At 49.7% G+C, this 72089-nt stretch overlaps 2 protein-coding genes across 2 annotated transcripts; one reads left to right on the top strand and one right to left on the bottom strand.

Moving 5' to 3' along the window:
- Positions 1-46320: 46320 nt before the first annotated feature.
- Positions 46321-63066, bottom strand: SNAP47 (synaptosome associated protein 47). The gene is made up of 5 exons (XM_066584521.1): positions 62844-63066; positions 61255-61767; positions 56799-57271; positions 52557-52669; positions 46321-46635 (listed from the first exon to the last, which is right to left on the bottom strand). Exons 2-5 carry the CDS (start codon positions 61740-61742, stop codon positions 46489-46491), a joined length of 1221 nt encoding a protein of 406 aa, XP_066440618.1. The 5' UTR covers positions 61743-61767; positions 62844-63066; the 3' UTR covers positions 46321-46488.
- Positions 63067-63819: 753 nt separating this feature from the next.
- On the top strand, positions 63820-68858 carry JMJD4 (jumonji domain containing 4). The gene is made up of 6 exons (XM_066585010.1): positions 63820-64268; positions 64508-64673; positions 65211-65336; positions 67378-67621; positions 68250-68396; positions 68516-68858. The coding sequence occupies exons 1-6, from the start codon at positions 64049-64051 to the stop codon at positions 68804-68806; spliced, it is 1194 nt and encodes a 397-aa protein (XP_066441107.1). The 5' UTR covers positions 63820-64048; the 3' UTR covers positions 68807-68858.
- Positions 68859-72089: the final 3231 nt, after the last annotated feature.

The raw sequence follows: 72089 nt of genomic DNA, 5'->3' as shown, positions 1-72089 counted from the left end.
GGACGCGAGCGGTCCCAGGCTCTGACTCTGTCCCAGCCTCCACTAAATTCACCCAATGTGCCTTCAGGGAGATATAGTGGCCCTGCCTGCCTGTGCTTGTCCACGTGTCTGTTGTTAAGTGGACCTTAGTAGTAACCGCGTTGGTGAGGGCGCGTACAATGTTGCGGGAGACGTGGTCGTGCAGGGCTGGGACGGCACATCGGGAAAAGTAGTGGCAACTGGGAACCGAGTAGCGCGTGGCCGCCGCCGCCATCATGCTTTTGAAAGCCTCCGTTTCCACAAGCCTATACGGCAGCATCTCCAGGCTGTGCAATTTGGCAATGTGCACGTTTAACGCTTGAGCGTGCGGGTGCGTGGCGGCGTACTTGCTCTTGCGCTCAAACAGTGGCGCTAGCGACGTCTGGACGCTGCGCTGAGAGACATTGCTGGATGGGGCCGAGGACAGCGGAGGTGAGGGTGTGGGTGCAGGCCAGGAGACGGTAGTGCCTGTGTCCTCAGAGGGGGGTTGGATCTCAGTGACAGGTTGGGGCACAGGGGGAGAGGCAGTGGTGCAAACCGGAGGCGGTGAACGGCCTTCGTCCCACCTTGTGGGGTGTTTGGCCATCATATGCCTGCGCATGCTGGTGGTGGTGGCTCCCCAGCTGATCTTGGCGCGACAAAGGTTGCACACCACTGTTCGTCGGTCGTCAGGCGTCTCTGTGAAAAACTGCCACACCTTTGAGCACCTTGACCTCTGCAGGGTGGCATGGCACAAGGGGGCGCTTTGGGAAACAGTTGGTGGATTATTCGGTCTGGCCCTGCCTCTACCCCTGGCCACCGCACTGGCTCGGCCTGTGCCCACACCCTGACTTGGGCCTCCGCGTCCTCGCCCGCGTCCACGTCCTATAGGCCTACCGCTACCCCTCAGCATGGTGTATTACCAGTAGTGCAGAAACAGAACGCTGTAATTAAATGTGCCGCTTATTGGCCCGTGGTTGGAGGCTGACTTCGCTTACGGAACACCAGGAAATAATTTTGCGCAAGCCTGTTGTAACACTTAGCTGGCTGCGTATGAATTAGGAGGACTACTACACCCAGCACAGACCCAGAACACTGAGGACAGTCACAGGCAGCCCAAATAGATATTTTTCCCCAAATGTTTTTGGAAAGGCCCACTGCCTATATACACTGTATATGTCTTCTCTCTCTGCGTCACCACTACTGGCCCTGGAGTATGTCAAATAACTGCAGACTGTTGCACTGTGGACTGGAATACAGCGGTGATTTAACAGCCAACACAGAGCCAGGAAATAATTTTGCGCATTAGCTGGCTGCGTATGAATTAGGAGGACTACTATACCCAGCACAGACCCAGAACACTGAGGACAGTCACAGGCAGCCCAAATAGATTTTTTTCCCCAAATGTTTTTGCAAAGGCCCACTGCCTATCTATATATATAAAATTGAAGGTATGTCTGTCTGTGTGTCTGTCTGTTTGTCCTTTATGCGCTACTACACCATTCATCCGATCGCCATGAAACCTTGGGAGGTTGTTAATTACACTCCTGGGAAGATTATAGGCATAGTACATTTATGCTATGATAAATGGCGCGCGTGCGAGCGTCGTCGACAGTTACGCCCCCCCCCCCCACGTAGACCGTTCGATTTCCATCATTGCCACTAATTCTCTCACTTCCCAATGTCATAGAAACTTGAAATTTGGCACGAGCATTGATTATGTCATAAATAGGAAAAGTTAATGGGTCCCAACTCGATTATTCAATTCTAAGCGCAAAAGAATTAGCGTCCAAATTTTACGTACAGAATCTAATTCTCTCACTTTCCAATGTCATAGAAACTTGAAATTTCGCACGAGCATTGATTATGTCATAAATAGCAAAGGTTAATGGGTCCCAACTCGATTATTCAATTCTAAGCGCAAAAGAATTAGCGTCCAAATTTTACGTACGGAATCTAATTTTCTCGCTTCCCAATGTCATAGAAACTTGAAATTCGGCACAAGCATTGATTATGTCATAAATAGAAAAAACCTAATGGGTCCCAACTCGATTATTCAATTCTAAGCGCAAAAGAATTAGCGTCCAAATTTTACGTACAGAATCTAATTCTCTCACTTTCCAATGTCATAGAAACTTGAAATTTGGCACGAGCATTGATTATGTCATAAATAGCAAAAGTTAATGGGTTCCAACTCAATTATTCAATTCTAAGCGCCAAAGAATTAGCGTCCAAATTTTACGTACGGAATCTAATTCTCTCACTTCCCAATGTCATAGAAACTTGAAATTCGGCACGAGCAATGATTATGTCATAAATAGGAAAAGTTAATGGGTCCCAACTCGAATATTTAATTCCAAGTGCAAAAGAATTGGCGTCCAAATTTTACGTACGGAATCTAATTCCATCACTTCCCAATGTCATAGAAACTTGAAATTTGGCACGAGCATTGATTATGTCAAAAATAGGAAAAGTTAATAGGTCCCAACTCGATGATTCAATTCTAAGCACAAAAGAATTAGCGTTCAAATTTTACGTACGGAATCTAATTCTCTCACTTCCCAATGTAATAGAAACTTGAAATTTGGCACGAGCATTGATTATGTCATAAATAGGAAAAGCTGTGCTGTGATTGGTTGCAATTTCTTATACTGCTGAGGTAAAATGAAAGCTGTGCTCTGATTGGTTGCTATTTCTTATACTGCTGAGGTAACATGAAAGCTGTGCTGTGATTGGTTGCTATATATTATACTGCTGAGGTAACATGAAAGCTGCTGTGCTGTGATTGGTTGTTATATATTATACCGCTGAGGTAACTTGAAAGCTGCGCTGTGATTGGTTGTTATCTAGATATATAAAAACGAATGTATGTATGTATGTCTGTCTTCGCAGCAACGCGCGACGGGTAAGCTAGTATTCAATAAATATGTCTTCTGTCCCTGCCTCACAATATATGTCTTCTGTCCCTGCCTAACCACCACTTCTGGCCCTGGAGTACTACTGCAGGGGGCAATGCTCTGCACGGCCGATATACCAAAAAAAAACAATGTGCAACACTGCAAAAAGCAGCCTCCACAGTACTGCACACGGTTAGATGTGGCCCTAAGAAGGACCGTTGGGGTTCTTGAAGCCAAAAATACTCCTAACACTCTCCCTATAGCAGCTCCGGCACCAACAGCACTTTCCCTCCTCTATGTCAGAACAAATCTGTGGCGAGCCGCGGGAGGGGCCGATTTTTATACTCGGGTGACACCTGATCTCGCCAGCCACTCACTGCAGCGGGGTGGTATAGGGCTTGAACGTCACAGGGGGAAGTTGTAATGCCTTCCCTGTCTTTCTATTGGCCAGAAAAGCGCGCTAACGTCTCAGAGATAAAGGTGAAAGTAACCCAAACATCGCGTGGTACTCGTCACGTGTAACGAGCATCTCGAACACGCTAATACTCGAACGAGTATCAAGCTCGGACGAGTACGTTCGCTCATCTCTAATTATGACACTTTTTTTTTTAAAGTTTCCCACAATTGACACCATTTTCTATCATTCATAAATTTAGGCAATTTCCAACACTATTGATTGATGTGTAAGTGTGTCATTTTCCATAATTTTACTGCCATTTCTTTGTTGTAGACAGATAGAAACAATTCAATTTGTGATACAAATATTTTATAGGGTGTGTATACTTGTGCAAACTTAAGTGCAAAGTAAAAAAAAAAATGCAGGTTTGGACTAAAAGTTATGATTATAAATCTCTCATTTTGTGTATACAGCTCCTATGCAGACCAATGTCTCACCTGGTTATAGACTACAAACAAGCCCCATGTAGTCTGATCCTGCAGTCATTCGTTATGCAGTCATGCGAATGGGTAAGATTCCGCATGCGGAAGGCTCGCGTCGGATTCTGGCTGTGAGCTCGGTTGGTGACTCTGCACACCTCCCTTAACTGTAGTGCGGATGACCATGGAGGCTCGCAGGCGGTCATGCACAGTATTTCCCGCGCCATCGCTTACTAATGACGCAGATACACGCAGCCCATAGGCAATGTTAATTGTGTATAGGCTGCAGGTCGCATGCTTGCATTGACATCAATAGAGGCCGTCCTCGCAGATTCCGCGGCAAAATAGAGCATGCTGCGATTTTTCTTTTCGCTCATAGAATATGCAATTTGTATCTGCGAGTGTGAAGAAAAAAATCGAAACTACGTACCTTTCAATGCAGAAAGTTCTCGCGGACACCAATCGTGGAATCCACAATACAAATCCGGTCATATGAGACCGGCCACAGTTTCATTGGAGCAAAAAAAAAGAGAAACCCTATCATTTTAAAAATGGCCACATCTTAAATGGGTCAATTTCAACTTCTTCAGCCATTGACATTGATTCATTGACATTCTATTTAGTTTTGTGATCTCCATAATGGTTGTAGTTCTGGTCCTGGTTTGGATTCCAGTTCTGGCTCTGGCGTTAGTACTGGTCCTGTTTCATGACCTGGTTCTAGTTTGGATCTGGTTCTGATTCTTATAGGTCAGGCCCTTACATTGAACATGGTTCTGTCATGGATTCTGGTCCTTGCATAGGTTATGGTGATCACTGCGACTGGTGGTTTTATAGGACAGCTCCAGGCCTGTCAACGACCCTTTGGGCTGAAATAATGCCTGTTAGAGCATACATGAGTATGTACAGTATGCATAAATGTATTTTCCATGCACTGTCTGTGATGCACTGGACTACATACAGTGACATGCCAGAAGTCATGGGATAGCACTATGTAAATTAATTATATAGTGGTGTTATTTCAAGTGATGGATTGGGAATGTCTACGCCTGTATAAGTTGTGAGGTGTTGTCTTGTGAGTGAGGTTGAACAGTGACCAGCGGGCTCATGGGAAGGTGATGGGAATGACTGGAGTATGAACAAGGCATGATAGTGGATGCCACGTGGATGGGATATTCCATTTCCAAAGTTGTGCGAACATTTAGCATTCCTTGATAGTCCCACATGTTACGGAAAAACATTATAGAAGGCATTACTACCCACAGTGGGCCGCACAAAGGCTACCCTATAGTTGGATGCAACTCTAGCACAAAGCACATCCTCAGTCAATGCAGGAGGCCCCACACACATACCCCACATGTCAGTGCAGGGTTATTTAGCTTCCATGGAATATTGAAGCAGAAGACCCCTCCAGAATGCCTCTATTAACACCATAACAACAGATACAGCGCTTCTCTGGGCTAGTAAAGTTGCTAATTGGACCCTAGAGGACTAGCAACATGTGACATGGTCCACTGAGTCATTGTACCAACTGTTTGGGGCTGATGGTAGGGTTTGTGTGTGGCACAGACCCCATGAAGCCATGGACCCCAGTTGTGAACAAGGCACTGTGCAGGCTGGTAGTGGTTCCATACTGGTATGGGATGTGTTCTCGTGGCATGAGTTGGGACCAGTGGTCCACTTAAACCTGTCATTGACTTGTGCCTTGGATGTTTCACTACTTGGTGTACATTTTCAACAGACTTCATGTTCCCCAACAATGATGGGATATTCAGACAGGATAATGCACCGTGCCACCTGACCCAAGTTGTCCAGTATTGGTACGAGGTGCATTCTAGAGAATTCATATGAATGGTGGGGCCTGTACATTTGCACAACATGAGCCTCATCAAGCATTTATGTGATGGGGTGGAGAGGTCCATTCACACCCAAGATCCTGCACCTACAAATACCACAGAGCTGTTTGTGGCTATCCAACCATCATGGCTCAACATCCCTCCAGACATCTTCTTTCAATTTGTGGAGTCAATGACATTTTGAGTTGCTACACTTCGCCAAGCTAGAGAAGGTTCTACACAATATTGGCTCCAGTCTCATGACTTTTGGCACATCAGTATATATTCTGATGCTTTATAATAATAAAGAAAGTAATTATCAAAAGGAAGATTGAACTGAACAAGAAAATAAAGTTGAAAAAGTTAAAAAAAAATAAAGCGTATAAACACAATGGGGTATAAACACAACCCAAGAACCTTGTTCTTCTGTCTTATGAGGTGGGTCTGTGACTGACACATTGACCTGATGCTGCATATCCAGACTATAAGACGTTCTGCAGTTACTGTTCTCTCTGATCCTGCGTCTGTGATTTACCTTCCACTCTTCCATGTCAGAACACGCTGTTCTGCTTTTACACAGATCTTCCTGAATGGAAAAAGCTGTGAAACGCGTCCAGTAACCTGCGCCAATGAAGATCATCAATGCCTGGGAATGAAAGGGAAGGAGATTACAGCATGTGGAGAGAGAACGCCCTGGACATTATATACGGTATATATGTTTCTTATTCCAGCTGTATATGTATAATGAGTGATGAATGATGAGCATGACATGAGCTGCTGCAATACTGTATGATGGCCATGACAACAGTTGGCATAATAATGACTTGTATCGGCATGACTTTAAATTGTGTTCAAGTTACACCTCAATGCACCTATATCTACTGATGGTACTGGAATGTCAATATAACTGATTGGTATTCGCTGCCACTAATTATTTTCATACTACTATAAGGTTCTGGCAAGCTGACACTCGGCTGCAATGGCTGAGATTGGAGGTAACTCCAATCCCAACCGTTTAACCCCAAAGATGGCACTGTCAGTAGTGACCACAGCATCTATATACGACGAACGATTATTAATTCGTTGTTCTATGTCCTTAGGCATAAAAATCAAATGACAATCAGGCCTGTGTATACAGGGAATCATTTATCTATGAGCAATAGCCTGTATGCTGGGAAAGGAGGTGGGCGGCTGGAACGATTTCTGGCTTGCTCCGCCTCCAATCACTGAGCGCTCATCGCTGGAATGGCTGTTGGGCGCTGAAGAGCCCAACAGTCGTCCTCTGTAAAGAGCCCCTACGGGTGCATTCACATGGGCATGTCTTGTTATTTGTATAGCGCCAACTTATTCTGCAGCGCTTTCAGGTAATTCATTTATTACCCCCCGCCACCACCACCCCTACCACCACCAAGCTGGGTACTGATTTTCCCGACCTCTGAAGGATGGAAGGCTGAGTCAACCCTGAGCTGGCTACCTGAAACATGCAGGGATTGAACCCGCAACCTTCAGGTCATGAGCGAGAGCTTAAAGGAGATGTCTCGAGGAAGCAGTTAAATTTTTTTTTTGCCCAGTCCCCCCCATTAAGTACACATTACTAAGCCCCCCTGTAAATGACATTTCTAGCTGGTTTGTACTTACCGTTCCAGCGTTTCAGCAACTTATAAAGTTTTCTCAAGATGGCCGCCGGCTCTTTCCCCGTCGCTCGCTGCAGCCCGACGTGCGCGCTCCCGAGACGCCGCCAGCTGTGTCTCCATGGCAACCGGACGCATCGCAGCCGCCGACCAGACGCCCCGCAGCCGCCGACCAGACGCCCACCGCCAGGCAGCAGGTAAGGCGCTAGCCCCCGGCTCCCCAGCGCTAGACCCTCAGCCCAGGTGAAGGCCCCGGAGCCCAGCGCTAGGTTCCGGAGCCCAGCGCTAGTTCCCCCGGCCTAGCGGCGGCCCCCCCCCGACCTAGCGACAGCCCCCCCCCGGCCTAGCGGCAGCCCCCCTGGCCTAGCGGCAGCCCCCCCGGCCTAGCGACAGCCCCCCCGGCCTAGCGACAGCCCCCCCCGGCCTAGCGGCAGCCCCCCCGGCCTGGCGGCAGCCCCCCCCCCGGCGCAGCGCTAGTTCCCCCGGCGCAGCGCTAGTTCCCCCCCGACCCATCACTTACCTGGGACGCTTCTCCGGGGTTGCTGGGCTGGGCTGGGCTTCTCCGCTGGGCAGCTCCAGTTTCTGCACCTTCCTCTAACAGAGGAAGGTGCAGAATGGCCGCTGCAGCGCGCTCCCGAGCAGTGACAGCTCGTCTGCGCATGCGCAGAAGAGCTGTAGCGGGGAGCACACTGAAGCGGCTCGTGCTGAATAGAGAAGACCGGACTGCGCAAGCGCGTCTAAAAAAGCAAGCTGCCGGCGAATTTAGACGGAACCATGGAGACGAGGACGCTAGCAACGGAGCAGGTAAGTGGAATAACTTCTGTATGGCTCATATTTAATGCACAATGTACATTACAAAGTGCATTAATATGGCCATACGGAAGTGTATAACCCCACTTGGTTTCGCGAGACCACCCCTTTAAGACTGCATTTCTCTTACCAGATCAGCCCTCTGTGATGTGATAGTGGGGTGCAGATGAGTTTCCATAGCAGCTGAGAGTCTAATGAGATCCTTCAGGTCTGCTATTTTTGAACTCCTATTAGGCCATGTTATATATCAACAATCAAAAGATCACATGGTCAAGTCACCTAATAGGACAAAAACCGTGAAGAAATGTTAAACAAAAAATCCTTTACTTATGACAAAATGCTTTATTATTAGAGATGAGCGAGCAACAAAATGCTCGGGTGCTCGTTGCTTGAGTCAAACTTTCCGCGATGCTCGAGAGTTCGTTTCGAGTAACAAGCCCCGTAGAAGTCAATGGGGGACTCGAGCATTTTTGTATCACCGATGCTCCGGATAGGTCTTCACTTGTGAAAAACCAGAAAACATCTGAAATCCATGGAAACACGACAAAAACGGATAGGGCAGGGCAGGGGCAGCATGCAGGGCTGCATCTCAAGCTCCCAGGTCCCACTATTACCATAATAGGGGCAAGAGTCTGCCCCCTAACAATTTTTACTTTGGACAAACCCTCATTAGCAAGGCACACCTTAGCAAAGCACCACACTACCTCCAACCAAGCTGCCCGACATTAATAGCTTCCTAACATTAATGTAGGCTTAGTCTCAAGAAAGGAGCATTTTGAGAGGTAGGAACTCAGCTTTCCCAGGTTAAGATACACCACCTGGTATTAATGTTAGGACTAGAGATGAGTGAACACCAAAATGTTCGGGTGTTCGTTATTCGTAACGAACTTCCCGTGATGCTCGAGGGTTCGTTTCGAACAACGAACCCCATTGAAGTCAATGGGCGACCAGAACATTTTTGTATTTCGCCGATGCTCGCTAAGGTTTTCATGTGTGAAAATCTGGGCAATTCAGGAAAGTGATGGGAATGACACAGTGACGGATAGGGCAGGCGAGGGGCTACATGTTGGGCTGCATCCTAAGTTCACAGGTCCCACTATTAAGCCACAATAGCGGCAAGAGTGGGCCCCCCCCCCCCCCTCCCAACAACTTTTACTTCTGAAAAGCCCTCATTAGCATGGCATACCTTTGCTAAGCACCACACTACCTCCAACAAAGCACAATCACTGCCTGCATGACACTCCACTGCCACTTCTCCTGAGTTACATGCTGCCCAACCGCACCCCCTCCCCCCCACAGCGCACACCAAACTGTCCCTGCGCAGCCTTCAGCTGCCCTCATGCCACACCACCCTCATGTCTATTTAGAAGTGCGTCTGCCACGACGAGGGACCGCAGGCACACACTGCACAGGGTTGGCACGGCTAGGTAGCGACCCTCTTTAATAGGGGCGGGGCGATAGCCCACAATGCTGTACAGAAGCAATGAGAAATACAATCCTGTGCCACCGCCATCAGGAGCTGCACACGTGGGCATAGCAATGGGGAACCTATGTGCCACACACTATTCATTCTGTCAAGGTGTCTGCATGCCCCAGTCAGACTGGTTATATGCACCTTAACAGTAACCGCGTTGGTGGTAATGTGGTGGTGACTGCGGACCTAGTACCACGGTTGTATTTTGTTGGTTTTCGGAATGTGGCCAGGATTAAGTGGGCCGTGGCGGGGGGATGGTGGGGGGGCTCTCTTGTAGTGTCGGTAAAGGTGAAATTCTTGGACTGCCGCCAGACGAACCAATGCAAAGGCATTTGCCAACAATGTTTTCCCTGTTGGAGGAGGAGGGGGATGTTTTTGAGGCACTACGTGTCCTCTCCACGTGTCCGTGGTTATATGCACCTTAACAGTAACTGCGTTGGTGGTAATGTGGTGGTGACTGCGGACCTAGTACCACGGTTGTATTTTGTTGGTTTTCGGAATGTGGCCAGGATTAAGTGGGCCGTGGCGGGGGGATGGTGGGGGGGCTCTCTTGTAGTGTCGGTAAAGGTGAAATTCTTGGACTGCCACCAGACGAACCAATGCAAAGGCATTTGCCAACAATGTTTTCCCTGTTGGAGGAGGAGGGGGATGTTTTTGAGGCACTACGTGTCCTCTCCACGTGTCCGTGGTTATATGCACCTTAACAGTAACCGCGTTGGTGGTAATGTGGTGGTGACTGCGGACCTAGTACCACGGTTGTATTTTGTTGGTTTTCGGAATGTGGCCAGGATTAAGTGGGCCGTGGCGGGGGGATGGTGGGGGGGCTCTCTTGTAGTGTCGGTAAAGGTGAAATTCTTGGACTGCCACCAGACGAACCAATGCAAAGGCATTTGCCAACAATGTTTTCCCTGTTGGAGGAGGAGGGGGATGTTTTTGAGGCACTACGTGTCCTCTCCACGTGTCCGTTCCATGTAAGCAATAGTAGCACTCAAGACAGGCCCCAGTAACAATTCTGAAGCAGCAGTATAGCGGGAGCGCAGTCTTCGTTCCATGTAAGCAATAGTAGCACTCAAGACAGGCCCCAGTAACAATTCTGAAGCAGCAGTATAGCGGGAGCGCAGTCTTCGTTCCATGTAAGCAATAGTAGCACTCAAGACAGGCCCCAGTAACAATTCTGAAGCAGCAGTATAGCGGGAGCGCAGTCTTCGTTCCATGTAAGCAATAGTAGCACTCAAGACAGGCCCCAGTAACAATTCTGAAGCAGCAGTATAGCGGGAGCGCAGTCTTCGTTCCATTTCAGTAGCCTTAGTATAGCCAAGGCACAAGTGACATTTATGTAGCTAAACTGTAGGCCAACCCCACACACCTTTCTGTACCATGAGTGCAGGCGAAGAACATAGAAATTACTATGATTACACTGTAGGTGAGGGCCCCAAAAAATTGGTGTACCAACAGTACTAATGTACCTCAGTAAAAATTGGCCATGCCCAACCAAGATGGCAGGTGAATCGCTTTGGTTAATGTGGCTTAAGTGGTAACTAGGCCTGGAGGCAGCCCAGTGTAACGAAAAATTGGTTCAAGTTAAAGTTCCAACGCTTTTAAGCTAATTGAAACTTATAAAAATTGTTCTGAAAAATTATTTGAGTGAGCCTTGTGGCCCTAAGAAAAATTGCCCGTTCAGCGTGATTACGTGAGGTTTCAGGAGGAGGAGCAGGAGGAGGAGGAGGAGGAATATTAGACACAGATTGATGAAGCACAAATGTCCCCGTTTTGGATGGTGAGAGAGAACGTAGCTTCCATCCGCGAGTGCAGCCTACGTATTGCTTACGTATCGCTGCTGTCCGCTGGTGGAGAACAGAAGTCTGGCGAAATCCAGCCTTTGTTCATCTTGATGAGTGTTAGCCTGTCGGCACTGTCGGTTGACAAGCGGCTACGCTTATCGGTGATGATTCCCCCAGCCGCACTAAACACCCTCTCCGACAAGACGCTAGCCGCAGGACAAGCAAGCACCTCAAGGGCATACAGGGCTAGTTCAGGCCACGTGTCCAGCTTCGACACCCAGTAGTTGTAGGGGGCAGAGGCGTCACCAAGGATGGTCGTGCGATCCGCTACGTACTCCCTCACCATCCTTTTACAGTGCTCCCGCCGACTCAGCCGTGACTGGGGAGCGGTGACACAGTCTTGGTGGGGAGCGATAAAGCTGGCCAGGCCCTTAAAGACTGTTGCACTGCCTGGGATGTACATGCTGCTCGATCTACGCACATCCCCTGCTACCTTGCCCTCGGTACTGCGCCTTCTGCCACTAGCGCTGTCGGCTGGGAATTTTACCATCAGCTTGTCCGCAAGGGTCCTGTGGTATAGCAACACTCTCGAACCCCTTTCCTCTTCGGGAATCAGAGTGGGCAGGTTCTCCTTATACCGTGGATCGAGCAGTGTGTACACCCAGTAATCCGTCGTGGCCAGAATGCGTGCAACGCGAGGGTCACGAGAAAGGCATCCTAACATGAAGTCAGCCATGTGTGCCAGGGTACCTGTACGCAACACATGGCTGTCTTCACTAGGAAGATCACTATCAGGATCCTCCTCCTCCTCCTCCTCCTCAGGCCATACACGCTGAAAGGATGACAGGCAATCAGCCGGTGTACCGTCAGCAGCGGGCCAAGCTGTCTCTTCCCCCTCCTCCTCATCCTCCTCATGCTCCTCCTCCTCCTCCTGTACGCGCTGAGAAATAGACAGGAGGGTGCCCTGACTATCCAGCGGCATACTGTCTTCCCCCGCCCCCGTTTCCGAGCGCAAAGCAGCTGCCTTTATGGTTTGCAGGGAATTTCTCAAGATGCATAGCAGAGGAATGGTGACGCTAATGATTGTAGCATCGCCGCTCACCACCTGGGTAGACTCCTCAAAATTACCAAGGACATGGCAGATGTCTGCCAACCAGGCCCACTCTTCTGAAAGGAATTGAGGAGGCTGACTCCCACTGCGCCGCCCATGTTGGAGTTGGTATTCGACTATAGCTCTACGCTGTTCATAGAGCCTGGCCAACATGTGGAGCGTAGAGTTCCACCGTGTGGGCACGTCGCACAGCAGTCGGTGCACTGGCAGCTTAAAGTGATGTTGCAGGGTGCGCAGGGTGGCAGCGTCCGTGTGGGACTTGCGGAAATGTGCGCAGAGCCGGCGCGCCTTTACGAGCAGGTCTGACAAGCGTGGGTAGCTTTTCAGAAACCGCTGAACCACCAAATTAAAGACGTGGGCCAGGCATGGCACGTGCGTGAGGCTGCCGAGCTGCAGAGCCGCCACCAGGTTACGGCCGTTGTCACACACGACCATGCCCGGTTGGAGGCTCAGCGGCGCAAGCCAGCGGTCGGTCTGCTGTGTCAGACCCTGCAGCAGTTCGTGGGCCGTGTGCCTCTTATCGCCTAAGCTGAGTAGTTTCAGCACGGCCTGCTGACGCTTGCCCACCGCTGTGCTGCCACACCGCGCGACACCGACTGCTGGCGACATGCTGCTGCTAACACATCTTGATTGTGAGACAGAGGAGGAGGAGGAGGGTGCTTTAGTGGAGGAAGCATACACCTCCGCAGATACCAGCACCGAGCTGGGGCCCGCAATTCTGGGGGTGGGTAGGACGTGAGCGGTCCCAGGCTCTGACTCTGTCCCAGCCTCCACTAAATTCACCCAATGTGCCGTCAGGGAGATGTAGTGGCCCTGCCCGCCTGTGCTTGTCCACGTGTCCGTAGTTAAGTGGACCGTGGCAGTAACCGCGTTGGTGAGGGCGCGCACAATGTTGCGGGAGACGTGGTCGTGCAGGGCTGGGACGGCACATCGGGAAAAGTAGTGGCGACTGGGAACTGAGTAGCGCGGGGCCGCCGCCTCCATGATACTTTTGAAGGACTCCGTTTCCACAACCCTATACGGCAGCATCTCAAGGCTGATGAATTTTGCGATGCGGATGGTTAACGTTTGAGCGTGCGGGTGCGTGGCGGCGTACTTGCGCTTGCGCTCGAACACTTGCGCAAGCGACGGCTGAACGGTGCGCTGAACTACACTGCTGGATGGGGCCGAGGACAGCGGAGATGAGGGTGTGGGTGCAGGCCATGAGGCGGTAGTGCCTGTGTCCTGAGAGGGGGGTTGCATCTCAGTGGCAGGTTGGGGCACAGGGGGAGAGGCAGGGGTGCAAACCGGAGGCGGTGAACGGCCTTTGTCCCACCTTGCGGGGTGCTTGGCCATCATATGTCTGCGCATGGTGGTGGTGGTGAGGCTGTTGGTGTTGGCTCCCCGGCTGAGCTTTGCGCGACAAAGGTTGCACACCACTGTTCGTCGGTCGTCAGGCGTCTCTGTGAAAAACTGCCAGACCTTAGAGCACCTCGGCCTCCGCAGGGTGGCATGGCGCGAGGGGGCGCTTTGGGAAACACTTGGTGGATTATTCGGTCTGGCCCTGCCTCTACCCCTGGCCACTGCACTGCCTCTTGCAACCTGCCCTGCTGATGCCCTTGACTCCCCCTCTGAAGACCTGTCCTCCTGAGTAAGCGTTGCACACCAGGTGGGGTCAGTCACCTCATCGTCCTGCTGCTCTTCCTCCGAATCCTCTGTGCGCTGCTCCCTGGGACTTACTGCCCTTACTACTACCTCACTGCAAGACAACTGTGTCTGATCGTCATCGTCCTCCTCACCCACAGAAAGTTGTTGAGACAGTTGGCGGAAGTCCCCAGCCTCTTCCCCCGGACCCCGGGAACTTTCGAATGGTTGGGCATCAGTGACGATAAACTCCTCTGGTGGGAGAGGAACCGCTGCTGCCCAATCTAAGCAGGGGCCCGAGAACAGTTCCTGGGAGTGTTCCCGCTCCTGAGCAGGTGTCATTGTAGTGGAGTGAGGAGGCTGGGAGGAAGGAGGAGCAGCAGACAGAGGATTCGGATTGGCAGCAGTGGACGGCGCAGAACTGCGGGTAGACGATAGGTTGCTCGAAGCACTTTCTGCCATCCAGGACAGGACCTGCTCACACTGCTCATTTTCTAATAACCGTCTCCCGCGTGGACCCATTAATTGGGCGATGAATGTGGGGACGCCAGAAACGTGCCTCTCTCCTAATCGCGCAGCAGTCGGCTGCGACACACCTGGATCAGGAGCTTGGCCTGTGCCCACACCCTGACTTGGCCCTCCGCGTCCTCGGCCGCGTCCACGTCCTCTAGGCCTACCCCTACCCCTCAGCATGCTGTATTACCAGTGATTTGATTTCACAGGCAGGAAATAAATTGGCGCAAGACTGCAGGCCAAATATAATTTTTGCCCTTTTTGGAAAACGAAAGGCCCCACTGCCTCTAGTGAATGAATTATCTAAGTTTAATAACTGTGCTGTGTCCCTGCTTATGTGTCACAGAACGTGAGGGTAGCAGAGTTATTAACTGTGGCAGAGCAGGTATTTTTTTCCCAATTAAGGAAAGCAAATGGCGAACCCAGCAGTAAAGCGTAGCTGGGTGCGTATGATTTAGCAATGTTTTTCACGCAGCTCACACGTCTCCACAGGCGTAAGGACGGACACAGGCTGGACAAATAGATTTGTTTTCAGTTTTTTCCCACCAACAGGCAGCACTGCGTATATTCAATGAACATGAGAAGTTTAATAACTGTGCTGTGTCCCTGCTTATGTGTCACAGAACGTGAGGGTAGCAGAGTTATTAACTGTGGCAGAGCAGGTATTTTTTTTCCCAATTAAGGAAAGCAAATGGCGAACCCAGCAGTAAAGCGTAGCTGGGTGCGTATGATTTAGCAATGTTTTTCACGCAGCTCACACGTCTCCACAGGCGTAAGGACGGACACAGGCTGGACAAATAGATTTGTTTTCAGTTTTTTCCCACCAACAGGCAGCACTGCGTATATTCAATGAACCTGAGAAGTTTAATAACTGTGCTGTGTCCCTGCTTATGTGTCACAGAACGTGAGGGTAGCAGAGTTATTATAACTCTTGGAGAGCAGGTATTTTTTTTCCCAATTAAGGAAAGCAAATGGCGAACCCAGCAGTAAAGCGTAGCTGGCTGCGTATGATTTAGCAATGTTTTTCACGCAGCTCACACGTCTCCACAGGCGTAAGGACGGACAGAGGCTGGACAAATAGATTTGTTTTCAGTTTTTTCCCACCAACAGGCAGCACTGCGTATATTCAATGAACCTGAGAAGTTTAATAACTGTGCTGTGTCCCTGCTTATGTGTCACAGAACGTGAGGGTAGCAGAGTTATTATAACTCTTGGAGAGCAGGTATTTTTTTTCCCAATTAAGGAAAGCAAATGGCGAACCCAGCAGTAAAGCGTAGCTGGCTGCGTATGATTTAGCAATGTTTTTCACGCAGCTCACACGTCTCCACCGCCCGTAAGGACGGACAGAGGCTGGACAAATAGATTTGTTTTCAGTTTTTTCCCACCAACAGGCAGCACTGCGTATATTCTATGAATAATAACTGTGTTGTGGCCCTGCCTATACAATTCTTTCCCTGCAGTATCAATGGAGGGTGGAATGCTCTGCAGAGGCGATTTTGAGAAGCCCAAAAAAAATGCAGCACAGCTAAAAGCAGCCTGGACAGTACTGCACACGGATAAATATGGCCCTAGAAAGGACCGTTGAGGTTCTTGAAGGCTACACTCACTCCTAACACTCTCCCTGCCTATGCAGCACTTCTGTCCCTAATGCCAGGTGCAACGCTCTGCAGAGCCGATTTTGAGAAGAAAAAAAAATGCCACTGCTAACAGCAGCCAACACACAGCTATCAGTGGCCCTAATAAGGACCTTTGGGGGTCTTGAAGCCTACACTAACTACCAATTCTTTCCCTACAGCAGCTCCGGTACAAACAGCACTGTCCCTCATCTAACTCACACCGCATCTGAGGCGAGCCGCGGGAGGGGCCGACTTTTATATTAGGCGAACACCTGATCTCGCCAGCCACTCACAGCAGGGGGGTGATATAGGGCTTAAACGTTGCAGGGGGAAGTTGTAATGCCTTCCCTGTCTTTCAATTGGCCAGAAAAGCGCGCTAACGTCTCAGGGAAGGAAGTGAAAGTAACCAGAACACCGCATGGTGTTCGTCACGAATAACGAACATCCCGAACACCCTAATATTCGCACGAATATCAAGCTCGGACGAACGCGTTCGCTCATCTCTAGTTAGGACCCATCTGAGAGCTTGGTCACCTGGACGTTGTTAGATGGGCCAATGTAATTTGATCAAATTATATACCAAGAACCTTGCATTATTTAATGTGGTTAGATTATAGGTATGCATACCTCTGAAAGTAAATTTATTTTGCGTGCTGTTGCCATTTTTGGTTTCTGCTTCTACTGTATGTTGCAGCCATGGTTTAACGTGCACCTATACATTTCTATTGGGATATATTTCCAATGGTTAGTGCTGACCCCTTTTTCCCTTTCTGGAGCAGCAGTATAAGCAGACCCCAGTAACATTTACGTGGCAGAAGTATAGGCAGACCCCAATAACATTCTTGTAGCAGAAGTATAGGCCGACCCCTGTAACATTTAAGTGGCAGCAGTATAGGCAGACCCCAGCACCATTTCTGTAGTAGAAGAATAGGCAGACCTCAGTAACATTTCTGTAGTAGAAGTATGGGCAGACCCCTGTAACATTTCTGTAGCAGCAGTATAGGCAGACCCCTGTAACATTTACGTGGCAGACGTATAGGCAGACCCCCGTAACATTCTTGTAGCAGAAGTATAGGCAGACCCCTGTAACATTTAAGTGGCAGCAGTATAGGCAGACCCTTGTAACATTTTTGTAGCAGCAGTATAGGCAGACCCCTGTAACATTTACATGGCAGAAGTATAGGCAGACCCCTGTAACATTTTTGTAGCAGCAGTATAGGCAGATCCCTGTAACATTTACGTTGCAGAAGTATAGGCAGACCCCAGTAACATTCTTGTAGCAGAAGTATAGGCAGATCCCTGTAGCATTTAAGTGGCAGCAGTATAGGCAGACCCCTGTGACATTTATGTAGCAGCAGTATAGGCAGACCCCTGTAACATTTATGTGGCAGAAGTATAGGCAGACCCCTGTAACATTTTTGTAGAAGCAGTATAGACTGACCCCTGTAACATTTACGTGGCAGAAGTATAGGCAGACCCCAGTAACATTCTTGTGGCAGAAGAATAGGCAGACCCCTGTAACATTTAAGTGGCAGCAGTATAGGCAGATCCCTGTAACATTTATGTAGCAGCAGTATAGGCAGACCCCTGTAACATTTATGTGGCAGAAGTATAGGCAGACCCCTGTAACATTTTTGTAGCAGCAGTATAGGCAGACCCCTGTAAAATTTACGTGGCAGAAGTATAGGCAGACCCCTGTAACATTACTGTGGCAGAAGTATAGGCAGGCAGACCCCAGTAAAATTTCTGTAGTATAGGCCAACCTCTGAAACATTGGGGCACCATGAGTGTGGGGGGAAAAATTAGTTGGATAAGAGGGTAGGCATGGGCCCGAAAAATTAGTTTACCAAAAGTACAAGTGTACCTCTGAAAAATTTATCAACCGAGAGGGCAGGTGAAATCCATAAATATCTTTTGAAAGATACAGCTCGCTGTTGCTCAATTTCTAACAGAGCCTGGAGGCAGCCCTGTTAAAAAAAATTGGTTCATGTTAAAGTATCAATACTTTTGAAATTTTAAAAAATTGTAAATAAATTGTTAGATGAGCCTTTTGAGCCACAAAAAAATTGGCAGTTCAGCGCGATAACGTTGTTTCTGGAGGAGGAGTAGCAGGAGGACGACTAATATCAGAGACAGATTGACAAAACTAAATGCCCTGTTTTTCCAGTGATAGAGAAGAGTGCTTTTATCTATGGTTGCAGCGAAAAGAATCTTTAGGTTCCGCTGCTCTCCGCCGGTGGAGAAGAGAAGTCTGGGGAAATCCAGCCTTTGTTCATCTTTATGAGTGTAAGCATGTCGGCACTGGCAGTTGGCAGGCGGGTACGCTTATCCGTGATGATTCCCCCAGCTGCACTAAACACCCTCTCTGACAAGACGCTAGCGGCAGGGCAAGCAAGCACCTCCAGGGCATACAGCGCAAGTTCATGCCACGTGTCCAGCTTTGACACCCAATAGTTGTATGGAGCCGAGGCATCACGGAGGACGGTGATATGATCGGCTACGTACTCCCTCACCATCTTTTTACAGTGCTCCCTCCGACTCAGCCTTGAATGGGGAGTGGTGACACAGTCTTGCTGGGGAGCCCTAAAGCTGGCAAAGGCCTTGGAGAGTGTTCCCCTGCCTGTGCTGAATATGCTGCCTGATCTCTGCGCCTCCCCTGCTACTTGGCCCATGGAAATGCGCCTGCTGCCACTAGCGCTGTCAGATGGGAAGTTTAGCATCACTTTGTCCACCAGGGCCCTGTGGTATTGCCTCACTCTCGTACCCCTTTCCTCTTCAGGAATGAGAGTGGAAAGGTTCTCCTTGTACTGTGCGTCGAGAAGGGTGTACACCCAGTAATCCGTGTTGGCCAGAATGTGTCTAACGCGAGGGTCACGAGAAAGGCAGCCTAACATGAAATCAGCCATGTGTGCCAGGGTGCCAGTACGCAAGACATGGCTGTCCTCGCTAGGAAGATCTCTTTCAGGATCCTCCTCCTCCTCCACAGCTCATACACGCTGAACAGATGAGAGGCAAGCAGCATGGTTACCCTATGCAGTGTGCTCAGCTGTCTCTTCCCCCTCCTCCTGCACCTCCCCCTCCTCCTCCTCCTCCTCCTCCAAAACACGCTGAGATATAGACATGAGGGTGGTCTGGCTATCAAGCGACATACTGTCATCCCCCGTCTCCTGTTCCAACCGCAAAGTGTCGGCCTTTATGCCTTGCAACGAACTTCTCAGCACGCATAGCAGCGGGATGGTAACGCTAATGATTGCAGCATCGCCGCTCACCACCTGGGTAGACTCCTCAAAGTTTCCGAGGACCTGGCAGATGTCTGCCATCCAGGCCCACTCCTCGGTAAAGAATTGGGGAGGCTGACTCCCACTCCGCCGCCCATGTTGGAGTTGGTATTCCACTACTGCTCTACGCTGCTCATAGAGCCTGGCCAACATGTGCAGCATAGAATTCCACCGTGTGGGCACGTCACACAGCAGTCGGTGCTCTGGCAGATTAAACTGATGTTGCAGGGTCCTCAGGGTGGCAGCGTCTGTGGTGGACTTGTGGAAATGTGCGCAGACGCGGCGCATCTGGCCGAGCAGGTCAGATAAGTGTGGGTAGTTTTTCAGAAACCGCTGAACCACCAGATTAAAGACGTGGGCCAGGCATGGCACGTGTGTGAGGCTGCCCAGCTGCAGAGCTGCCACCAGGTTACGGCCGTTGTCACACACGACCATGCCCGGTTGGAGGCTCAGCGGCGAAAGCCAGAGGTCGGACTGCTCTGTCAGACCCTGCAACAGTTCGGGGGCCGTGTGCCTCTTGTTACCTAGGCTGAGTAGTTTCAGAATGGCCTGCTGACGCTTGCCCACCGCTGTGCTGCCACACCGCGCCACACCAACTGCTGGCGACGTGCTGCTCACACTTCTTAATTGAGAGGTAGAGGTTGCGTAGGAGGAGGAGGAGGAGGAGAGGGAGGGTTTAGAGGAGGTGGTATAGACCGCCGCAGATACCAGAACCGAGGAAGGACCCACTATTCTGGGTGTGGGTAGGACAGTCCCAGGCTCTGACTCGGTCCCAGCCTCCACCAAATTCACCCAATGTGCCATCAGGGAGATATAGTGGCCCTGCCGCCAGTACTTGTCCACGTGTCCGTGGTTAAGTGGACCTTCCCATTAACCGCGTTGGTGAGGGCACGATTGATGTTGCGGGAGACGTGCTGGTGTAGGGCTGGGACGGCACACCGGGAAAAATAGTGGCGACTGGGGACCGAGTAGCGCGGGACCTCCGCCGCCATCATGTTTTTGCCTCTCTCCTAATCCCGCAGCAGCCGGCTTTGATTCACCTGGACCAGGAACTCGGCCTGTGCCCACACCCTCACTTGGACCTCCGCGCCCTCGCCCGCGTCCACGTCCTCAACCCCTACCCCTCAGCATGGTGGATTACGAATAGAGCAGACACAGAGCGGTGTAAATAATTATGGGATTATTTGTGTACACTTTCACGCTGACAGCGGTATTGTAACGCTAACTCCAGGCAGAAACAAAGAATATGGAAGGCTGCAAACAGGATGCAACTGCAATAGTGATGCACTACAACTCCCACCAGACACTCAGTAAAATGCAGACGGTCAGAGGTAGCCCAACGATGGAGCTTTTTTTTTTGGAAAAAGAATACAGGCTGTATAGTGTATATCACTTTCCCTCTATAAGTGGCTGTGTTGGCCGTACGCTGTGCGTCAAATTCACTGCAGACACAGACCGGTCTAAGTAATTAGGGAATTATTGGCATACACTTTCACGCTGAGAGCAGTATTGTAACGCAAACTCCAGCCAGAAAAAAAATTGTAAGGAAGGCCGCAAAAAGGGCTAGCTGTGCAATAGTGATGCACTACAACTCCCACCAGACACCCTGTAAAATTCAGACGGTCAGAGGTAGACCAAGGAAGGAGCTTTTTTTTTTTTTTTAAAAAAAAAAAAGGAATACAGGCTATATAGTGTGTATATGACTTTCCCTCGATCAGTGGCTGTGGCCGGTGTAAATAATTATGGAATTATTGGTGTACAGTTTGACGCTGAGAGCGGTATTGTTACGCAAACTCCAGCCATAAAAAATTATACAGAAGGCTGCAAACAGGCCTAGCTGTGCAATAGTGATGTATTACAACTCCCACCAGACACCCTGTAAAATGCAGACGGTCAGAGGTAGCCCTAAGAAGGACCGTTGGGGTTCTTGTAGACAGGATCCTACACTACCACTGTCCCTATCTCAGCAGCACTTTCCCTATACTCTGTATTACATACTGCAGACTAAGAACGCTGCAGCATGCTGTGATTTGCCGGCCGTGAGCAGAGAATCGCTATGATTCTCCGCTCGTGGACAGGGGGGTTGCACATTCCATAGCAACACTATGGAAAGCGTGCACTGCGTTCCCTGCTGCCGGATTACCGACGCAGGGAACGCAAGGCAAAAACTTCCGTGGATAGGAGCCCTTATAATCTTTTCTCATACCACATTACATGACAGACTTGATACATTTACATGCAGGCTTTGGATTTTTGCAGACATTGACCTCTCAAGTGCTGCATCTGTGCAATATTCACATTGGAAATAACAAGACAGCTTTGCACAGTGCATCAACATAAGACATACACTCCCTTATCAGTGTTTAGTTAAAAATGTTTGTGTACCTCTTGTAGCATTTCTAGCCTGACGACCTTTCTAGGCTAGCAAAAGGAAATTATGTGACCTAGGGTCCCTGAGGCCAGGAGGCTAAGGTCCCCCACCTACCCCAGCAGCAACACTTGCATAGCTTCAGCGCCACCACCGCTAGGGGAGACAGATGGACCAGAGCCCCCACTCCTCCCAAATCACCAGACACAACTCCATCAGACACAACTCCATCAGACACACCTATATCAGACACAACCCCACCAGACACTCCTGCCTCACTAGGTACATTTGTACATTCACTGCCTTTCCCCTTACCTCTCCCATATACTTCTCCACTAACAGACACCCCAACATTTAACAGTACACTGTTTAGATTCACCACAGCCACAGACTCTTTCACTTGCACCACTCATTATCAAGCTTCCCCTTCATCCCTTTCACTCACCTCCATCTTTTCCATGTCATTTTTTTACCCTCCTCATTCTCACTCTTTTCTGCGACCAGGCTAGTAACAGTTCTCATCCTGGGAGGAGTAAGAGGCATTTGACAGCTTAGAGGACCTCAGGCACCTTCTCCCACACCTGCAGGGCAGAAACCCATGATTGGCATCTTAAAGATAGCCTCCTTCAAGCCACCAGCTTCACCCCCTTTTAGTAGCATGGGAAACGGGACTTCTAGCTGCACACAGGATGGCCTTCAGCCACACCACCATACCCAACATAATACCACCAAAAAAATTCAGGCAGGAAACTTGAAGAAAACTTTGACAGGAAATGGAACTTCCAGCTGTACCCACACAACGGCCTTCAGCACCGCCCCCATCACCATATTCAGAGCTCTACTACCAACCACTTTTGATTTTAAGGGGGCCCCCTATGCCAAACCAACCCCCATGTCTGCCATCTTTGCAGTGGGGGCACCTGACACTGGGCAACCCCCTTTCTTTGGGCTCACCGCAAGGCCACCTGATGCCAGATGACACCCCACCTTTGCCTCCACCTTCCTGGAACACTCAGGATCATCTGATGCCAGGCAACTTCCCCTCCCCTAGGCCCACTGCAGGGCTCTTCTGGGGGCCACCTGACACCGAATGACCCCCTGCCCTCTCTGCCTCCATTTTTGGGGCACCCACCACCAGGCAACCCTCCTTCTCTGGGCCCATTGCAGGACCTCTCTGGAGGCAATCTGATGCCAGGTGACACCCCACTTTTAACTCATCCCTTTTTGATGTTTTTGGGTCATCCAAGGTCAGATGATCCCTTGCATGCTTAAAGACCTCACTGTTGGACACCCCTAGTTTCTGCCTGACGGACAAGGGTGCTATCCATGCAGTAACCTCCCTCCTCTGGTTCAGAGGCTTGCCCTGGGAGGTTAATGTACCCTATACTCCACCTGGGTGATGTTTTTGCCAGCTTTTTTCTTCTTCTTCTTAGCCCAGGAGTCCAATTCAGGAAGGTCATTCCCAAAACAGAGACCCTTCAGGGAATTCCACATGCTTTATATACACCATCAGTCTTCCTCCCGGGTTGCGGTCCTCTTCCCCAGATGAGTCTGAGCTTAAAATGATGGTAACTTGGCCAGCTGGAAGCTCATTGCATAGTGACTACTGTCTTTATGCTGTCTGCAGATCTTTGGCAGAGGCCTGCTCCATGTTGGACACCGGGCCCTTCATATCATCACAGACCTGGCTGAGACCCTTCAAACTGGTCATTATTCCCTAATTTGTCTGCAAAGGGACTGGCCATGTAAAGATGGCTACCCTCCTCTCAACCAGGGTGAGGATCACTGACTTTATCTCTTGGACAGCCTGGTTGTCTTGGACACTCCTTGCCCCACCTGAGTTGTAGGTCAGGGACCTATTTGCCTGTACTACTCCTGGAGCCTTTTGATGTTGCTACCAGCCTCACCTGGTTCCTTGCAGCAGTTCTGGAGGTAAAGCAGCTTACATCCTCAAAGGGCCGCAGTGTCCCCCAGTTTTCGATGGTAGGACCGCGGTCTCCCCCAGAAGCACTTGGCCTGGCTCTACGAGGGAATTTGTTGGAACTCCTTGTAGCTGAGATCCTGGAGGGCCACGGTCCCTGACCCTGGTTAGCATGACAGATCCGTTCAGCCAGGAATTACCAAGTAAGCAGGAAAACGGAAATCCCCTAGCGCTAGTGTGAACTAGTCCTTAGATTCAGCAGCTCAGTAGACACTCTCACATGTGATAGCATTAGATACATGGCTCAGCGGACAGTGTCACACATGATAGGATTAGATACATCAGCTCAAAAGACAGTATCATATAATAGAATTAGATACACCCTTCAACAGACAGTATCACACATCATAGGATTAGATAGGCAGCTCGGCAGACAGTACCATACAAGATAAGATTAGATACAACAGCTAAACTGACAGTATCACACAAGATCAGATTAGATACGGCAAATCAGTCCCTGGAGATCATTTTATATAGTAAATAATTTGGGGAATTCCTCTTGTGGAAACTCCTTGAATTTCTTACAATAATTGCTTCTAGGCTCCGGCCAAGGACACGTCTCTGAGCTTCATCACTTCTCACAGCGCAGTCTGAGCCCGAACAAACAAAGAGAAGAATTTCGGCAGTAACAGAACAGATTTCCGATATTTCATGTCAGTTTCCGTAACTCGTCTGGTCTCTACACATATCCATCACATATGAACATATCCAGTCCTGACAGCCGACGTGTTCAGCTTCACAACTAGAAAAAATTATCCAAAAACACCACGAATCTTCATGGATTGGCCAAAAACGGCGTCTTCTAGAGCAACGCCAACACCCTCGGTCACCGGGTCAAGAACAATCCACGTTCTCTGTTCTCTACAGCTGTGTTCTAGGACTTGGATAAAAGGATTATTATTATTAGGGCTGAGACATTTCAGTAAACCATTAATCCCGCAACGCGGTGGGCGCGGTTTGTACCGATAGTAGTAATGAGCTCAGCCTCCCCGTAACCTTAGTCTAGAGATTCACAAAGTACAGGGATGAAATGTTTTTATACAGGGATGCCATTATACTTGTCATCCCGGAGTCACATGATCAAGTCATCCAATTTGAAATCGCAATATCACTGCATTAATGAATCAAACTCTTACCATTAGATAGAGTGGGGCATAGAGTGTCAAATGATTACCGCTAGATGCTTCTTCCGGCGCAAAACCAGACCCTAGTCAGTCATTCGCAGAAGGCGATCCGGCAATACAAGGCGCTTCACAATTGAGGAAGACTGAATCCGTAATTGCAGTGCAGCATCCGTTTAAACGGCGTTTTAGCACTGATCCGCCTACGCCAAAGAGCATTCTTCGTTGGTACTGACAATGTAAGCAAACAGGCTGCTTATGTAGGGGAAATAGCGCAAGGTGATCATGCAATTCAGAGAAAACTGAGTAATTAAAGAGATTTTTCTGCGTACTCTTCGTGCCAGCTGAGAATTTGCGCTCCCTCATATGACAAGTCTGGCGTGCGTTAAGGCAATGTTTAATCATAAGGCTATATTGGTAGCAACTGGTACAGGCTCTTCATGCAAGTGGCAAATGAAAGCTTGTGGTATTTAGTATTGTGAACCCCTTAGTGACGACCAATACGCTTTTTTATGGTGGTCACCAGTGGGCTTTAAACCTGCATATACGTCTTTTTAAGGCAGTAACTTGGCTTACTACTGACAGCCAGGTTCCTGCTACAACTGCCAGGAGAGGAGAATCCTCAGATTCTAGCAGAATAATCCTTTACAAGCCACAGTCAATAGCACCCGCAGCATGTTAACAGATGATAGGGGGAGAGGGCTCCTTTTGTCACTCCATCAGCACTCCGCAATGTGAACATAGGGTACCAATGGGCTCCCATGGCAGCCGGAAGCCTGACAAAGACCTCCGTGTTTTCCATGTAAATCAATCTATTAGACCCCGACTCCGGCAGAGTCTAATTGACTGATGTCATGGGCATTGTACAATGCACTGCATAGGTAATGCAGTGTACTATCATACTCCTCTTGAGGGACTAAAAAATAGTGGGGGGTTGTGCTAAAGCAGCAAAAAATTTAAAAAAATCTATATAAACTTGGTATCACAGTAATTGTGCTGAAGCAGATAAGAAAATTATACTATTTTTACCGAATGGTGAAAACCGAGAAAACAAAACCCCAAAACAATGGTGGAATTTCTGGGGGAAGGTGAGAGTGTGTGTGTGTGTGGGGGGGGGGGGGGGGGTGGTGGTCCATCTCCACCCCAAATAAATTGTAGTAAACGCTATACAATACTTTATATGTACCCCAGTGTGCAACATGACTATGAAAATTGCTTGGTCCTTAAGGCATAAAGTAGGCCGGTCGCTAGGGAGCATTACCTGTTGTGTAGACCACAGGCCTTCATTGCTACAAGTATACAGTGGTGAATTAGTTTGCTTGCACTCCTAGACACTTTACGAAATACCCCAGACTTTGACAAGAGAAGATAATACACTGTACATATTCATGGGTTTGCATCATTTGGGATCAGCCAGTTAAAACTTAAGGGAAGGGTTACAGTCTGTCATAATATAGACTTCCAGCATGGACTTCCTGTGAGGGTCAGATTGTGCATTCTAATTCATGTAAATGTCTTGCGGGGCATCTTAATGCACTTGGGGTAAGAGCTTTGCTATGTATTCGATAGGAGTTGAGATGAAAGCTGTTTCCTGGTACTTCCAATGAAATTGAGGCAGGTGTCATCTTAGGTTTGACAGAATCTACTGAACTGGTCAATCTACAGAACCTGTGCTGCGAGTCTACTTGAGCGATCTACTGCACTTGTGATGGACGGTTTGCTTGGCACTTCGCTTGAAGGCAGAGAAGCATTCTAATTAGAGTTGAGCGAACATACTCTGCCGAGCTTGATGCTCGTTCGAGCATTAGTGTGCTCGATGGTGCTCGTTACTCGAACGAGCATCAAGCCGTGTTCGATCCCGCCCCAGTTTTTGGCTCCTCCCCGCTGTGACGTGCCTGTTAAAGAGAGAGAGAGAGAGACCTAGAAGAAAGAAAAAAATAACTCAGCACCCGGCATCCCACATACAAAAATGCTCGAGCCTCCCATTGTAGTCAATGGGGTTCGTTACTCGAGTAGAGCTCTCGAATTTTACGAAGAGCTCAACTCGAATAACGCGGACCCGAGCATTTGGGTGCTCGCTCATCTCTAGTTCTAATTAAATTAAGGTAAAAGTTGTGACCAATTAATCTATGGTAAGACTCATATATGGAGTTCCTTCAAGCGAATTTGTGTTTGCGTTTGATGAGCATTCTAATAAATTCCAGATGAGTGCTCTTCTGGGCATTCTAATAAAGCCACATTAGACTACTTTCACACCTGAGTTGGGGCTCAGTTTAGGGTTTCCGTCTCTCTGCTCTGTTTTTAGAGGAGAAAAACTGAAATAAAACAAAAAAAAAACAAAACATTTTTCCCTATTGATTTCAATGAAGTTTAAAATAAATAAATAAATTTTGAAAAAATGGAAAGGCCTCTATGTGCTTCTATTGGTGGAAACATAGTGCAGTCTGTATTGTTATTTTAAAAACAGGACCCTGATGGAACGGAAGCAAATGGAAGTCCATGTACTTTTGGGTTTTTTTGTTTTTAACTAGAGCTGAGCGAACGTACTCGCTAAAGCAAATTACACAAGCGAGTATTGCCATTTTCGAGTACATGCCCACTCGTGCCAAAAGATTCAGGGGTGAGCGGTGAGTTGCGGGAGTGAGCATGGGGGAGCGGGGGGAGGAGAGAGAGATCTGCCCCCTCGTTCCTCCCCGCTCTCCCCCGCCACCCCCGAATCTTTTCGGACAAGCAGGCATGTACTCAAAAATGACAATACTCGCTCGAGTAATTTGCCTTAGCGAGTACGCTCGCTCATCTCTATTTTTAACCCCTTAATGACACGGCCTATTTTGGGCATAAGGACGCAACGATTTTTGGCAGATTTTCATCTCCATTTTTCAAAAGTCATAACTTTTTTATTTTTCCGTCAACGCGGCCGTATGAGGGCTTGTTTTTTTGCGTGGCAAAGTGTAGTTTTTTGGGTACATGGACTATATTGTAAAACCCTTTATTATTTTTTTTTAAGATAGCAGGGAGAGAAAACGCATCAATTCTGCCATAGATTTGGGGGGGGGGGGGGGGGGTTACAGCGTTAATCATGCAGCATTTTTCACAGTTACAGACTAAAATATAAATACTTTATTGAGGGTATTTAATTAAAAAACATAAATGGGCTGACACACATACAAAACACACAAAGAATGAAAAAATTCGAAATTATCCTTATCATGATACTAGCCTCCCCCTAAATGTCAAGTTTGTAGAAGGCTAAGTAATAGGTCAGTGCTACTAAAGGACAATGAGGCAATGTCTTAGGTTCTTTTGAGTAAGTATAGACCAAGAAAAAAGATTATCCTATAATGAAGACTCTTATAAGGCGAGAGACTCACAATGGGAGTGTTTAGATATAGTAAGCTCGACGCGTTTCCCCACAATAAAAATTGTGGTTCATCAGGAGCCTAAATTAAACAACAAATACTGGTATAACACTTTCGTGTCGTAATAGACCAGTTGATTGAACAGAAAAATATTAGTATAGCACTTTTTTTTTTGTATAAATTCTTTATTTATAGTTTGAAATTGGGTACAGAAGGGAAAAAAGGGAGGAAGGGGGTATACAAAAAAGCAGCACAGTAAAATTTGTTATCGTATACAAGGGAACATAGTGGTTGTGCTAAACATATTTAGAGAGGATAAGAATGGGAAGGTGAGGGATGAACAAGGTAAAGTTTCTGGTAGCTTGCTTTATGATCCGGGTTAGTGGTCGTGTTGAAAAATAAGGTAAGATCTTTATGTTAAAAGGAAGAATTAGCTGGCTTTATGTCATGATAGACCAAGAAAATACTAATATAGCACTTTTTTGTCGTAGTAGACCAAAGATATAGAGATAATTCAGATATTAACGTGGGGTGACTCAATCTATGTAGATACTCGATAGATAAGAGACTTAGATCCAGGAGAACAATTCTAAAGTGGCTCAGGTGATATGGATATACTCCAACCGATATGGTCTTAGAGATGCTGTAATCAACTCATCTCATCCAAGACAGTGAGTAGGGGATATAGATAGCAAAGGGTCAGAAGATTATAAAGACACATAGAGTGGTCATAGCATAGAGTAAAATAAATGCCACCGCTCTATTAACCAGCGAGTTTAGAGCTTTTACTCAGGATGGATACTCGCCCAATCTTTAAAGATACCTAGTCTCACTAATAAGAGACAAAGGTTAAAGGGTATGGGTCAAAGTAGGTAGAAAGGCTGTAGGGACAAAGTGAGAGGTCACAGCATAAATGTGGCCACCTTTGTCACCGGAAAGTCTTCAGACCTTTACCCCAGGATAAATACTAGCCCAATATTGATAGCTAATCCAAATGTTAGCCTCTATTACTATTAACTAGTATTCCTATTTACTACCAGGTGCAGGTAGTTAGCGTTCTCTCTGATCTAGTCAGTGCTTTTGCTGATAATCGTTACGCCAAAGCGCCAAAGCGTCACCAAAAAAGAAAATAAATAAATGAAAAGATATAAAGCCTGTGGCTCTGATGGTGACACAATCCATTTTTTCTGCGGGTCGGTATGATTACAACGATACCAAAATTTTTACATTTTTTTTTAGGTTTTTCCACTTTTCTGCAATAAAACCCTTTTTTTTAATTTTTTTTTTTTCTAAATCGCTGCATTCAAAGTCCTGTAACTTTTTTATTTTTCTATGTACCGAGCTCTGTGAGGGCTTATTTTTTGCGAGAAGAGCTGTAGTTTTTATTAGTACCATTTTGGGTACATACGGCTTTTTTGATCACTTGTATTGCATTTTTAGGGAGGCAAAACGCTAAAAATTAGCATTTTGCCTCCATTTTTTTTACCGTTTTTTTACGCTTTTTTCTGTGCAGTCAAAAGCATGTGCAACGTATTGTTCGCATCGTTACAGACGTGACAATACCAAATATGTGGGATTTTAATTTTTTTACCTTTTTTTATGCTAATATGACAAAAAGCACAAAAAATGGTTTTTAACATTTTTTATTTACATTTTTCTTTTTTGTACATTTTTTTTTTTTTACACTGTTTGTGTCCCTTTGGGGGGACTTAAGGCACAGCACTGATGATCGCTGTGATAAGGCATGGCAGAACTTCTGTCCTGCCATGCCTTATCGCTTATACAGCGATCACAGGCTATGGCAATACAGGACGCCGGTATCTGGCGTCCTGTTGCCATAGCAACCAGCCGGGCTCTCTGTGATTATATCGCGAGAGTCAGGCAACTTCTCAGAGGGAGCGCGCTCCCTTCCCATGCCGTGATCTACGTAGATCACGGCAGGGAAGGGGTTAACAGCAGGGGGCGCATCTCCGATGCACCCCCGTTGTTGCAGTGGGAGGACGACTATGACAGCCGGCTCCCGCTGCGGGATAGCGCGAGATCACTTATGATCTTGCGCTATCCCCAGGATGTAAGTTTACGCCCTGTTGTGGGAAGTACCCCGCTGCTAGGACGTAAACTTACGCCCTGGAGCGGAAAGCGGTTAAATGCCGAGAAACCGATCCCTTTTTTTATTTTTTTTTGGTTTTTCTCTTCCAAAAATGGAGCAGAGAGAAGGAAATCCTGAACTGACCCCAGTGCAGGTGTAAAAGCAGCATAAAGGCCCTTTTAAACACAACGATTATCGCTCAAATGCCATCTTTTGAGCGGTAACCGTTGTGTCTAAATGTGACCATCTTTCAGTTTTCTGCCAAACAATGGTTTTCAGTTCTGCTTGAAAACTATCATTCAGCAGAACAGCTGATAAGCAGGACCACAGGCTGTGTTCTGCCCTGGGAGAGCTGATAACATTGTATCAGCTGTTTTCAGCTGTCAGATCAAGGGAATGTTATAAAGGAACAGCAGGAGGTCTGTTCCTTAACTACAGCTCCCCCTAGCTCACATGCTACTAATTGGTACTAATAGGCATTATTACCAAGTAGTAGTTTATGCAAAATGATCGCTCAAAAGCCATTTTTTTAGTGATCATCTTTGCAGTGTAAATGCACCCTAAGTAAGTTTTGTTGGATATTCCAAAGAGAAGAAACTCTTGATGGACACAAGTCGTGTAGATAACCCTACTGAAGAGATGAGTCTTGTTTAGTGATTTCGACGCTCTAATGAAGCAATCAGAGTTGTCTGAACACTAAGGCCTCACGTCCACGGGGAAAATCAGGCGTGCCGCGGATTCTTCATGCAGAATCCCGCAGCGGGTCCCTCCTTTCCCGCGGACATGAGGCCTAAAAAGAAGATTTACTTACCTGTCCGGACGCTGCGGATCTGCCTTCCGTCACGGCCGGATCTTCTTTCTTCGGCCCGGCAGATGTGCCCCACACACCAGCAGTGTGCATGCGCCGTGCACTCTTTTTTTTTCTTGAACTCCTGCACTTCCGCGCCGGAGAGCAGGAGTTCAGCTGTGGGTGTGCCGCGGATCCGGACTGCTTCCATAGGCTTCAATAGAGCCCCGCACTAAAATGGAGCATACTGTGGGTATTTTCCCGCACACGCAATCCGCGCCTCAAGGGAAAATGACATCTGCAGGTATTTAACTTCCTGTGGGTGTCCAATGCATCCCTATGGGGGCGCGGATCCCGCGTGCGGGTGACCCGCTGCGGATCTGTCCCCGTGGACATGAGGCCTAAGGGTTTTGTTAACTGTTCTTTAAATATGATAGACTGGCTGGGTCAGACTTTTGTTCTTCAATAAAGTGGCGGAAATTTGATGGTTTCTTTCCTCAATCCCCCTAAAAAAGTATGAATAAAAGTTATATAATACATTACATGTACCCCAAAATGTTGTCAATAAAAGATACATCTCTTATGGGGCGATGTCGACAGAAAAATCTAAAACTTATGGTTCTAGATATGCGACCCAGCCCAGAGTGGGGCTAAAAAAAGGAATCTAATCTTATAATATATTCTAAGTAATTCGTTTTATTCTGATTATTATGTTCGTTATTGGATAGTGACTAGAGATGAGCGAGCACCAAAATGCTCGGGTGCTCGTTACTCGAGACGAACTTTTCGCGATGCTCGAGGGTTCGTTTCGAATAACGAACCCCATTGAAGTCAATGGGCGACCCGAGCATTTTTGTATATCGCGAGATGCTCGCTAAGGTTTTCATTTGTGAAAATCTGGGCAATTCAAGAAAGTGATGGGAACGACACAGCAACGGATAGGGCAGGCGAGGGGCTACATGTTGGGCTGCATCTCAAGTTCCCAGGTCCCACTATTAAGCCACAATAGCGGCAAGAGTGAGCCCCCTCCCAACAATTTTTACTTCTGAAAAGCCCTCATTAGCAATGCATACCTTAGCTAAGCACCACACTACCTCCAACAAAGCACAATCACTGCCTGCATGACACTCCGCTGCCACTTCTCCTGGGTTACATGCTGCCCAACCCCCCCTCCACGACCCAGTGTCCACAGCGCACACCAAATTGTCCCTGCGCAGCCTTCAGCTGCCCTCATGCCACGCCACCCTCATGTCTATTTATAAGTGCGTCTGCCAGAGGAACCGCAGGCACACACTGCAGAGGGTTGGCACGGCTAGGCAGCGACCCTCTTTAAAAGGGGCGGGGCGATAGCCCACTGCTGTACAGAAACAATGAGAAATATAATCCTGTGCCACTGCCATCAGGAGCTGCACACGTGGGCATAGCAATGGGGAACCCATGTGCCACACACTATTCATTCTGTCAAGGTGTCTGCATGCCCCAGTCAGACCGCGGTTTTTAATTCATAGACACAGGCAGGTACAACTCCCTATTGTGAAGTCCCTGTGGACCGACAGCATGGGTGGGTGCCAGGAAGCCACCGGCGGTACATAAAAATATCCCATTGCATTGCCCAACACAGCTGAGGTAATAATGTTATGTTTAATGCAGGTGGGCTTCGGCCCACACTGCATGCCCCAGTCAGACTGGGGTTCTTTAGAAGTGGACACATGTAGTTACAACTCCCTGTGGACCCACAGCATGGGTGGGTGCCAGGAAGCCACCGGCGGTACATAAATATATCCCATTGCATTGCCCTTCACAGCTGAGGTAATAATGTCATGTTTAATGCAGGTGGGCTTCGGCCCACACTGCATGCCCCAGTCAGACTGGGGTTCTTTAGAAGTGGACACAGATGCATTTACAACTCCCTGTGGACCCACAGCATGGGTGGCTCCCTGGAACCCACCGGCGGTACATAAAAATATCCCATTGCATTGCCCATCACAGCTGATGTAACGTCAGCTGTAATGCAGGTGGGCAAAAAATTAATTGGATTACACTGTAGGCGAGGGCCCACAAAAATTGGTGTACCAACAGTACTAATGTACCTGAGAAAAATTGCCCATGCCCAACCGAGAGGGCAGGTGAAACCCATTAATCGCTTTGGTTAATGTGGCTTAATTGGTAACTAGGCCTGGAGGCAGCCCAGTTAAAATACAAAATTGGTTGAGGTGAAAGTTTCAACGCTTTAATGAGCATTGAAACGTATAAAAATTGTTTAGAAAAATTACATGAGTGAGCCTTGTGGCCCTAAGAAAAATTACACGTTCGGCGTGATTACGTGAGGTTTCAGGAGGAGGAGCAGGAGGAGGAATATTATACACAGATTGATGAAGCTAAAAGGTCCACGTTTTGGATGGTGATAGAGAACGATGCTTCCATCCGCGGGTGCAGCCTACGTATTGCTTAGGTATCGCTGCTGTCCGCTGGTGGAGAAGAGAAGTCTGGGGAAATCCAGGCTTTGTTCATCTTGATGAGTGTAAGCCTATCGGCACTGTCGGTTGACAGGTGGGTACGCTTATCCGTGATGATTCCCCCAGCCACACTAAACACACTCTCTGACAAGACTCTAGCCGCAGGACAAGCAAGCACCTCCAGGGCATACAGCGCGAGTTCAGGCCACGTGTCCAGCTTCGACACCCAGTAGTTGTAGGGGGCAGAGGCGTCACCGAGGACGGTCGTGCGATCGGCTACGTACTCCCTCACCATCCTTTTACAGTGCTCCCGCCAACTCAGCCTTGACTGGGGACCGGTGACACAGTCTTGCTGGGGAGCCATAAAGCTGTCAAAGGCCTTAGAGAGTGTTCCCCTGCCTGCGCTGTACATGCTGCCTGATCTTTGCGCCTCCCCTGCTACCTGGGCCGCGGAAATGCGCCTGCGGCCACTAGCGCTGTCGGATGGGAAGTTTACCATCAGTTTGTCCGCCAGGGTCCTGTGGTATAGCATCATTCTGGAACCCCTTTCCTCTTCGGGAATGAGAGTGGAAAGGCTCTCCTTATACCGTGGATCGAGCAGTGTGTACACCCAGTAATCCGTAGTGGCCAGAATGCGTGTAACGCGAGGGTCACGAGAAAGGCATCCTAACATGAAGTCAGCCATGTGTGCCAGGGTACCTGTACGCAACACATGGCTGTCCTCACTAGGAAGATCACTTTCAGGCTCCTCCTCCTCCTCCTCCTCTGGCCATACACGCTGAAAGGATGACAGGCAAGCTGCATCTGTACCCTCAGCAGTGGGCCAAGCTGTCTCTTCCCCCTCCTCCTCATGCTCCTCCCCCTCCTCCTCAACACGCTGAGATATAGACATGAGGTTGCTCTGACTATCCAGCGACATACTGTCTTCCCCCGCCTCCGTTTCTGATTCCAAAGCGTCTGCCTTTATGCTTTGCAGGGAACTTCTAAAGAGGCATAGCAGAGGAATGGTGACGCTAATGATTGCAGCATCCCCGCTCACCATCTGGGTAGACTCCTCAAATTTTCCAAGGACCTGGCAGATGGCTGCCAACCAGGCCCACTCTTCTGTAAATAATTGAGGAGGCTGACTCCCACTGCGCCGCGCAAGTTGGAGTTGGTATTCCACTATAGCTCTACGCTGCTCATAGAGTCTGGCCAACATGTGGAGCGTAGAGTTCCACTGTGTGGGCACGTCGCACAGCAGTCGGTGCACTGGCAGATTAAACCGATGCTGCAGTGTCCGCAGGGTGGCAGCGTGCGTGTGGGATTTGCGGAAATGTGCGCAGAGCTGGCGCACCTTTCCGACCAGGTATGACAAGTGGAGGTAGCTTTTCAGAAAGCGCTGAACCACCAAATTAAAGACATGGGCCAGGCATGGCATGTGCGTGAGGCTGCCGAGCTGCAGAGCCGCCACCAGGTTACGGCCGTTGTCACACACGACCATGCCCGGTTGGAGGCTCAGCGGCGCAAGCCAGCGGTCCGTCTGCTCTGTCAGACCCTGCAGCAGTTCGTGGGCCGTGTGGCTCTTCTCTCCTAAGCTGAGTAGTTTCAGCACGGCCTGCTGACGCTTGCCCACCGCTGTGCTGCCACGCCGCGTGACACCGACTGCTGGCGACGTGCTGCTGCTTCTGCTGACACATCTTGATTGCGAGACAGAGGTTGCGTAGGAGGAGGAGGAGGGTGGTTTAGTGGAGGAAGCATACACCCCCGCAGATACCACCACCGAGCTGGGGCACGCAATTCGGGGGGTGGGTAGGACGTGAGCGGTCCCAGGCTCTGACTCTGTCCCAGCCTCCACTAAATTCACCCAATGTGCCATCAGGGAGATATAGTGACCCTGCCCGCCTGTGCTTGTCCACGTGTCCGTTGTTAAGTGGACCTTGGCAGTAACCGCGTTGGTGAGGGCGCGTACAATGTTGCGGGAGACGTGGTCGTGCAGGCCTGGGACAGCACATCGGGAAAAGTAGTGGCGACTGGGAACCGAGTAGCGCGGCGCCGCCGCCGCCATCATGCTTTTGAAAGCCTCCGTTTCCACAAGCCTATACGGCAGCATCTCTAGGCTGATCAATTTTGCAATATGCACGTTTAACGCTTGAGCGTGCGGGTGCGTGGCGTCGTACTTGCGCTTGCGCTCAAACTGTGGCGCTAGCGACATCTGGACGCTACGCTGAGAGACATTGGTGGATGGGGCCGAGGACAGCGGAGGTGAGGGTGTGGGTGCAGGCCATGAGACGGTAGTGCCTGTGTCCTGAGAGGGGGGTTGGATCTCAGTGGCAGGTTGGGGCACAGGGGGAGAGGCAGTGGTGCAAACCGGAGGCGGTGAACGGGCATCGTCCCACCTTGTGGGGTGCTTGGCCATCATATGCCTGCGCATGCTGGTGGTGGTGCCTCCGCAGCTGATCTTGGCGCGACAAAGGTTGCACACCACTGTTCGTCGGTCGTCAGGCGTCTCTGTGAAAAACTACCACACCGTAGAGCACTTTGACCTCTGCAGGGTGGCATGGCGCGAGGGGGCGCTTTGGGAACCAGTTGGTGGATTATTCGGTCTGGCCCTGCCTCTACCCCTGGCCACCGCACTGGCTCGGCCTGTGCCCACACCCTGACTTGGGCCTCCGCGTCCTCGCCCGCGTCCACGTCCTATAGGCCTACCCCTACCCCTCAGCATGGTGTATTAGCAGTAGTGCAGAAACAGAACGCTGTAATTAAATGTGCCGCTTATTGGCCTGTGGTTGGAGGCTGACTTCGTTTACGGAACCCCAGGAAATAATTTGGCGCACGCCTGCTGTAACACTTAGCTGGCTGCGTATTTATTTGTAGAACTACTACCCCCAGCACACACGGACCCAGAACACTGAGCACAGTGACAGGCAGGCCAAATAGATTTTTTGCCCAATATTTTTTAGAAAAGGCCCACTGCGTATATTCAATCTATAATATATGTCTTCTGTCCCTGGAGTGTGTCACAGAACTGCAGAGCGTTGCACTGTTATTAACTGCAACAGACCGGTGATTTCAGAGCCAGGAAATAATTTGGCGCAAGCCTGCTGTAACACTTAGCTGGCTGCGTATGATTTTGGAGAACTACTACCCCCAGCAGACACGGACCCAGAACACTGAGCACAGTGACAGGCAGGCCAAATAAATTTTTTTCCAATATTTTTTTGAAAAGGCCCACTGCGTATATTGAATCAATAATATATGTCTTCTGTCCCTGGAGTGTGTCACAGAACTGCAGAGTGTTGCACTGTTATTAACTGCAACAGAGCGGTGATTTCAGAGCCAGGAAATAATTTGGCGCAAGCCTGCTGTAACACTTAGCTGGCTGCGTATTTATTTGGAGAACTACTACCCCCAGCAGACACGGACCCAGAACTCTGAGCACAGTGACAGGCAGGCCAAATAAATTTTTTTCCAATATTTTTTTGAAAAGGACCACACTGTGTATATTCAATCAATAATATATGTCTTCTGGCCCTGCCTACACACTTCTGTCCCTGGAGTATTACTGCAGGGCGCAATGCTCTGCACGGCCGATATACCAAAAAAAAAATGTGCAACACTGCTAACAGCAGCCTCCACACTACTGCACACGGTTAGATGTGGCCCTAAGAAGGACCGTTGGGGTTCTTGAAGCCTACACTAACTCCTAACACTCTCCCTACAGCAGCTTCAACACGATAGCACTGTCGCTCAGCTATCTCACAACGCATCTGAGGCGAGCCGCGGGAGGGGCCGATTTTTATACTCGGGTGACACCTGATCTCGCCAGCCACTCACAGCAGGGATGTGGTATAGGGCTTGAACGTCGCAGGGGGAAGTTGTAATGCCTTCCCTGTCTTTCTATTGGCCAGAAAAGCGCGCTAACGTCTCAGAGATGAAAGTGAAAGTAACCCAAACATCGCGTGGTACTCGTCACGAGTAACGAGCATCTCGAACACGCTAATACTCGAACGAGTATCAAGCTCGGACGAGTACGTTCGCTCATCTCTAATAGTGACCTCGCTTCATCACTGTCCGTTCTGCTGCTGTACAGTAGGTTCCCACTACGCAGCTTTTGCTCATAAAAATCCATTTTTATCTATTACATTTTATTTTATATCATTTTATGCATTTATTCTTCATAAAAAATGGGCAGCATTATATTTAGAATCTCGGATTATATGATGGATTTGAAACAAGCAAACTTATTGTAATTTATTGTATTGATTGTTACACGCTGATCTCACTAAGGGCTTATTTAGACGGTTTTCACGCCGAGCCGATATACGGTGTCGTTGTCTGCAGGGGGGGGGGAAGGATGGAAGAACCAGGAGCAGGAACTGAGTTCCCGCCCCTTCCCCGCCCCTCGCCACTATTTGCACTGGGGACTTAGCAACAGCCCCCCACTAAGCGTGGGGACTTAGCTCAGCCCCTGTCTCGCCCCCTCCTATTGCAAATAGTGGCAAGGGGCGGAGAGGGGGCGGGAGCTCAGTTCCTGCTCCTGGCTCTTCCATCCTCCCCCCTGCAGACAAGGACACCGTATATAGGCTCGGCGTGAAAACCTAGCCGATATACGGTGGTCTGAATCCACCCTTAGGGCTTATGTTCATGCCCGGGTTTCGACCGCATATTATGCGTGCATTACATGGACGTGTGATACGAGGAGAATGGAGTTAATGGAATCACCATTAATTCTTCTTGATTGATTTTTTTTTTATTACAAACAGCTGAAAGTTTGCATATTTGTCAAACCTAATTCGCAGTGGGGGTTGAATAATTTTGATTGCGACTTATTCCTGCATACAGGATCTAGAAAGTACATTCAGCGGCGAATGAATGTTGCACATAGGCCAGATACGTAGTGCATACTACATTGACCATGCTTTGTCCAAATAGTGTCATTAGGCACCAACACAGAGTTAACAGTGCCATCATATGCACATAGAGCCACATACAACATACATAGTGCCAAACAGTGTCCAAAGTGGAACGTGGTGCCTGCATAGAGGCAGATAATGCCCACAAACTGCCATACTATGGGGAGAATACCGTAATACCCAGAAGGAACCAAACTGTGCCCAGATAGTCAGTGCGTAGAGCGCCTATTTAAGACCTAATGTTTTAAATCAGGCCCTAACAAAGTGGCTTCCAGCACACAGCCACCATCTACCTTACCATTTTTCCCTCCAGGCTGAGCACTGCTGCCCCCTCCTGAATGCATCTGGTACAACTAGCACTGTCTTAGAAGTCCAACAGCCAAGAACATTCAGAGGGGACATTTGGGACATCAGGCTAGCACCCAAAATCTAGGACCCTTGGGATGCACGGTGTACGTTATATGGGATGAACCAGTGATTATGATCTGGGGGACTCCGGCAGGCATCTGTAACAGAAGACCCCGAGCTAAACGTCACATTCTATGAACTTTCTAATTCTCGCTAACATATAAAATCCAGCTCATTCTCGTGTTTCTGTGGCCTCCACAATGTAGTCCAACTTAAATACATATAAAAAAAGCTATTAAATCTCTGTTCCAAACTGGTCCAAAGCCAAAACCACCACGTGGCCGTACACTGCAGCCATCTGTATCCGGCATGCGGTGAGGATCATGTGACCTGCGGTGGAGGCAGAGATCCATTATACTCTACGTGCAAATGGATCCATTTATACAGGAGAGTTAGTCCATTATTCATATAGAACACACGGCCCCAGCCAAAACTTCCAGAAGTCTGTATTATAATAACATTACTATTATGTGTGGAGAGGAAAAACAGAAGCAGGCCCCTCCCCCTTACTGAGGCTCCTCCCCTCATCTTCTCTACTGCACTGGTGGTTTATAATCTTCTGTCTCAACTGTATTATAATATCCCCATGTACTGCCTTACTGCTAAGCTTGTGCTTCTATACATCAGCCAATCTGACCAAACAGAGCTGCAGTGTAAAGCATGGAGGAGAAACAGAGTAGTAGTCCGAGTCTAATCATACAGTACGTCCATTGTGGGCTGCCTCAGACTCCCAATAGCCCATGCAGCTATATCAAAATGGAGCAAGACTGCAGTGTAAAACACAGAGGACAGAGCTGAAATTGATTTGTACTGTTGCTGGGCTTTCATCAGAAAGCTTAACTGATCCACTGCAACAAGGCCTCAGCTGTGTAAGTAGGAAGAGGTCAGGACAGGCTTTAAAGAGGTTTTCCAGGCAGCACCGGCCGAAATACACTGAGGTCAGAGCGGAAGAGCTGCTTTGACCCCTCTGTAGTGGGTGGCGCTCAATAGGAGCTGCGCTTGTAATTGCAGGCTGGAGTCCTATTGATTTCAGTGAGAGTTGCAATTACAAGCACCGGCCACTACAGAGGGATCGGAGCAGTGCTTCCACTCCGATCCTGGTGTATCATGGTGTCTGCTTCCTGGATAACCCACTTTAGATCTTGAAAATGGTAATTGAAACAAAGTTTCAAAAAGTTTGGATCTCCTTTAAAGAGCAACTGAACTTTTTGAAAACTCTTGACATGTCAAAAGTTTTGATCAGTGTGGGTCCCGCTGCTGATCGCTGAAATGAAGGGGCTGCACCGTTCCTTCGTAAGACTTCGTTACTTGTCAGCTCCTCTCAGCAGCTGAAGCAGATGCATAGACCTCTATAGAGATCTCCATGCGCCCGTATTCCTCCACCAAGAGAAGCGAGCAGGTAATCATAACAAGCGAAGGAACACAGCGCTCAGTTCAGCACTGCAGCCCCTTCACTTCAGCGATTAGCAGGGGTCTCAGCACCAGCCATCTGAACTTTTGACATGCCGCTCTCACATATCAAAAGTTTTTAAAAGGCACGCTCTCTCTTTAAAAGTTGGTTCCTCTTCTGGAACTAGAAGTTACCCCTTCTGGAGTTCGTGCTCTTCATGAAGTACAGGACACTCCAGAGCCTCCGGTGCGAGCACCCAGGACCCGAGGCTGTCGTTCCCATGCTGGACTATGCCAGGACCAAAACATCACCCAATTCTGACAGCAGTACAAAGCTCTTGCCGATGACTATGCTTTTGGCTGGTTGCCCACATTGAGTTATAAAGAGGTGGTATGAGGGGGTAACGGCGCAGCCAACCCAGGAGGGGGCTCCGTCATCCTCAGTATGTGCCCTAGTGAGTGGTAAATGTCTGCAGGCATTGGGTCTGTATACTAATACCTGATGAATGAGTAATACCGTCACTGCCTGCTCTGGCTGCACGCATCAGCATTCACTCCATATATTCCAGGCATCTGCTCCATAAATAGCAGTTGGGAACTTTATGAAGTGTCCCTGAACCTTCTTCTAATAGAGAATATTAAAAGCATCCGAATGTTCCAGGTGGCCCCAAGTTCTGGAGTGGAGCCGCAGGCCGCAGAAGTCACGGTCACATCACTGACGCCCCGCTATGGAATAACTTCAGTAATTCGTGCCTGGAAGTAACTTCACTGCTTCCCAATATAAAGCAGAAATATGCAAATGTAAACAACAGCTGCAAAGCGAGAACGCTGCGAAACTAATCTTACCTTATACTGAACCTGATTTACGTCATGTCTCCTGCTCTAGTCACACCCAAAGCTGCAGTCACAATTGTCCTACATCATTTCTCCTTCTCCAGTCACTTCCGAAGCTGTAATCACAATTCTGCTCCACGATCTGCTCCAGTGACATTCAGAGCTGCAATCACAATTCTCCTACATCATTTCTCCTGCAGTCACAAATCTGACACATCATGTCTTCTGCATCAGTCATATCCACAATTCTGCTACAGAATCTAGTCACAATCCTCCTGAATCATGTCTCCTGCTCCAGTCACACCTAGAGCTGAAATCACAATTCTGTCACATCATTATGTCATCTACTTCCGTTACATCCACAACCGCATTCACAAGTCTGCTATTGTACATAATATACTCTAGTCACATCCTGAGCTGTAGTTACAATTCTGTTACACAACATGCTCTAGTCATATCTTGCGGTACAATCACAATCCTGCGACATCATGTCTTTTGTCCCAGTCACATCCAGAGCTGCAGTCACAATTCTGCTCCTACTTACTGTATCTTTTACTCCAGTCATAGCCAGCGTTAGTCACAATTCTGCTCTTACGCCAGGTTTTCTGTTCCAGTGACGTCAAAAGTCGAATTCACAATTCTTCTACTCCAGTCGCATCTAAAACTGCAGTTCAGCTACTTTATCGTCTCTTCTGCTCCAGTCACAAATGAAGCTAGTCCTAAATCTGCTACATTACTAACTCCCGACATATTCAGGCCGGCATTCACATTTCTTTAGAAAAATCCTCTTATTACAAAGTTACAACCAGAGCTGCAGTCACATCCAAAGCACATTCACCACTGCTCACCTTCCAAAATAGTCTGATCTCCCCACTTACAGAACCAGATCTAATTATCAGTTCTTATCTCCTACAATTCACTGCACTACCCTAACAGGAAACCAAATGGTGATGCAGGGAAGGGGAGAGGAGACCATGACCACAGTGGTGCAGGGGAGGCATACAGTATATCTATATTTCACTCAAGTTGACACTAACAACCAATCAAATTGAATCAGGGAAACCCAAACAACCAATGAGGTCGAATCACACAAGCCAAACAACCAATGAGGTTGCTGGAATTGCTCCATAGTGCCGAACTTGAGTGTAATATAGATACATGCGCAGGGGGAGGGGAGCCCATGGCCACGGTGGTGCAGGGGAGGGGATGACCCTGGCCACGGTGGTGCAGGGGAGGGGGATGACCCTGGCCACGCTCGTGCAGGGGAGGGGGATGACCCTGGCCACGCTCGTGCAGGGGAGGGGGATGACCCTGGCCCCGCTCGTGCAGGGGAGGGGCATGACCCTGGCCCCGCTCGTGCAGGGGAGGGGCATGACCCTGGCCCCGCTCGTGCAGGGGAGGGGCATGACCCTGGCCCCGCTCGTGCAGGGGAGGGGCATGACCCTGGCCCCGCTCGTGCAGGGGAGGGGCATGACCCTGGCCCGGCTCGTGCAGGGGAGGGGCATGACCCTGGCCCGGCTCGTGCAGGGGAGGGGCATGACCCTGGCCAGGCTCGTGCAGGGGAGGGGCATGACCCTGGCCAGGCTCGTGCAGGGGAGGGGCATGACCCTGGCCAGGCTCGTGCAGGGGAGGGGCATGACCCTGGCCAGGCTCGTGCAGGGGAGGGGCATGACCCTGGCCAGGCTCGTGCAGGGGAGGGGCATGACCCTGGCCAGGCTCGTGCAGGGGAGGGGCATGACCCTGGCCAGGCTCGTGCAGGGGAGGGGCATGACCCTGGCCAGGCTCGTGCAGGGGAGGGGCATGACCCTGGCCAGGCTCGTGCAGGGGAGGGGCATGACCCTGGCCAGGCTCGTGCAGGGGAGGGGCAGGACCCTGGCCAGGCTCGTGCAGGGGAGGGGGAGGACCCTGGCCAGGCTCGTGCAGGGGAGGGGGAGGACCCTGGCCAGGCTCGTGCAGGGGAGGGGGAGGACCCTGGCCAGGCTCGTGCAGGGGAGGGGGAGGACCCTGGCCACGCTCGTGCAGGGGAGGGGGAGGACCCTGGCCACGCTCGTGCAGGGGAGGGGCATGACCCTGGCCAGGCTCGTGCAGGGGAGGGGCATGACCCTGGCCAGGCTCGTGCAGGGGAGGGGCATGACCCTGGCCAGGCTCGTGCAGGGGAGGGGCATGACCCTGGCCAGGCTCGTGCAGGGGAGGGGCATGACCCTGGCCAGGCTCGTGCAGGGGAGGGGCATGACCCTGGCCAGGCTCGTGCAGGGGAGGGGCATGACCCTGGCCAGGCTCGTGCAGGGGAGGGGCATGACCCTGGCCAGGCTCGTGCAGGGGAGGGGCATGACCCTGGCCAGGCTCGTGCAGGGGAGGGGCATGACCCTGGCCAGGCTCGTGCAGGGGAGGGGCAGGACCCTGGCCAGGCTCGTGCAGGGGAGGGGCAGGACCCTGGCCAGGCTCGTGCAGGGGAGGGGCAGGACCCTGGCCAGGCTCGTGCAGGGGAGGGGGAGGACCCTGGCCAGGCTCGTGCAGGGGAGGGGGAGGACCCTGGCCACGCTCGTGCAGGGGAGGGGGAGGACCCTGGCCACGCTCGTGCAGGGGAGGGGGAGGACCCTGGCCACGCTCGTGCAGGGGAGGGGGATGACCCTGGCCACGCTCGTGCAGGGGAGGGGCATGACCCTGGCCAGGCTCGTGCAGGGGAGGGGCATGACCCTGGCCAGGCTCGTGCAGGGGAGGGGCATGACCCTGGCCAGGCTCGTGCAGGGGAGGGGCATGACCCTGGCCAGGCTCGTGCAGGGGAGGGGCATGACCCTGGCCAGGCTCGTGCAGGGGAGGGGCATGACCCTGGCCAGGCTCGTGCAGGGGAGGGGCATGACCCTGGCCAGGCTCGTGCAGGGGAGGGGCATGACCCTGGCCAGGCTCGTGCAGGGGAGGGGCATGACCCTGGCCAGGCTCGTGCAGGGGAGGGGCATGACCCTGGCCAGGCTCGTGCAGGGGAGGGGCATGACCCTGGCCAGGCTCGTGCAGGGGAGGGGCATGACCCTGGCCAGGCTCGTGCAGGGGAGGGGCATGACCCTGGCCAGGCTCGTGCAGGGGAGGGGCATGACCCTGGCCAGGCTCGTGCAGGGGAGGGGCATGACCCTGGCCAGGCTCGTGCAGGGGAGGGGCATGACCCTGGCCAGGCTCGTGCAGGGGAGGGGCATGACCCTGGCCAGGCTCGTGCAGGGGAGGGGCATGACCCTGGCCAGGCTCGTGCAGGGGAGGGGCATGACCCTGGCCAGGCTCGTGCAGGGGAGGGGCATGACCCTGGCCAGGCTCGTGCAGGGGAGGGGCATGACCCTGGCCAGGCTCGTGCAGGGGAGGGGCATGACCCTGGCCAGGCTCGTGCAGGGGAGGGGGAGGACCCTGGCCAGGCTCGTGCAGGGGAGGGGGAGGACCCTGGCCAGGCTCGTGCAGGGGAGGGGGAGGACCCTGGCCAGGCTCGTGCAGGGGAGGGGGAGGACCCTGGCCAGGCTCGTGCAGGGGAGGGGGAGGACCCTGGCCAGGCTCGTGCAGGGGAGGGGGAGGACCCTGGCCAGGCTCGTGCAGGGGAGGGGGAGGACCCTGGCCAGGCTCGTGCAGGGGAGGGGGAGGACCCTGGCCAGGCTCGTGCAGGGGAGGGGGAGGACCCTGGCCAGGCTCGTGCAGGGGAGGGGGAGGACCCTGGCCAGGCTCGTGCAGGGGAGGGGCATGACCCTGGCCACGCTCGTGCAGGGGAGGGGCATGACCCTGGCCAGGCTCGTGCAGGGGAGGGGCATGACCCTGGCCAGGCTCGTGCAGGGGAGGGGCATGACCCTGGCCAGGCTCGTGCAGGGGAGGGGCATGACCCTGGCCAGGCTCGTGCAGGGGAGGGGCATGACCCTGGCCAGGCTCGTGCAGGGGAGGGGGAGGACCCTGGCCAGGCTCGTGCAGGGGAGGGGGAGGACCCTGGCCAGGCTCGTGCAGGGGAGGGGGAGGACCCTGGCCAGGCTCGTGCAGGGGAGGGGGAGGACCCTGGCCAGGCTCGTGCAGGGGAGGGGGAGGACCCTGGCCACGCTCGTGCAGGGGAGGGGGAGGACCCTGGCCACGCTCGTCCAGGGGAGGGGGATGACCATGGCCACGCTCGTCCAGGGGAGGGGGATGACCATGGCCACGCTCGTCCAGGGGAGGGGGATGACCATGGCCACGCTCGTCCAGGGGAGGGGGATGACCATGGCCACGCTCGTCCAGGGGAGGGGGATGACCATGGCCACGCTCGTCCAGGGGAGGGGGATGACCATGGCCACGCTCGTCCAGGGGAGGGGGATGACCATGGCCACGCTCGTCCAGGGGAGGGGGATGACCATGGCCACGCTCGTCCAGGGGAGGGGGATGACCATGGCCACGCTCGTCCAGGGGAGGGGGATGACCATGGCCACGCTCGTCCAGGGGAGGGGGATGACCATGGCCACGCTCGTCCAGGGGAGGGGGATGACCATGGCCACGCTCGTCCAGGGGAGGGGGATGACCATGGCCACGCTCGTCCAGGGGAGGGGGATGACCATGGCCACGCTCGTCCAGGGGAGGGGGATGACCATGGCCACGCTCGTCCAGGGGAGGGGGATGACCATGGCCACGCTCGTGCAGGGGAGGGGGATGACCATGGCCACGCTCGTGCAGGGGAGGGGGATGACCATGGCCACGCTCGTGCAGGGGAGGGGGATGACCATGGCCACGCTCGTGCAGGGGAGGGGGATGACCATGGCCACGCTCGTGCAGGGGAGGGGATGGACCAGGCTCGTGCAGGGGAGGGGATGGCATATATTTATTTTCAGCCCCACTTCAGCACTATTCAACAAATTCAGCAACCTGATTGGTTGTTTGGGTTGTCTGTTTCCGAATTCCAGCAACCCGATTGGTGAAAAGTGCTGAAGTGGGGCTGAAAATAAATATATGCGAAGGGATGACCACGGCCGTGCAGGGGGAGGGGAGGCCATGACCACGGCAGTGCAGGGGGAGGGGAGGCCATGACCACGGCCGTGCAGGGGGAGGGGAGGCCATGACAGTGGAGCAGGGTAGAGGAGGCGATGATGGTGGGGAGAGGTGATCAAGGAGATGAGGAATGATGGTTGGCGCAGTCTTGATAACAACCTCTCTTCTGCTCATTGTTATGGTTAAAAACCAAGACTGCAGGCTTAACTTTTTTGGGTGATTTTTCAGATTTTATTTCCATTTCCGATGATACATTCCTCCATTAATAACAATTAAAATAAATAAAAATTGCAGAATCTCAGACATTTCTCATGCTGATTTTCCTCTGTTTGCAGCCCATCTCCTTCCTGCCCGCAGAAAAGGCGGTGCTATCCTAGCGGTCAGGTTTTCACAGCAGCTTCCGCATCCTGCGTGTCTGTTTGCTAATCGAAAGAATGGCTCTGTCAGCTGAGCCTGAGATCTCGTCCAGCGCCTCATCCTGGCGCTCCAGCTCGCCCTCGGCTTCCAACGCGATGGCCTTCAACTTGGTGAGGACCTGCAGGAAACAACAGAGAACAGAATTACTGGAGGGATGAACCACAGCACACAGCAGGGGGCGATACAACTCATATTTAATGGAGGCCCGAACCACATTATACAGTAGTAAGGGGGGGGGGGGGGGGGCAATATAACAGATAATCACTGGAAGTCAGAAAGATATGGTTTTCTTATGTTTATTTACAAAATAGCGGTAATGTTTCTAAACTTCTGGCACGTAGAGACAACGGTTCTAGGAGAGACATGTGACTTGTACATGGATGCCGGGTGAGTGGTCACCTGTACCCAAGGCTGGCACTGGACATCAGAGAGGTCCTGATAACAGATATTAATCAGATAAGAGGTGTTGGGTGAAGGTGACACTTATCTCCCCCGCAGTGTGGCGTTGACCCTGGTTTTGCTTTGCACCTTTCTTCCTAGTGATTTACGATGTGATGGGGAACCGGCCACTCTTTCATCTCAGGAACCTGTCGCCTGTGATATGCCAAACTGATTGGCGCTGGCTACCTGGGCGGGGGGAGGTTGGGGGTGTGAATGCAGTATGTGATTTATATATTATTTTCTTTGTAACTTTGTGTAGATTTCAGATTTTTCATAATTTAAATCTTTTAAAACCCTGGAGTTATTTAACAAAAACCTCAATTAAAAAAAGAAAAAGTGTTTAACCCCTTAAGGACAAAGGACAGTAAATTTACAGCGCATGGTCCAGAGCTTTAATCCTGGCCGATAGTGGAAAAAAAATAAATGAATTAATACGGTGCGGGATTAAAGCTCCTGTAATGTAGCAGGAGCAGATCCGGTCCTCAACCGTCACTGACAGCCAAGGACCCAGAGGAGAAGGCAGAAGTGGTTTTTAGTTATCAGCAAAGGCAGCGCTCCTGGGATCAGGAAGTGCACTGGTGTGCACAAGATAGATGGAAGGTGACTTACGTGGCATAAACGGGCTGCCCAGGTTGGGGCAGTCCGTCACACCTGAAGTCCTGGTAGGCAATTAGGTGGGCATATAAGGATCAGCAAACCCTGGTTACGTGAACATCCGAGGGGGGAGGTGAGGGCGAGGAAAGAGCGTCAATGGGGACTCTGGATTCAATATCGGATGCAAGAAGCAAGTGAACAATAAGAGAAAAGGTGTTTTTTAACCGCTTCGGCCTTGTCTTTTACAGGATACATGGTGCTCACTGAGAGCTCTGTAGTAGAGGGAGGAAGTGGAAGTGTTATTTCCGCTATATGATCCGGCGACCACGCGAGAAGACTGCTGCAAAGCTTTCTCTACAGATCAGGCAGTATCAAGCTAGTATTCGGCTCCGTGGTCAGAGTGAAAAATGCAGGATTTTAAGATATATTTTTTAAGACAGATTGTCTAAAAAATTTTTTTTTTTTTAATTATTCTTAAAAAATGCTTTTAAAACAAAAATGATACATTCCCTTTAATCTTTGTTCCCTTTGGGGACTTTTCCTCTGGAACCAATGCTTCCTGAAAGAGATAGTATCCAGCAAATGGATTGGCCAGCTCAGTCACCGCATTCCGATCGGAATGGATGTTGCTGTTCAGCTGCCATGGCAGCCAGGGGCCTTCTGCAGATTGCCAGGCATTGCTTGATATTACATCATACTGCAGGGGTGATCAAACCATCACAAATTCATGTCCCCTATAGGGACTAAAAAAAAAATAAAAAAGTCAAAATCAGTTTCAAAAGCTTTATTAATTCATAAAAAAAATGTCAGAGGTAATAAAAGTTAGAAAAAAAAAAAACTAAAACCTTTTACCATATTTATAATAAAAAAACAACAAATAAAAACCCCAAACACATTTTTAGTATCGCCGCTTCCATACAAGTCCGATCTATCAAAGCAATGCATTATTTACCGCGCACGGTGAACGTCATCAGAGAAAAAGGGGAAAAAAAGCGCCGGTCCTTAAGGGGTTAATAATGAATTACTAATGTTTCCATATTGTATTTTTTACTATACCTTCCCTGTATTTGGGGATTTTTAATACACTCTGATTTTTTACATTTTTTCACGATTTTTTTAAATCTCCTTAAAATTTCAAACAAAGTGGAATATAAAATCGCTGCCAAATTTGGCTTTTCTTAACTAAAATTTGCTTTAAAAAAAAAAACCTTCAAAATCTGTGTGACGTGAGACTTACAAGCAGCGCTGAAGGAGACCTCCATGTGTTTAGTCCATAATGAAACGAGAGATCTCACTAGAAGAGACTCAAAACTGCCAAGAGTCAGAAGCAATAGTGAGGATAATCAGCGAGGTACGTCAGGATCGCTCTTATGGTACATTCATAGGGATGTTAAATGGGTTCCCTGGGACCATCATAACCCAACCTTTAGGTATGACCCTATGTAGAGCACAGTTTTTGAGCTGCAAACCTCCTGCATAGTCACAGTTGAATGATAATATTCTGTCTGCCTGCAGCCACCACTAGGGGGAGCTCAGGAGATTACTGCATAGTATGTTATGGACTTATGTATATGTACACTATACAGTAATCTCCAGAGCTCCTCTTAGTGGTGACTATAGGCAGAAGATATCATCATATGGCTATGTCTATGTAGGGGATTTGGTGCTCTCCCCCCCCCCCCCCCAAGATCTCTGCTTGCTGTCAGTGAATTAGCACATTAATTAAGGGGCTGAAAACCCATCCTGAACCAATGCTGCTCATATCAGACAACCGGCTTAAGGTGGCTTTACGTGGGACAACTATCATGTAAATATTTGCTCCAGTAGAGCAAATGTAAGCTAACCGGGTGATAAGCAAGCATTAGTTCGCTAGCCGCTTCATTTCAACTCCCCTAAAAAGGAGGAATGACTATTTTCTTCCGTAAACAGATCCGTCGCCATCTTTCAACAAGCCAACAACTTTGCAGGGGGTGTGTGCGCTTGTTCAGCATGCACCTCCCACCAAAAGCTGATTGGCTCCCACCTGTTTTGAACGTTTTACCCTCCCACTTAACGCTCATTGGTTCCTGAAAACACGTGTGAGCGATCCTCGACAAGTCCTTGCTGGTATTTGAATCCCTCGCTGCCACAGTTTCTCGCAGGTTTGGCCTTCGACAGAACATTTGGCGCTGCGGCCTCTGGCAGTAGCGAGTATTCGCTGGAAGACCGCTCGCATGCATTTATGTGCGTTCAATCGACTCGGCAACCAATGAGGGTGCGGTTAGGAGGGGTCAAACCTCACACCTCCTAGTCCATGAACTGTATTTCAGCCGTGTAGAGGCTTTCGACAATTCGTTCAGCGATCGCAAAATGGAATAAGTAAATGGTCGCTCGTCCACTTGAGCAACTATTCTGACTGACTACTCAGGCGATACTTGTCCCGTGTATGTCCACCCTAATGTATTAATTGCTCTCGGGGCTCGCTCCCACGGGTGTATTTGTGCAGCGCATTACGTGCACATCTGTTACGCGTGTGATAGGCAGTGAATAGAACCCATCGATTTCGATAGGCACAGCATGTCCTATAATATGCAGAAAGCCTGTGTATTCGTGCAGTAATATAATGGGCCCTGCTGCGCCTGACGCTGTACAACGTACCCATTCATTTCAATGGGGCTGCTCACACAAGGCTGAAAATGCAGCGTCTTCAACGTTGTGCTTTGACAGCGTTGCAGGTTCTATCTTTGGCCATTTTCAGCCCTGCTTCGCCCATTGAAATGAATGGGCAGCGGTTTCAGTACTGCTGAAAACGTGGCAAAACTTGGTGCCGCGTTTTTGACAACGTTGCAATATAAGACCTACCCCGAAAATCAGTCCGAGCTACACTAGATAGAAAAAAAAAGTAATTCTCCCCTAGCCGCGGCCGCTGGTCTCAGACGTTGCTCGGCGCTTCCCCTGCACTGGCAAGTCTATTGCTGTAGGCCAGGTTTGAGAACCCCGCCTCCAGCAATAGATTGCTGTGATTGGTTCTCGGCGCTGGCTCGATGCCCAATCACAGCCCTTCATTGACTGTCTCAGCCAGTCAGAGCTGGCAAGCTGTGAACTGTGATTGGTTGCTAATTGCAACAGAAATGACAGGGGAAAGTCATGAGTTTTCGATTTTTAATTCCGACAGTATTCGTCGCCTGGTGTTGAAGAACGCTCATGCAAAATCTCACTCATATCGGACCAGAACCATGGATTTGTATACAACACAAACAGATTTTATATATAAGATAACACATGCAAAAAAGAACGCAGCCCGCTCTATTTTACTGCGGATTACGTGTGATAGCGCCCTATTGTTCCCTATGGGCATGTAATAACCACTGCATATACGCAATTACTTTGGGTATGTGTGGTATTTATACCCAACGTCGCTAAGCGACACAGCAGGAAATTTAAAAAAAAAAAGGAAACAAACCGCGCAGTGAAAAAGAAAACTCGCTGCCCTCTGAAGCAATATGCCCGCACACCGCCGGCTGATCGATGGGTATGTAAACTGATTATTGAACGGGCCAGCGATGATTTTTATGGCGGCATACAACAGACGGATGAAAATCTAACAGTTTATCGTTCAGCGCTGGCGGCGTTCACACAGTTAGCAATTATTTTTGCGCGTTTGACCTATTTTTTTTTAACAATAATCGTTCCGTGTAAAAAGGACCGTAATTTCCGGAGAGCGGTTACATCATCAGCATCCAGTAAATAAGCGCGCCTCCTGCTGGGACACAGTGGAGATGGCTCCACTCCTGCCAGGAACAAGTGCGGAGGAGGATTCTCCGGGTCTGACGTCCGGCCAACAAGCTATTTATGAACCCAGAATGATGACAGGGTGTCTAGCCGAGGGATGGACGGCTGCTGGGCGTCACCGCAAGCAGCACGTCGGGCAGAGGGCGCTGCACCCAGCATTAATGCACCCTGTACCAACCAGAGAGGACACACCAAGGGGTAAATAGAGGAAGCATCCAGCCCTAAACATCCTGCTGCATGTTCTTGCATCGGCTTGGAGTGGCAGAAGGTCACCCCGGAACAAAGAAAATACACAAAGTCCACCAGTGGAAGAATGCTTCAGCTTTATTTACATGGGACTGCAGCGGACGCTCATCATCCAGCTGCTCAGCGGTGGACACACGAGGTTGGGGGAGGCGCGTCCTGCTGCCCACAAATATACAGAACTGTCCCAGTGCCCGACCACTTCATAACCAACATGGTTTTACTCTTTCCCGGATCCACCTACAAACCAGTTACTGCGGCCGATTTACCAACTTACCGGCAGCACAGCGGCAGTCGTAAAGACTGTCCCACGTAATTATTACCAGTCCTGGAAGATGCTGTCAGCCCAAACTATATTGAGCTGTACAAATGTAGCAGAGCCGAGGCGAAGACCAACATTTATCTGTTTCTTTGGTTCATCATCAGTACAGATAATGTAGTAGATGTTACCAGCAGTCCTATGTAACACCACAGACAACACAGTGATAACTTTCTGAGTACAGATAACGTAGTAAAAGTTACCCGCAGTCCTATGTAACACCACAGATAACACAGTGATAACTCTGAGTACAGAGAATGGTGTAGATGTTACATAGGACTGCAAGTAAGATCAGAGATAAGGGATAATAAAGTACAAATAGAGTACAGATAATGTAGTAGATGCTACCTGCAGTCCTATGTAACACCACAAATAACTGTGTACAGATAATGGTGTAGAGGTTACCTGCAGTCCTATGTAACATGAGACATAAATGATAACCGAGGACAGATAACGTAGTAGAAGTTACCTGCAGTCCTATGTAACACCACAGACAAAATAGTGATAACTTTCTGAGTACAGATAATGTAGATGTTACATAGGACTGCAGGTAACATCAGAGATAAGTGATAACAGAGTACAAATAATGTGGTAGATTTTAGGTGCAGTCCTATGTAGAACAAAGATAATCCATATGCCACCATATTGGCTACAAGGTTTGACGCTGTTACCTTTCTGAGCTCCTGCGCTTCGGCGTTGGTCACCTCCTGCTCCTGGGTCAGCACCTCTGCCTCTCCTGCCCTGCAGGGCCTGGATGTCACAATGGTGTCCAACAGCCAGGAATCTGAAAGAGAGAAAAAAAGTGTGAAAAATCGATCTGTGGTGCCATCTAGTGCAGAGATGGGCTGTGTAATGCATACCACCGCTCCATTCAAACTCAGCATTACATTTGCTGTGTGCAGAGAAACTGGGGGCCTAAGACCTAGTATACAAGTGACCATGGGGGCCACAATGGACGGAGTCCCAGCAATCCGTCATTTGTATGGACTGGTGATGACTGTCTGGTGTGGAATGACCCCTACAGCCCTTCCCTTTACAGTCCAGATGTCACCGTTGGCCACGGGGGTCAGGTCTTCTTCAACGACCGACTCATCTGGATTTGTATGTAATCACTGTGGGTCTTTCCTCCCTATGACAAATGTATGCAAATCACCAAAAATGGGTCCGCGCTCCGGGAATATGGCACTTCAATACTTTAATCTTCACTTCACAACGCGTTTCATCCCTGTAAAGGGACTTTTTCAAGTGTGACAATGTGTTACATACAAAACATTTATAGTAAAAGTTACATACCTTCATTGCATGCGGTCCGCTCCGTCCTCCATCCCCCTCAGCGTCCTGCGGCGTCACGCCTCCTCCGCGCGTGTCAGCTGACTGGGTCACGTGGGGCCGTGACGTCATCTCATCGGGCGCTGCTTCTTATGTGGAAGTGGGAATGTGGACGGGCTCGCTCGCACTCCCGGTGTCTAGTGAAGATCCTAACAAACAGGATCTTCACTAGACACCGGGAGTGCGAGCGAGCCCGTCCACATTCCCACTTCCACATAAGAAGCAGCGCCCGATGAGATGACGTCACGGCCCCACGTGACCCAGTCAGCTGACACGCGCGGAGGAGGCGTGACGCCGCAGGACGCTGAGGGGGATGGAGGACGGAGCGGACCGCATGCAATGAAGGTATGTAACTTTTACTATAAATGTTTTGTATGTAACACATTGTCACACTTGAAAAAGTCCCTTTACAGGGATGAAACGCGTTGTGAAGTGAAGATTAAAGTATTGAAGTGCCATATTCCCGGAGCGCGGACCCATTTTTGGTGATTTGCATACATTTGTACTGAGCGGCTCTCTGCTTGAGAGACGGAGGACGAACGCGGCTCCCCAGCTGACTGGCCCAGCAGGACACCAGGGGATTAAAGGCACAGGCGCACATATATATAAGAGAACCTGGATAAAGAGTGTTAGTGAGGATCCTAACAAACAGGATCTTCACTAGACACCGGGTGAGTGAGATATAATTTTTGTATTTATATCTGCTATATGACCTCTCTGTACACTCTGGCAGCGCTATCCTAATTTTTTCACATATCATTCCTCCCTATGACAGTTCTTCCTGTCACTATCCAGAGATCTCCCTGCCTGAAGCTGCTGCAGCTGATCTGATCCTAGCATATGGCTCCCACCGAGGACAGAACCCGACATCAGGACTGGATATACCGTATCCTTCAGTCTTCCGCAGCCACAGACTCTCCGCTTCACTGGAAATAACTAGCTGCCATGATGTGCTGGGAGTTGTAGTCTCACAGGCTGCAGGCCACTGCTGGAAATCTATAAGGTCACCCCCATAGATAGTCCCATCTATACAAAGCTCATATATGATACATGTGACCATATACAGAGAGTAACAGAGCACAGGAACACGGCATGCTGGGTAATGGGGTGCAATGATGACATAAGGAGGGGGGCATTTTTTTTTTTTAATTAAAAAAATGATACAATAATTAGTGGTGAAGCCGGACAATTGTTCAGAGCGCAATTCTAAGAATCGCCGAGGCGTCAACATGAAAGCGGCTTCCAGTATAAATGGCCTCATGACCACAAGGACAAACCAGTCATTACTGGGTCAACTGATGTGCGAATCAAAGGGCGGCGGACGCAGCGCTGGTTAATGTTTGTGAAGAGCTGTCAGCCGTGTCCTCATTAAAAACAGGCGAACAAACCCTCCTCTGGGTAATGAGTAACAGGAGGACCGGTGGCGACTGGGTCATGTGACTGTCCTGCAGTCCTATGTAAAGTTCTCTGACTTTCTATTTTACTAACCACTTTCAAGATCTCTGCTTGCTGCTGTAAATGGGAATATTCTTCTTACCCCAAACAGAGCTTGCACCTTTCCCAGAATCCAATGCACCAGGCCGCAGTGTATAATGAGATTACGCTAAACTGTTGGGGCATCCATCAGTATGGTGGTTTCCAGATAGCAGAACTGTGACTGCAGCTCTGGATGTGACTGCAGCATGAAACAAAATGTACAAGTGGGATGCTGCTTTGTGTGTGACTAGAGTAAAATACAAGTAGAGGATTTCCAGTGACCGTTACATGTCAGTGTGGACGGTGAAGGGAGCGTGAGGTGTCCACGAACCGAATATTTGGAAGGACATCAGTTTTTACGTATCCAGGAAACGGAGCTGTAATTGTGCGGGGTCTCTAGATGTAAACATGAATGCTCTCCAATGCTTACAGCAAGCAGAGATCTTGAAAACGTTGATGGCTCCACTTTTCCTTTGCAGCCGGTTTGAGGATTCTCCCCCACAGATGCATTATAGAGCAAGGATGAGCCATGTGTGATCCTTGGGTCCCACCTAGTGGCCAACTGTGGAGCTGCACCAGTGGCAGCTTCCAGTGCAGATGGAGCCGGCTGTCAGTGACAGCAGACAGAGCAAGGAGGGAGTTACCTCGGCACCTACCAGTGCAGCCAAAAGACAAGTCCACCCTGTGCTGACCGTAAGTGCCGAGAGAGATAAGTAAATGTGCGCAGCCGCAGAACTCGCCCCGATTGGGTTCTACAATGTGCAACTGCTCTGACCAGCTGCACTTCTGCTATAGGCAATGCTGCACACGCTGTGAAAATTTGGCGCTGCTTTATCGTATATCCGGTGTTAGTCTTATTTATGCAGCGCTATCCTATCTGGAAGGAGCGTACAGCTCTGTTCATCCTGAGCCTCCAGGTTCACGAGCAGAATGCAGACATCCACTTATACCTTGGGCTTATATATGGGGAAATCCACCACAACATCTGCATATCTTGCAGATTTGGGTGTGCGCAGAGCATAAGCCGGACCATAATCCGCATGTACATCGGGGTCCATTCACGCAGAGTTTTTACTTTTAGCGTACATTCACACATAGGAAAAATAGTACGGATTTTCCGCACCAAAATGTGCATTATTTCCGTGTGACAATTGGCACAGCAGGTGCAGATTTTGGCGCGGATCCACCGCAGACTTCACCGCGTCTATTTAAAAAGCTAAATGGTCTGCAGATTTGTAAAAAAAATATGTCCACCAACAGTAAGGCTTCTGATGCAGGTCTTGATATGGATTTCCCGCAGCAGAACATTCCAACCATTAGGCTGGGGTCACACGGGACGGAATGCCAGCGGAGTTCTTGCACCGAAAATCCGTGAAAATTCCGCTGGAAAAGCGCAGCTTCAAAACCCGCTGCCTTTAGCCACAGGTTTTGGAGCGGTTTCGCGGTCGGCATTCTGCTGCAGAGGAGAGAGGAGAGAGGCCGCTGCGGAAACAAGAAAAGAATTGACATGCTGCAGAATTGTATTCCGCGCCGCATGTCAGTTTTCATGAGGCTTGGCCGCAGTGGGTGTGCGAGATTTTTGCAAAATCTCGTCCACTTTGCTGGCTAATCCCTGGATTAGGAGCCGCGGGCGGAATTGCTGTGCGGACTTTCCGCACAGAAATTCCGCCCCGTGTAAACCCAGCCTTACCGCGGCATGAGAACCTTCCCTTGTCGAGGATTCCCTGACGAAATCTGCACATATTCAGAATCGCTTTACTATTCCACGGAGGCAACAGGAATCCGCGCCAAAGTTCACACCGCGCAGGAAAGAAATAGGTATCGTGTGAAAAAAAATGATCATGCTCGCACTTGTAACAGAATCTGCATTAGAAAATCCACATAAGGATCAGCCCAGTCAAGGGTTAATCCACATGCGGCTTTGTGGCATCAGCAAATGCAAATCCACTTTAACTGTGCGGATTGCCTGATACTGATCTGTCATGGTGTGAATGAGGCCCAAGACAGGAGAATCTGTTTGTGGCATATTGATATGATGTGAATGCAGCTCTGGATGTGACTAGAGCACAAGACAGGTTTACTCGGCCATGGCTGCTTCATGTATTTACCTTTTTGCCATCCTGGACTCCTGTCGCTGGGGGACAAGCGCATTTTGTCACTGAACATGGCGGCTTCGCCCATAAACTCCACCTTCTTCTTGTACTGCATCTCCAGTAGCGGCAGGACGTCGGGCAGTTTGGCGGAGATGACGGTGTGGGCGATGTCCGGCTTCCCAATGAATCTCTGGCGCACGCTCATCTCGTGTCCGCTCACCACTCTGATGTCGTCCACATCCTGCCGCTCGTAACGGTGCAGCGTGCGGAGGTCACAGTCACTGATCTCCAGAGCGGACAGCAGGAGGGTCAGGTGACCCGGTCTGAGGCTGACATCTGGGTGACGGGAGAAGACGACGGGGATGATGGTGATGACTCCGTCCTTCCCGCGGTTCTGGCCAGTCGCCTGCACTTCCTTAGAGGACGGCCTTTTCCACGGATTCCCGCTGAACGGCCACCAAGATGGAGACTCCAGAACGGACAGCATCCTGTGAGGAGGACAACCATCATCTGTCACTGCAGATCATCTCACTCTACGGCCCGCGAGGCTCTGCCACTGCATGCAGGAAAGCTGGGAAAGTCAATATAGCAGCATATCAACCCACCCAGCTTTTCCAGACTCCTGAATGGTAAGCCTTAGTTATTATAGAGCCCCTTAAAGTGAACCTGTCAGGCTGTATGAGCGCTATAGACTTTGTTTATGCGCTGACAGGACAGGAGGCGCTGAGGTTTGAGGTGTTTTTATACATACCAGTTTCCCCGTTTCCTTGCTGTCCGTCCTGGAAACCGCCGCTCGCTCCACGCACCGGACTCATCTCCGCGGTCAGTCCACCCACACTGATCTCTATTGGTGTGCAGTGACTGCAGAGAAGAGTCCAACGCACAGACCCAGGGACAGTTTCTCGTGCGGACAGCGAGACAATGGGGAGGGTGGTAAGAATAACAGCACCCCCAACCTCAACGCCCCCCAGTTTATGGTGCTCATATGAAGCGACAGCTTCACTTTAAAGGGTATTTTTTTTTGCGTTCCCATATTGATGGGCTGCCCTCGGGATAGATCGCCAGCATCCGATTGGTGGGTGACCCCCGTCCATCAGCTGTTTGAAGAGGATGTGGATTTCAATGGGGCCCCGCAGACCTGCACTTGAATGTGGCGTTTCTAACGCCGCGATTTTTGAGCGCTGACTGTTCTATTTTCACGCGTTTTTTGATTAACCTCATCACAATGATGAGGTGCGTTAAAAAGTGCTGTCAAGCGCTGCACCATGTGGTCAAAAACGCCACTCAAAATTATGGTAAAACACGTACATTTAGCAGCAGTGCCTACATTCACCGGAGTGAGCTGTTCTCAGACTGCGCTCACCCAAGTGCCTGGTTCTCTTCAAACAGCTGATCAGCGGGCATCCAGAGCGGCGGAGCTCTACAGGTTGGATGACATCTGCTAAGGACAGCTCATCATTACTGGAGTCCTTCAAAACTCCTTTAGACATATTAACCATTCAGAAGTCTGAAAAAGCTGGGTAAACTCACACTGGGGTAGTCACCCTGCCTTCCCAGACTGTGAAGTGTTAATCTGTATACAGTGGTGCCTCGGCCTGCGAGCTTCTTGACTTGTGAGCAGGTTGTCTCCCGAGTTTTAGCTCTGAGTTAAGAGCAAAAAACAAAATTGGGTTATGAGCCTGCTTGCAAGTCAAAAAGCTCGCAAGCTGGCTCGGGGAGGGGGGTCTAATACTCACCTACCGCTGTCGTTCTGATCTTCTCGATGGTCTGCTGTGCTGCTGCAGGCTGCCGCGTCCTCCTCCGCAACCGACAGAGCATTTCTTCCTGGAAGCAGGACTTGAATACCCCGCCTCCAGCAAGCTAATGCTCTGATTGGTTAATCCAGCGCTGCGTCAGCTCTGTCAACTGTGGAGGATGACGCGTCAGCCTGCAGCAGGGACGGAGACCCGCGTGAGGACCGGACCGCTGGCGGTAGGTGAGTATTAATGTTAGTTTACATGTAGTGTCAAATTTGCCCCATTGAAATGAACTGGAACCCAATAATGGCGTTTTAGTTCATTTCAATGGGGAAAATTAATTTGAGTAACAAGTGTTTTGGGTTAAGTCACTGAACGAATTAAACTCTTAACCCAAGGCACCACTGTATATGCAAGACATATGCCTCATTTACCTTTCAGGAGTCTGGGACAGCAGGGTGACAACCAATAAAGCACAGTTCCAGTTATCCAGGGGTTGTCACACAGCTTCCCCAGATTACTGCATGGAAAGATATAGTATATCTTGACTTTAGTAAAGCATTTGACAAAGTATCTCTTACCATACTTATTGAAAAAAATGACCAAATATGGGATTGACGAGGCAACTGTTAGGTGGATTCAGAACTCGCTGAGTGATCGTACTCAAAGAGTGGTCATAAATGGCTGCACATCCAAGTGGAAGAATATATCAAGTGGGGTACCCCAAGGCTCTGTCCTAGGCCCAGTGTTGTTCAACATTTTTATAAATGATCCGGAGGAGGGAATTGATGGGAAACTGATCAAATTTGCCGCCGACACAAAGCTAGGAGGGATAGCTAATACTAGGGAAGAGAGAGTATTCAAAAAGATCTAGGAAAGCTTGCACAGTGGGCAGCGACTAACAGAATGGTATTTAACAAGGAGAAAGGCAAAGTCCTACATCTAGGCAAGAAAAATGAAGAAAGCACATAAAGAATGGGAGGAATTGGGCTAAGCAGCAGGTGAAAAAGACTTGAGTATACTAATAGATCAAAGACTGAACATGAGTCAACAAAGTGATGCAGCAGCCAAAAAGGCAAACACAATTCTGCGATGTATTAAGAGAAGCATAGAGTCTAGATCACATGAGGTCATTATCCCCCTCTACTCTTCCTTAGTCAGACCTCATCTGGAATACTGTGTCCAGTTCTGAGCACCCCACTTTAAAAAAGACATAGACAAACTGGAGCAAGTTCAGAGAAGAGTTATCAGGATGGTGAGCGGTCTGCAAATCATGTCCTATGAGGAACGGTTAAAGGATCTGGGAATGTATAGCTTGCAAAAAAGGCTGAGAGGAGACTTAATAGCGGTCCACAAATATCTGAAGGGCTGTACAGTGCAGAGGGATCAGCCCTATTCTCATTTGTACAAGGAAAGACTAGAAGCAATGGGATGAAACTGAAAGGGAGGAGACACATTAGATATTAGACAGTGAGGGTGATCAATGACTGGAACAGGTTACCACAGGAGGTGGCGAGTTCTCCTTCAATGGAAGTCTTCAAACAAAGGCTGGACAAACATCTGTCCGGGATGATTTAGTGATCCTGCACTGAGCAGGGGGTTGGACCCGATGACTCTGGAGGTCCCTTCCAACTCTACCATTCTATGAACTCAGTCGGGCAGTGATGCCTCCCTGCTTTAGAAGAAACATAGAAATCGCAGACTTACTACTCAGAAGTCTGGAAAAGCCGGTCAACAACCAATATTGGGGCCTTTACAGCTCCCCGAGGGACCCAGGTCTCACAGCCTCCTGATTGGTAATGCAGCTTAGTTACTGATACATCCCATACTATCGTATACACACAGAACCAGATGGAGTTACCATATTACCAGTGAGGAGCTCCTCGTTCATGAAGAGAATGCTAGAGCTACAGTGAACACTGACACCCACACACACGGTCAGTGCTGTAAGAGGAAGAGGAAAGCTTATTCTGTCAAGATTCCCTTATCACTGCAAAAACAGACAGATTTGCCGTTCAGGAGTGAGAAAGCCGGGTGACGACCTCAGCGGAAGCGGATCTGCACTGATGTGCCGTCTATTCAGACCTTCCTATTAAATAGGCCACTCTCACACGGACGGGTCGGATTCAGCATGCAGGAGCCCGCAGCAGAATCCGTCTGTGACTACAGCCACCGACCCTGCGTACCTTCGCTTCTGTGTTGCAGATGACCGCTGTGGCTCGCTGTCGGACATGTGCAGTACGGATTTTTTTTTCTAATATTTGTTTTCCCGTGCCGTTGCTAGGCGATGGCGCGGGTACCCGCGGCCTATCCGCAATGTCAATCTGAGCGGATATGCGAATGTTCTATTCTTTCAATGTGTGCGGATCGTCCACGCGGGTAACTATTGCGGATTCCACAGTAGAGATCCAGATGTGTGAGACTGGCCTTAGATCCGTTTCAGGAAAAAACTGGAACCAACTAATATGGCCGCCCCTGCACCTCTCAAACCCAACTTTACAAGGTTCCTGAGTGACAAATATATGTAGACCAAGATAATCAAGGCAAAGACAGGGCAAAATATTGCATTGCTGTCAGACAAAACTGCCTCTACTTTCATCTGCTCTGTGTGTCAGTCTTCACTGTAGCTCTGGCATTCTATTCATAGACCAGGATAAGCAGGACTAGTGCATGAAATAGTGGGAAGATTAGTGACTATATATATAGGAATATTTAGATGCGTTGCCCTCGGTTACCTGTCCGCGGTCGCCAGGTCTCCCTCTATCTTGTTCAGTCCGCTCATGATGTTGTCGAACTGCTCCCCCTGGTGGTGCAATACCCGGGTGGTGTCCTCTAAGCGCCTCTGGGACCCGGACACAATCCCGATCAGCTCCTTCCCTTTAGATGTTTTGGAGGTTACCTTCCCCTCCGATGAGAGCAGTCGCTCCCTCCAGAAATGTTCCAGCACCGTGAAAACGGCGTTTCTGCTGGGCGCAAGTGAGCTGAACCAGTGCTTGGCTCCGCCCTGCTCAAGGACGGTGATGGAGCTGAAGATGTAGCTGGACGACTCCTTCTTGATTTCATTGATGCAAGAGAGAGGAAAACAGACCAGAAAGTCATCTGCGTTGCCCTCCTGGAAGCGGAGGTGCGTGGCGGTCAGCGAGAGTCTCCCCGGACGCCATTGCTTCTCGCTGCTCAGGTAATAGGAACATGTCCAGCTCTGGACCGCAGGATCTTGACTCATCAGTTCCCGGAAGTGAAGGGTTAATCTAGAAACATCAAGAACAATTATCATCATCATTATTCTGCTGAGGAAGCACAGCTGCAGTGTAAAGCATGGACGGCAATGCGGAAACGGCGCAGCCAGTTCCGTTGTCTTCTGGTGGCCATGGCATACAAGCTGGCGTATGATTGGACGCGACAGGAATAGCTTATATACACGTGTCATTGCTAAGCTACAGCGTGGGAAACAGAAGGTGTGCTGCGCCGAACCGCCTGCGTGAGGACGCCGTCAGGCGCAGTGCAGTTTTGCCGCCATACGCAGGGTCACGGCCGGCTACATAGCTGTAAAATGCTATGGGCGCACCGCGGCGGTTTACGCTTACGGACGTGTGAATCCTGCCTTACTTAGTGGAGTCGGCGCCACAAATCCGCTCCACAGCCTGGTCTCCGGCTCCCTCCCACGGGCGTATATGCCTGCGTGTAACACGCAGCACACCGCACATACGTGACCCGTGTATCTGCCAAGTATCTTAAATCCCCTCAGCCTATATCGTTGTACATAATGCGCCAAAATAGGACGTGCCGCGGTTTATTCACGTGTAGGAAAAAAGTGAAGAGGTGAGCGGCCCAGTAGTAATCAATGGGCTTTCAGCGCTGCGTCCGAGGCGGGTCACGTGCACCGCCAGCCCTTAAGCGCCAATTTTGTGTGGCTTTTCCCGCTGAGCAGACGGGATCCGCTCCGCCGCTGCTGTAGCGCATTTCCTGTGCCCGGCCTTACGAGGGGCTTAGCGGTGCCGTTCGGTCTCAGCGTCCGGCACAATCCTGCACACCGCGTGCCGCGCTCTTTCATCCTAGATGAGGGCGGAGCCTCCAAGCGGCGGGGAGAATGATCCCTTCGGTCGGCTCACATCAGCGTCTGCGGTTTATCTCTAGGCCACTGATATCCGATAAATTACAGGATGGCCGAACGGAAACCGAACGCCATTACAAGCAGCGCGGTGCGGTCGGCGCCATTCAGAATCCGTTCGCCCAGCGCTTTCTGCTGTCCGGCTCCCATAAAGGGCCAGGAAGACGGAGACCCCGGGAGAACCAACCAGACGGTAATAATGGGGGCAGGTTTCACCTTTTCCTTCCAGGCTGAGATGTGATTCTGTGAGGTTGCACTACTGAGGGCGCCGGCCCACTGTTGTCATGGAGATGGGGCCCGGAGCCCGAGGCTGCACTACTGAGGGCGCCGGCCGACTGTTGTCATAGAGATGGGGCACGGGTCCCCGCCGGACACGTGTGTGCGGACACAACACTCTTCCGCCAGCGTCACCGGCAGCTGCACTAGCTATGCTACTGACGTCATCAACAGTACCACGTGACGAGCCTGCGCAGCGGGGAAATGTGACCGAGCGGAAACAAGAGTCAGGCCGGAACTAGAAGGAGGAGGACAGTGACCGGGGAACTGGGGGGCAGTCAGGGGGCTCTGATTAAGAGAGGGACCCTTAGATTAATAGAGTCGTGCTTACTATATACAGGGGCTTCTCGTGTTTAAGGGAGGGTGCCTTATAGTAGCCTGAGCCCCTGATAATAGAGGGGAAGGGGGCATATAGTAGACAGGGGCCTCTGATAAGAGGGGAGGGGGCCATATAGTAGACAAGGGCCCCTGATAATAGAGGGGAGGGGGCCATATAGTAGACAGGGGCCCCTGATAATAGAGGGGAGGGGGCCATATAGTAGACAGGGGCCCCTGATAATAGAGGGGAGGGGCCATATAGTAGACAGGGGCCTCTGATAAGAGGGGAGGAGCCATATAGTGAACAGGGGCCCCTGATAATAGAGGGGAGGGGGCATATAGTAGACAGGGGCCTCTGAAAATATAGGGGAGGGGGCCATATAGTGAACAGGGGCCCCTGATAATAGAGGGGAGGGGCCACATACTAGACAGGGGCCTCTGATAAGAGGGGAGGGGGCCATATAGTAGACAGGGGCCCCTGATAATAGAGGGAAGGGGGCCATATAGTAGACAGGGGCCTTTGATAAGAGGGGAGGGGGCCATATAGTAGATAGGGGCCCTTGATAATAGAGGGGAGGGGGCATATAGTAGACAGGGGCCTCTGATAATATAAGGGAGGGGGCCATATAGTAGACAGGGGCCCCTGATAATAGAGGGGAGGGGCCATATAGCAGACAGGGGCCTCTGAAAATATAGGGGAGGGGGCCCTTATAATAGACAGGGTCCCCTGATACTAAAGCCCCAGGTAATATATGGCAAAGACCCTTCTAATACTATGTTTGTCACCATCATGATTATATTGCCCCTCCCCCTTTAATAAACGTCTTATGGACGAGGTGACCCCACAAATTATTCCCCCCACTACAAGCTGCATCGACCGCCTAGAAGACCCGGAGACGCTCAGCTATGATGAATTCTTCCAGAAGTACATGGCCGCCAACGCTCCGTGTCTGTTCTCGGCGGAGTTCTCCCGCTCATGGGGCGGCCGCCGCTCCTGGGTTACCTCTGACAACAAACCCAACTGGGAGCATCTGCTGCAGGCTTTCGGTACGTTGCGGGGCGATCCTCTGTCCACAGACATTGCAGGGCGGTCGGACAGCCCGCGGTGCAACATGGCGGCTCCGGACACGATCTGACAATTGCGCTCCACCCTGCCCAGTGTGCTCACCATATTTACCAGCGCACTGCACCAGTTACTGGCAGGACCCGCCGCTAGTCATGTGATCTGTATATATATATATTTGTGGTCTTTCCCCCGGTTCTTTAGGTTATCATTTGTCCTTCAGGTGACGCTTTAGTTCCCGTGGCGAACTGTGATGTGAAGGAGTATAACTCCAACCCTAAAGAGCTTCTTCCCCTGCGAGAATACATCGCCTACTGGAGAGAATATACGGAGAACGGCCATCGCTCTGCCAGACGGTGCCTCTATCTGAAGGACTGGCACATGAGGAGGTGGGAGCAGGGCCGCTCTAGATGATGCATGACTATAACAAGAATAAACAAAGGCTCACCCTCTTTCCTGCATACACTTGATCTTAGTGGCTCGGCTATGTATCTGTCCTCAGCCCCTCCCCCCAGGAGCCGTGTCTGTCCTCAGCCCCTCCCCCCAGGAGCCGTGTCTGTCCTCAGCCCCTCCCCCCAGGAGCCGTGTCTGTCCTTTACCTCTTCCCCTAGCTTTAGAAGCTGTATCTGTTCTGAATGCTTCATCTAGGAGTCATCTCTGTCTTCTACCTCTTCCCCCAGCAGTCATTTCTGTTCTGTACCCCTCTCTTCAATAGTCATGTCTGTCCATTACCTCCCCTCCAGCAGTCATGCCTGTCCTCTCCTCCCGGCAGGAGTCATGCCTGTCCTCTCCTCCCCCCAGGAGTCATGCCTGTCCTCTCCTCCCCGCAGGAGTCATGCCTGTCCTCTCCTCCCCCCAGGAGTCATGTTTGCTCTATACACCCTCCACTCTTAGTCAGTGACCTCTGCGTCTACTCTTCTCCCCAGGGAGTTTCCCAATCAGGACGTGTACGAAACACCCGTTTATTTCTCATCTGACTGGCTGAATGAATACTGGGACGCCATCGCCGTGGACGATTACCGATTTGTCTACATGGGCCCCTCCGGTTCCTGGTATGTACAGCTTCAGCGTATAAGACAATAGCATTCCTTTAAAGGGGCAGCTGTCCCCAGCTGAGAGGACCAAAAAAAAAAGTTATGGTACTCATACGGCAGGTCCTCTGGAGTCCGAGGAGGTATTTCTTATACTTACCCGGATCCCTGAGCCAGCGCTGTCACCCCCGAAAGTCAGTGTGGACCGTGCAGCCAGACCGCTATCTGCACGCTGTGCGCATGCACACCCATAGCAATCAGTGGGAGTGCGCACACGCAGCATGCAGCCAGAGGTCATGTAAAGGATGAGCGTATACTTGTTTGTTCAATAAGCATAAAAATATTTGCTGATCGGCGGTTCATCTTCCTGTAGGAATAGGGAGAAGTACAGCTGGCCTATTGGGAATGAACGATCGTAGTAGCGGCCATTCATTCCAATAAGCCAATTCTTAGCCTGTGTGTAAAAGAAAATAAGACGACTACCAATCACCATGCCTGTTGCTCAGCGCTCGGCATATCAGGCTAATGTAAAAGGAAAGCCCTTAGCATGCTGTCCTCAATGCTTCTGACTATTGGGGTTGTTGTTACCCGGTTGTCCAGCAGGTGGCAGCATCATCACCATTTTATCCTACTGACCTGCAGCTCCAAGATGGGCAGATTTAAAGAGCACGTCCATCACTGAGCGGCATATTGCTGGTTATACATAGAATTTCTCTCACCTCAGCCATGGACGTTTTCTCTGTCTGGAAATGACAGCAAGCAGAGATCTTAAACATTGAGAAATTAGAAGCGTGAATGCTCAGTGGATGGAAACATCCTTATTTCATTCAGAGGCTGAAAACCCAACCTGACCTAGTCCTTCTCACACAGCTGAGAACTTGTTACAGTGTTTTAGTTAAAAGCCATCAAACTAGAATCCAGGACAGGTGAGAGATTCGTGCTGCTGCTGTGTTTAGCTCATGGAGGGATTAATGTCAGCTGAGGGCTTGTTACTATGTATCACTCTACACAATGTGAGGCCTCATTCATGGGGGTGATGTGTTTTTAGTCTGGCCGTGTCGCAGCCGAAAAATGCATGAATAAGAGAAAGTGGCAACCAAGTCGCAGCTAAGGGCGCCCACCCACTGGCGATTTTTTTTTTCTTTGCGTTTTTCCTGCAGAGCAATTAGAATTGAATGTACTCCTGTCCACTGGCGTTTTGCGTTGCGTTTTTTAACATAGGAACTGTCAGTTGCATATGTGTCCTTATTTTTCTCCTAATGCACCCATGAAAGTCAATGGAAATTAATGGAAAAGCCGCGAAAACGCGGCAAAAAACGCGGGAAAAACGCAGCGAAAACGCGTCGTTTTTCACGCACGGAAATCGCAAACGCCAGTGGGTGGGCGCCCTTAATCTCACTTTTTCTCGCCCCTTTACACGCATGGGAGCGAAATCTGCTAAAGTCCCTCCCCCTCCCTTAGCCGTTAACTCCCACGGGTTTCTATGAGAGCTGCTGGCTGATCACGGCCAAAAGATAGGGCAAGACCTATCTTTTCCCGCCGTGCGTAAAATCAGCCGCCGGATTCTGCAGCGTATGTGCTGTCTTTTACGGCCCGGACGATTTCACGCAGCTAAACATCGCCCTTCTGAACGAATACATTGGAATCCAGCGCTTCAGATGGTCGCGACTTTCACCCGACGTCTTATCACGACAAAATAGCTGCGATGAAACATTTGTGTGAATAAGGCCTGAGCTAAAATCCTCAGCAACCCCTATATGTCCTGTCGAGGTTGTTACATTGTAGCAGGTAAATATGTTTCAGTCTGACGTCTATACTATTTAGCTTACGGATGATCGTCTCTCTCTACACTAATACATTGTAACAAAACTCCAGCTAGACGGAGACAGCTTTTCGACTTGATGCAAACAAGAATGTTTCCATTCACTGACAGCAAATAGTGCAAATGGTAAGAAGCTGTAACCGTCTATAATGGCATACACAGTGTATCGCAAGTGGTGACCCAATATTCAGTGTTGCAGTGATTCCCCCCCCCCACAGCATTATATTGTTACTTTCACAGGACCCCGTTCCACGCCGACGTCTTCCGATCCTACAGTTGGTCCGCAAATATCTGTGGTCGTAAAAAGTGGCTACTATTCCCGCCTGGCGAGGAGGAACATCTGCGTGATTGCAAAGGACACCTTCCGTATGACGTGACCACAGCTGCCCTCCAGAACTACTGCCCCCCACCCCTTGAAGTCATCCAGGAAGCTGGGGAGATCATCTTTGTGCCCAGTGGCTGGCACCATCAAGTCTACAATCTGGTGAGAGGTGGACCCCTTCAACCACATGCTACTGTGTTTTTCCCAAAAATAAGACCCTGTCTTATATTATTTTTGCCCAAAAGAGGCACAGGGTCTTATTTTCAGAGGATGTCTTATACTTACCTAGCAGGCGCTGCCCTGGTCTCCTGCTGGTCTCCAATGCTCTTGCTTTAGTCCTCAGCAGCCGACAGAACATTGCTTCCTGGCAACAGAGTTTCTAAACCCCGCTCCAGCAAACGATGGCCTTGATTGGTGCTTGAGCGCCGCGGCTCAGCCAATCGTCCATCGCATTGAATGGCTGTGATTAGTTCATCGTGAGGTGCATTGATTGGTTGCTAGGTAAGTATTTATTTTCTTTTTTTCTTTAATGATGTTTGGATAGGGCTTATTTTCGGGTAGGGCTGATAGTTCAATCCCCTCTCCCCCAAAATTAGGGTAGGGCTTATTTTCAGGGTAGGTCCTACTTTCTGTGAAATGGTAATATGCTGCTGAATATTAAGGGCTGCTTCTGCTTTTATATAGATAATGCATTAAAGGGCTAATATCGCGGGTTATAAACCAGAATGGGTCGTACTGCAGTGCAGGACTTTTCCTGTATGGAGTGTAAATTCTGACCCCCATCTTCCAGGAGGACACCATTTCCATCAACCATAACTGGGTAAACGGGTGCAACGTGTCCATCATGTGGAGCTTCCTGCAGGCGGAGCTGAGCGCCGTGCAGAGGGAGATCGGTGAGTGGAAGGAGACGATGGACGACTGGGAGCATCACTGTCAGGTAACGGTGCTATATATCCTCTATATACCTGACTGAGCCGCCATGTAGTACCTATCCGTTCCCCTATCCGGTTATTCTCTGGCTGCACAAATCATTTTCACTTCTCCTGTTTTGCACAGATCATCCTGAAATCCTGCACCGGCATCGACTATAAAGAGTTTTATAACTTCCTGAAGATCATTGCTGAACACAGGATCCAGGCCTTACAGGATGGACCCGAGGACAACAACCTACAGGGCCCCAACGTGATGGCTCCGGGGCCCCGACATGTACTGTTTGATCTCAGGAAGATTGCAGATACTTTGATTTTATTGACAGATAACAAAGACTTCCAGAAACTGGACACAGAAACGTTAAACCCGCGACCGGAAGATCTGCTGCGAACGCTGGAGAGAGTGATAGAAAGATGAGGTTGTAGAGCGGGAATAAAGTTATAGATTGTACTCCACCATTATGTCCTAGCAGAAGCCTTCATACCGCATCACACATGATGGGGCTATATACAGAAGCCTTCATACCGCATCACACATGATGGGGCTACATACAGAAGCCTTCATACAGCATCACGCATGATGGGGTTACATACAGAAGCCTTCATACCGCATCACACATGATGGGGTTACATACAGAAGCCTCCATACAGCATCACACATGATGGGGGCTACATACAGAAGCCTTCATACCGCATCACACATGATGGGGTTACATACAGAAGCCTTCATACAGCATCACGCATGATGGGGCTACATACAGAAGCCTTCATACCGCATCACACATGATGGAGCTACATACAGAAGCCTTCATACACCATCACACATGATGGGGCTACAAACAGAAGCCTTCATACCGCATCACACATGATGGGGCTACATACAGAAGCCTTCATACCGCATCACACATGATGGGGCTACATACAGAAGCCTTCATACCGCATCACACATGATGGGGCTACATACAGAAGCCTTCATACAGCATCACACATGATGGGTTACATACAGAAGCCTTCATACAGCATCACACATGATGGGTTACATACAGAAGCTCAGCAGAGAGTATCGCACATGATGGCGCTACATACAGAAGCCTTCATACAGCATTACACATGATGGGGCTACATACAGAAGCCTTCATACAGCATCACACATGATGGGGCTACATAGAGAAGCCTTCATACACCATCACACATGATGGGGCTACATACAGAAGCCTTCATACCGCATCACACATGATGGGGCTACATACAGAAACCTTCATACAGCATCACACATGATGGGGCTACATACAGAAGCCTTCATACAGCATCACGCATGATGGGGCTACATACAGAAGCCTTCATACAGCATCACACATGATGGGGCTACATACAGAAGCCTTCATACAGCATCACACATGATGGGGCTACATACAGAAGCCTTCATACAGCATCACACATGATGGGGCTACATACAGAAGCCTTCATACCGCATCACACATGATGGGGCTACAAACAGAAGCCTTCATACCGCATCACACATGATGGGGCTACATACAGAAGCCTTCATACAGCATCACGCATGATGGGGCTACATACAGAAGCCTTCATACAGCATCACGCATGATGGGGCTACATACAGAAGCCTTCATACAGCATCACGCATGATGGGGCTACATACAGAAGCCTTCATACAGCATCACACATGATAGGGCTACATACAGAAGCCTTCATACAGCATCACACATGATGGGGCTACATACAGAAGCCTTCATACAGCATCACACATGATGGGGCTACATACAGAAGCCTTCATACACCATCACATATGATGGGTTACATACAGAAGCTCAGCAGACAGTATCACACATGATGGGGCTACATATAGAAGCCTTCATACAGCATCACACATGATGGGGCTACATACAGAAGCTCAGCAGACAGTATCACACATGATGGGGCTACATACAGAAGCCTTCATACAGCATCACACATGATGGGCTACATACAGAGGCTCAGCAGACAGTATCACACTTTAATGAAAGAAGTTCGGTACTGTGTTAGCCAGTAGAGCAAAATGTGATTGTTCCCAGCAAGAGAAACCAAGTAATCTTGTAGATATGATACCTTTTAATGGCTAACAAAAATACATGATGTTACAGCAAGGTTTCGGACCGCATAGGGTCCTTCCTCCTGCATAATGAAATAGATCCGAAGAGGCATGCCTATAGATACACACATACTTATGACAAGGCACAGACATGATGTGATTAATTTGTACTTAAAAAAATACTTAAATAGTCCACTGATAAAGATGTGAAGGTCTTATGGTCCCTGAATTAGTGTTAGGGGGTCACCAGATTAGAGTGTTATCTGCGCTATAGATTTCTCATACTTCCCAGTCATTCATGAATCCTCTTGAAGAATTTAGCCCTCTGCTAAAAGGGTCAAAAGTTGTTATAAATTTGTACTCCCAAATTCTTCTATGACTTTGTGATCTGAAATTGACTTTTAATATGGTGACTTTCATGTGTTCTATGTTGTGTCCACGACTAGAAAAGTGCTCGGCCACAGGTCATTCTTTTTCTCTTTGCTGGTGGCGATGAGATCTCATCCTGGCTTTCAGTTTTTGTCCTGTTTCCCCAATATAAAGCCCCCCAACAGGACATTTACTACACAGGATCAGGTACACATCGGATGTGGAACATGTGAATATCCCCGGGATCTTGTAGTCCTGCTGCGTGTTGGGGATTTGACCGCAGTCAGGATACAAATCCCGGCATAAAAACCTATGTCTGAATACACTGTATTCAGTCAGTAAAAAACCAGGATAGCATATAAGCAAAAACTACACCCGCATGAATGCGCCCCAACACATCCTTCACACAAGCGGATGTGGCCCGCGTATTACTAATAGCTTGTTGATTTCTATTGGGCAACTCATACTTGCATTTTTTAGACGCGCATGAAAAACAACGCAGCATGTCTTATTTTGGCGTGTAATATAGCCTATTGGGGATGTAACATACGCAGCAAATACGCCTTACATATGTGGGCTGCATCCGCCCGTGTGGGAGATCTGAGAGTGTTTCTGACAATTTAACCTATTTAGTCCGGTATCTTCCGTTTCCTCTCTCCGTGGTCTTCAGACCTTCCTCACGTGGCAGGAGAGACAGTCCCTCTGGTTCTTGTCAATCCTACATGCTGTTGGCAGCCGCCTGGAGAGGCTGCGCCTGCACCGCTCTCTGCTGCGTGTCATGACCATTACTTTCCATGGATACAAATCCTCCAGGACACCACAAGGGCGGAGGCCATCCTAGGACTGGTCACTAGGTGGCAGTGCAGTCCACAAAAAGTCATTTTTCTAATAGCCAACATCTGGACACCTGGGGGCGCTGTGGTACCACACTGTATCATAGGTCCCTGCTAATAGCTGCAGAGATTTCTAGGAATGGTCGCAGCAATGTCGCTGAAATCACACACAGCATTGTAAAGCTGTCTTTTGTGGTGTTTTTAATATAGTTTTTTGTCTAATATTGTAGTCAGATGTTACTTTAACCCCTTAAGGACCAGGCCAAAATACGGCAGCGTGTCACCGGCCATATCGTTGCACAAGATTACGATAAAACTACAACTCCCAACAATGAATTTCTGGAACTATCAGGGCATCATGGAAGTTGTAGTTCTATCAAAATCTCAACAGATGGAGAACTTAGATAGAA

This window comes from Eleutherodactylus coqui, chromosome 12 (genome assembly GCF_035609145.1).
Source record: "Eleutherodactylus coqui strain aEleCoq1 chromosome 12, aEleCoq1.hap1, whole genome shotgun sequence".
Taxonomy (NCBI): domain Eukaryota; kingdom Metazoa; phylum Chordata; class Amphibia; order Anura; family Eleutherodactylidae; genus Eleutherodactylus; species Eleutherodactylus coqui.
Note: the sequence above shows the minus strand (reverse complement) of the source record. Positions and strands in the feature narration are given on the sequence as shown.

Bases quoted from the DNA above. Each gene is read 5' to 3' on its own strand.
- SNAP47 (XM_066584521.1), bottom strand. From the start codon at position 61,742: ATGAGTCAAGATCCTGCGGTCCAGAGCTGGACATGTTCCTATTACCTG. The intron at 57,272-61,254 runs GTAACCGAGGGC...TCCTCCTCACAG, and splicing joins GACCTGGCGACCGCGGACAG to GATGCTGTCCGTTCTGGAGT. The intron at 46,636-52,556 runs GTAACAGCGTCA...TGTTTCCTGCAG, and splicing joins AAGCGCAGGAGCTCAGAAAG to GTCCTCACCAAGTTGAAGGC.
- JMJD4 (XM_066585010.1), top strand. From the start codon at position 64,049: ATGGACGAGGTGACCCCACAAATTATTCCCCCCACTACAAGCTGCATC. The intron at 64,674-65,210 runs GTGGGAGCAGGG...TCTTCTCCCCAG, and splicing joins AAGGACTGGCACATGAGGAG to GGAGTTTCCCAATCAGGACG. The intron at 65,337-67,377 runs GTATGTACAGCT...TTACTTTCACAG, and splicing joins ATGGGCCCCTCCGGTTCCTG to GACCCCGTTCCACGCCGACG.